Source organism: Pipistrellus kuhlii, unplaced genomic scaffold, assembly GCF_014108245.1.
Source record: "Pipistrellus kuhlii isolate mPipKuh1 unplaced genomic scaffold, mPipKuh1.p scaffold_m20_p_13, whole genome shotgun sequence".
NCBI lineage: Eukaryota > Metazoa > Chordata > Mammalia > Chiroptera > Vespertilionidae > Pipistrellus > Pipistrellus kuhlii.
Window position 1 is genome coordinate 20,870,326 of NW_023425438.1, and position 70,979 is coordinate 20,941,304.

Sequence of the window (70,979 nt, forward strand, 5' to 3'; positions counted from 1 at the left end):
TGTTTTTAAGGGAAGAGCTTACATTCAGCTTCAGTTCCCTGATGTCAGAAGTCAGTAAGATTGATCCAGGATGCCCTCAAATGGCCTCTTCTGTGGCCTTTAAAAAAAAAAAATACATTGCTGAAACCGGTTTGGCTCAGTGGTAGAGCCTGCGGACTGAAAGGTTCCAGGTTCGATTCTGGTCAAGGGCATGTACCTCGGTTGTGGGCACTGTGCAAGAGGCAGCTGATCGATGACTCTCACTATATATATATTTTATTGATTTTTTTTTACAGAGAGGAAGAGAGAGGAATAGAGAGTTAGAAACATCGACCAGCTGCCTCTTACATCCTCCCCCCACCCTCCCCGCACTGGGGATGTGCCCGCAACCAAGGTACATGCCCTTGACCGGAATCGAACCTGGAAACTTTCAGTCCGCAGACCGACGCTCTATCCACTGAGCCAAACCGGTTTCAGGTTCTGTGGTCTTTATCTGAGAAGTGTGATTCCCTCCTCCCTCTGCCAGGAGCCAAGGCTCTTCCCTCCCACTCCATCAGAAACGAGTCTCAGGAGGGGCTCCCCTGTCAGTCATGTACATGTTCGTGTGAATATGTCACTGTGCTCTCTCCGTGGATGTCTACACTCCACCGGACTTTCCCATGAACAGGGCTCTTGCTGTAAAAGGCATTTCAGACCTCAAGGAGCAAGGAAGGGATTTTTTGGGGGTGGGGTAAAGAAATAGTGTTGGCCCAAATTTTTTCAGTTCCAATGTAACCTAACTCACCTACTGGCTCACACTGGTAGGAAGAAAGCTGAGGAGGCTCCCAGATGTGGAGGAGGAACTGCAGGGACCAAGCCTCAATGGCCACAGCTGGCTCAGGCTGGCAGTGAGGCCTGCCTCTGTTTCCCTTTGCACAGTGGCCTCCCCTGTCTTCCTGCAGGCAGTCGCCCCACGTGGCAGATTAGTACTGTGACCTGGGTATGGAAAGGTGGACTTAAACAACCTGATCCTGAGCAGTTTTAGGTGGAGGAGCAGAGAGGATGGGGTGTGGGTTAAAGAGGTCCATAAACTCTGGTGTTAATTGCCTGAGCACTTGAAATGTGGTTAGTGCAATTGAAGAGCTAACTTTTACATTTAATTTAAATTCACTTAAAATGAAATAACACTGTGCGTGGTCAGTGGCCGCGGCATTGAATAGCATAGCTATAGAGACTGGACTTTATTTGCTTTAGAACAGTGGTCGGCAAACTCATTAATCAACAGAGCCAAATATCAACAGTACAAGATTGAAATTTCTTTTGAGAGCCACATTTTTTAAAGTTAAACTTCTTCTAACGCCACTTCTTCAAGATAGACTCGCCCAGGCTGTGGTATTTTGTGGAAGAGCCGCACTCAAGGGATCAAAGAGCACCAGTCGCGGTTTGCCGACCACTGCTTTAGAGGAAGCAGAAACCGAGGGCCGTAGAGACCTGCAGCTCACAAAGCCTTGCCCAGGGCTGGGTATGTGTGTTGAGGCCGCAGCTTTCCGCAGGAAGCTGGCCAGTCCTCAGCGGGACATGTGTCCTTCCATCCTGCATCCAGATGGCAGTCCTGCTCAGCTCCATGCACGAGGAAGAACTGGCACAGATGGTGCACACCGGGTCAGGCGCTGGGCAGATATTTGCTGAAGGTGGTTCTTCAAAGGAACCCCATGGAACACTATTATTTCTCTTCCCCTCCCTCCTGAGCCTCAGAGTGAGAGTCCCGCCCCCCTGTTTTGCTGACATGGGGGAGGAGCCTCAATGAGGGGAAGAGATTTGCTCAAAGTCCGGGAAGTGAGCAGAAGCGACCTCTCATAGTGGAGAACTGGTTGCCTATGGTTAAGCCTTTAGAGCACATGTGTCAAACACAAGGCCCGCGGGCCAAATCCGTCCCTCCAGGCCTTGCAATGTGGCCCGCACCGCGCTGTCATCACTGCACTCCGCTGCGTTTCCATCACAATGACAGTTTATGACTGTTCAGTAAACCATTCGGCCCGCGATTTAGGCTGGATTTTAGATTTTGGCCCCTTCTCTGATTGAGTTCGACACCCCTTCTTTAGAGATTCCACCAGCCCCTCCCATGAGCATGTCCCTCAGAATGGAGAAGGAAGGGCCGGGAGTGTAATTGCTTTGCCCAGATGCCAGTTCTTACAGTCAGGGGAGCACTGTGCGGACTCCAGGCCTGTGGTTCTGCACATGGTTCCCGTCTCTGTCTCACATCCACTCCTTCTGCCTGACACTCCCTGCCCCACCAGCAGGCTCACTGGGGCTCCCTCTCAGCTTGGGCAGCCTACCTCTGAGAGCCTTCCCTGTCCACCCTGACCGGCAGCCCAGACGGCCGGTGACCTCCTGCCATACTCGGTGCCCGTCGGCCTCTCATGAGTCTGCAGTTCAGGGACAGCGAGGACTGTGCTGTCTTTCTCACCCCGTCTCTTCGGCCTCTAGCACGGGGTGCCTGGCCCCCAATTAGACAAAAACTTAATCTCTCTGACTGGGGACAAAATGGGAGAAAAGTACCAAATTCCTAGGGTCAATAAGGGATAGCGAGATGAATATGCAAATCTCTTGTCCAAGGGCCTGACTGGGTAAACGGAAGTTCTTTTTTTTTTAATCTTCTCATTAGGAAAAGATCTTTTCACAGAAAGCTAACTGACCGTGGAAGGGAATGGGTTTGTGGTCCATCCAGGGATGCTGGCTGGGGCTCTAACCTGCCATAGGAATCACAAATCACGGGCCTTAGGACTTGAAAGGCAGGTAAGCATAAGGTGACCAAACGTCCTGCTTTTGGCGGGACAGTCCCAGTTTTTAACAATTTGTCCAGTGTCCCGCGGTTTAAAAAAAAAAAGTCCCGATTTTTGTCCGGGACGTGGGACAAATTATTAAAAATCGGGACTGTCCCGCCAAAAGCAGGATGTCTGGTCACCTTACAAGCACCACTTCCTGCAGCCAAAACACCTGCCCGAGCTGATGACACAGCTGGGGCCTGAGTCCCAAAGGGAGAGAGGGCTGATGGGTGACCTGAGCCCAGACCCCTCTGCTGCCTGCCACAGCTGGCTGGAGGCAGGATCTCGGCGGGAAGCAGGGGAATGGGGAGGTCTCTTTCCAGAAGGAGTGTAGGCCCATGTTTTACAAACTGCTGGGGGTGATTCATAGGAAGGTCATGAAATCAATTAAGTACCTTTGACGAGCGTTAAGAAGACTAAAGACCAGTGTGGATGTGACTGCAGTTGAATGAAACGCTTTGGGTTGGAGAAGGCCAGATGGTGATTTTGCAGATCGAGGTGGGTAGGGTCAGGACTTGCGTGACCTGCCAATTACTTCTCATCTCCAAGGCAACCTGAAGGAAAAGGATGCTGGCCTGGGAGGGGGCTGTGGAGGGGAGCGAGAGCCTCGGAGGAACATGCACTATTGGGCACTGCTCTAATGGGGATGAAGGTGGCGCCAATAAGGACAGGTTTGCAAAGGCATTATGGGCGGCCTTCTTCCCTGCTGGCCCTGCACAAAGGCTCCCCTGCAGAGGTGACAGGGGCTGCCTGGCCTCTTGTTGGTATGGAATCCCTCTAACAATGGTGACTCTGCATTTATGGAGCAGTTTGTAATTTTCACACTTCCCAGACTCTCATTTACTTTTCATTAGACTCCCGAGGGACACTGCGGATCTGAGCAAGCTCAGTGACAGCCAGGCGCAGGACTAGAAACCAGACGTCCGAACTTCTGCAAGAGAGCTCTTTCCACACCACAGGGTGAGTGCTCTGTGTTCAGGTGTAGGTTCAAGACCTCGGGTGACCATTAGAATCACCTTGGCAGCTTCCCCCAAATTCCAGTGCCTGCCTGTGCTCCTCCTCATGCCATTGAAATCGGAATCTCAGGATGGGGGATGGGCATCAGTATCGTTAAGCTGCCTTTGGGAAGACCAGCGCACAGCCAGAGCTGGGAACCAGGGCCACATCCTCCAGCACCGCCCCCCCCCCCTCCCCCGCTCATTTCCTGAGCACCCCTGCCTTCTTTCCCGCCCCGGCTCTCTGATACTGGCCTTGGCCCATCTGTCCAAGCTGCCTGCAAGGTTCATTGCTGCCTCCACCAGCCCTTTTGGGAGCTGCCACCCAAGCCCATGCTCCAGACAGAAGTCCCCTGGGGGCCCCGAGAGGAGGTGTGAGCAGGGAGCTGGGAGGCAGGTGGCTCTGACAGACAGAAAGCAAACAGCTCAAGGGGTGGCAGGCTACATTTTATTCATCATTAATTCAGACACCTTTCAAGCCCTCTATCAGAGCGCTGCTCAGAAAAATAAATGTATTGTTTAAGAAACCCTCAGGCCTGCGCCGCATGCTCTACCCACCCCTCCTGAGAGAACATGAAGCATAGAAAATAATCTGTAAAGCCGTGGGGAGCTTCCTTATGGAGGGGAAGAGGAGGGGAGGAGGCTAGAAGAAAGGGGAAGAGGGCTTGGGCCAGGTGAGGGCAGAAATCTCATAGCTTCTCAATGCAGAGACCAGACTGGCTGGGAGGGGCGGAGACGCTGCGGGAGCCTGGAGGTGCGGGCCACGCTGCTCCAGGGGCAGGAGTCCAGGCCCGAGTCCACGAGTCCACGCTGGGCTCAGCAGCTCTCCACCCTCCCCACCCCAGGGGATGGAGCAAGCGCGTTGTATAACCACCACCACAGAGGCCCCGGCAGCCTCCGCTGGCCTCAGCAGTGCCTGCCCGCAGCAATCTGTCCGGCGGTGCTTTCCAGACCGCGTGCCTGCTGTGGAGTTTGTGCTTTTTGTTGGTTAAGAAGTTACAGTAAGACGAAACCACCTGGCCCACTGGGCTGCCCTCGGCCTCGGTTCCCCAGAAACTCGGGGCTCCTTTGGCCATGAGCATTCAGTCTGCCCTCACCCCAAAGCTCACAGGCAGAGGGCCCCAGCCAGGGGGCCTGACCGGACGGGGGTGGGGGCAGGAGCCTGGGTAAATTCAGCAGCTATTTGCCAGGGCTTCGCTTGGTTTGGGCGCTCGTGGCTTCTGTGTAAAACACAAACTCATGCAACGTGTGTGTGGAAGTCCTCCCCAGGCAGAGAAGAAGTTTCCAGGCTCTAGTAGATCTCCGGGGAGTTAAAAATGAGAAATCCTTCTTCTTAAAGTGACACAGACTAGGATGTTTCCTTGGGGAATGGAGCTAGTCGCTCTTTGTAAGGCTGGTGTGTGTGTGTGTGTGTGTGTGTGTGTGTGTGTGTGTGTGTGTGTTAGTGTGACGTGTGAGGCTCCTGGAAAATACTCAGGACTGTCAGGCATTGTCCGCTGCCTGAGACCTCTGCCTCCTTCACAGGCCAGGAGGCTCCAGCTTCAGTCAAAGGACCTAAGGGCCTGACCTTCCGGCCTTATTAGCAAGCAAGGGCCACGTGGGTGAGCCGACTGGGGTCAGAAGACCCGGCTATTCACCAAGACCCTCTGAGTGGCCACAGAGGGTGGCAAGGGCCCTTTAAGAGCTCATGCCATCTTTGCCCTCGGCCCCAGCATCCCAGCATCGGAGTGAGTGAGTGTGGGCTAAGGTTAGGAAGTGGCTCCTGGTACTGCAGTGAGTAGAGACAGCTGTGTGTCAAACCGGAGACCCCACATGGTGGGAGAGGCCACAGCGTCGAAGAAAATGGAGTGCTCTCTTCCCCCTCTGCAGAACCTGCACCCAGGAAGGGGATCCCTGTCAATGACGGGGAGACCCCACTCCTGCTTGTCAAGGACTCTGGTTCTCAGTGCCCACCCTTAAGCAGAGTGTCGGACAATCCCTTTAGGTGTGGTCTCAGCTCCATGAATCCCCCTGAACTTGGGGGCCCGGCTTTTCCCAGGAAGCATTTCCTGGCACCTGGGGAGCCTTTTGGCCTGAGGTGACGGGCAGTGATGTCCTGAGATGGGGGATGGACCAGAAGAACACGGGCAAAAGACACACGTGCCACTGGGTCCTGAGCTACCACTGCACATTGGCTGGTTGGTATTCTTCTGGAGGCGGCTGGGAGGGAAGGGTTATTCCCAGCCCACTCAAACCTACGGTTCCTTCAGAAGCTTGCCCAAGCTGCCCACAGGGGCCTCCTTTCAAAGGCCAAGTGTCGGAAAAGAAGTGAGAACAGCGGAGGCAGAGGCATGCGCATCTTAGGGTAGAGGTCAGGAGGCACGGCTGACAGAATAGATTGCCAACGGGGCTTCGGAGTGTTGTTCTCTGGGGGCAGGTCCCGTTCGCTTCTGTGGGGACAGGATCCTGCACAGTCCTGTGTGTGGTCCCTGGGGTCGCCTGGGCACCTCTTCAGCCTGTCTGCCTCAGAGAGCCGTGCCCACTGGGTCTTCGGCCTCCAGTGCTGTTCCTGGGGCTCCCTCCCTCTGGGTTGGCTGCTGTTTGCCAGCTATTAAGACCTCACCATCTAGATGCCTCTACCATGGGGATCTATCTCTACTTCCCTCTCTGGATGGCTCAGATCCCCGACTTATTTCTCGTTGCCTAGGTGACACGTCTAATTGGATGCTTTTTAATCTTTTCCTTCCTTTAAGGGATGAATCCGACACTTTATTTCTAGGCCCCGTGAGAGGGCCCTGCCCTGGGAACGTGTGCCCAAGGGTACGGTCCCTCCCGTGTGACCACGCTGTCACTCGGACTCCGGGCAGTGGTGGTGGTGGGGGGCCGGGGATGCTCAGGAGCTTGCTGGACAATCACCAGTGGATCCTGGAAGCATGGCTCTCTGGAAGCCTGCCCTTTAGAAGTTAGCAACACTGATCTCTCTCCTGGCCACTCTACCTCCTTGGCTACGTCCCCCGTTTAGGGCCTTTGTATAAAAACCTATTTCAGCCCAAATTAGAAGTTAGCCAAAGTAGCTGGAGCATCATTTTTCCCCTTCTGGCATGAACGAGAAAGGGAAAGGGGAAGCTGACATTCAAGTGTGACTCTTAATAGTGTATGTGCATGCGTGCGTGTGTGTGTCTGTGTGTGTGTGTGTGTGAGAGAGAGAGAGAGAGAGCGCGTGCGTGTATGTGTGTATGTGTGTGTTCCAGACACATATGCTTTCCTCACCGCCAGGGAGGGAGGTTTCACAGCTTTCAGTGCTTCTCGGGCAGACAGTGGTGTGAGGCGTCTGGTGCTGTCTAAGACTTCCTGCCAGAAGCTGTCTATGTGTGTTGCTGGGTCATACCATGTCTGACTAAACACTGGCATTTGTCCTTGGGATCATCCTCTTTCCAGATGAGAAACATGAGCCGAAGGTTTTGTTCCTTCATAGTCCAAGACACCCCCCCCCCTTCCTTTCATCAAAGGAGGGGGACCTGGCCCTCCTCCAGGTCAGTGACCCCCGTGTGGCAGAGGGAGCATCTGGGAGAACCTGTCCCTCAGCTTGAGGATCATCCAGAGCCAAACCGGAATCCTCAGATTGTTTCCATCGGCCTGCTCCTCAGCTCCCTCCCTCCCGGCTTCCTCCACCTCCAGTGCGTACTCTGTGGGGGAAGCACACTCACTCAATTATCTGTGGGGGCCACATAGGGTTCAGGATGGCATGTGCCTCCAAAACATGGGCTCCGAAGCCCAGTTTTCTGACGTGTGTGAAATGGCTGCTTTGGGTTCCTGGCAGAGCCCTATTCGTCAGAGCTGGAGGGTGGGCTGGGGCTGTGTTCTGCACCCTCAGGCTCTCTCTGAAGGGGAAAAATGCGGAAGTGATCAGAGTTAAGGAGAAAAAAGAGCCCACACTAACAAAGCAGAGCCTTGTCTGAGAAGACGCACATCCCTGGCTAAGGATGAGAAGCGATCTGGTGGATGGTGCTGGTGAGAGAAAGGAGGGTTGGGGGTTCAGAGATAGGTGTGGAGCCTCTGAGATCAGGCAGGCGACGCAGAGCGGGGCTCCTGCAGCCCAGAGCTCCCCTCGGGCAGGCCACCCAGGTTTCCTTCATTTACAAGGAGCTGCCCTGGGTACTGTGCTCAGTGGAATACAGGCTGAGAAAGGCCAGCTAAGCCCCTTACCATCACCATTTCCAAATCTCGGAAACGCCACGGTCTCCGAGTCGGTGCTTGTTTCATCTCATTGCGTAATACTACACCACTTGTGTGTGTAGCGGCTGTGCTATATATGTGCACCAGGAGGTAACAGATGGCCCTCCCCACCCCCATCTGTCAAAACTGTGACTATCTCACTTCTGACGACCAGAAGGAAGCTGCTAGGCTGGGCCAGGATTCTAAATGCTGCGGAGGTAACTCGGAGCCACGTGAAGTCGCACCATATGTTTTGGGGTTGCCGGCTGCTTATGCCCATGGGGACGGACCGGGTTGAATGCCAGTCTGCACCACCCAGGACCGGCACTCTCTCCTGGCTGCAATCTGCATCGCGTGAGGGTCTGGGTGCCACTTTCTCTCTCCCTGAGGAGAATCTGCTGGGGGCCGCCACGGTTCTCCAAGAAGAGGGGACCCACCAGAAAAAACAGGTTTCCCCCACAACCTGCCCCTGATCACATCAGGCCTGTCCAAGTAGTATTTCTTGAAAAAAAAAATATTTTTTTTGGTTTCATTTTATTGGATAAAGATTAAGAAAGCGCCAGCGTCTGAGAGAAGGAGAGCAAACCACGCCTGGTGGCACGCCAGCCAGCCTGGGGATCCCTGGTGCACGCGGCGAGGCGGGCAGGCGGGCGGGCAGGCCGTCGGCGGTCGGTCGGATGGTCGGGGGGGTCTACCTGGAGGCACTGGTCTCGGCCAGGCGGTTGTTCATGATGCCCAGCGCGCCCACGCCGCCCGAGAAGCCGTTCTGGCGCGTGTGGGCGCACACGCCGCGCGGGTAGCCGTTGGCCGTCTCGGACAGCTGCTTCTGCAGCAGCGCCAGCGACACCTTGTTGGAGGCGGTGAGGTCGCGCATGGAGATGAGCTCCCCGGACAGGCGGCGGCCCTCGGCGTCGCTGTCACAGGCCGCGGCCGCGGGGTCCACGCCGAGTGCGGTCAGGCGGCGGCGCAGCCGGGAGCCCGGGGTGATGGCGTTGCGCCGGGCCAGGGGCGCGCCGGGCGCCGCCGGGCAGCAGCGCGCGCAGCAGCGGCAGCTCAGCTTGCGCAGCATCCAGTTGAGCACCTGCTTGATGAGGATGGAGATGACGTTGAAGAGCGAGTAGATGCAGCACACGCCGAGCAGGATGAAGAGGAAGTTGCCGAGGCGGTACAGCCCCTGGTTCCGGTAGGCGGCGCGCTGGCTGCTCACCAGGTCCCCGAAGCCGATGGTGCTGAAGGTGACGAAGCAGAAGTAGAGCGAGTCCACGTAGTCCCAGCCCTCCACGCTGGCGTACATGGCCGAGGCGCAGCACGACAGCAGCACGGCGAACAGGCCCAGGATCAGCAGCACGTGGTACACCGACGGCTTCCAGCCCGCCAGGCCCTCGGCCTCCGAGAGCGCCGAGCCGCGGCCGCCGAAGGCGCCGGGCAGCAGGCCGCTGCGGCGCAGCTGGTGCTCCCGGCAGGCGCGCATGATGAAGGCCAGCAGCGAGATGATGCGCTCCAGGAAGAGGTTGAAGAACAGGATGGTCCCAGCGCAGCCGAACAGTCCATAGGCGATGAGGAAGGCCTTCCCACCCACGGTGGCGGGCGTGGTCATGCCGAAACCTGTGGAGACAGGGCAAGGGTCAGGCGCGGTGTGTGTATGCAGGGGATGACGTGGCTCCTGTCTGGAGTGGTGTCATCACTCAAGTGGAGGGGAATCAGGATGTAGACATTTCTCTCCCTTAGGGGCACTAGATAGACATTGTTTCTGATCGTGGCAGCCCATAAACGGTTGGAGGAGGAGACGTGGCCCCTCCTTTTGGGGGATCTGTAAAGCAAAATGGGTGAGGCAAGATGGACACTAGGAGGGACCCATCAGGACACAACAGAAACCACGGCACAGGTGCAAACCACCGAGATGCCGCACAGCCAAGTGTCGCCCGCTCTCCCACCCCTCCAGTCACCTGGGCACACCTGGGCTTATTAGGATAGAGTTCCATAAAGGCTTCCTTTTATATGGGGTTTCTGGGGACCAGGTTGTGTGTGTTCAGCCTAGGTAGCTGTTTTAGATGGCCTCTGAAAAGGGGTTTATGAAACTGACAAGAGGATTGTTTGAGAAGGAGGCCACAGTCTTCACAGAGTAAACATGGCTGCCATTGAGCATCAGCTTCTTCTCACCCAAGGACCTCCCCGTCCTTGCTCACACTTGCCAAGGGGACGGTTTTGGCCCAATGCGGGCCTGTGCTGTGTGTGTCTGGGGTTGCGTTTGTCTCAGCAGGGCTGTTGTGGGCCTGGGCAGCTGCTGCTTTGCTTTGAGCTCTTATAATTAAGTCTACACTTACCCACTTATTCAAGGCACAGTCTTGAGAGGAGATTCTTAAATCAGTTGATTTCTGCAGAAGGCTCTGCCCGTGCCATGGAGGGCAGCAGAGAGTGGCAGCTCTGTCCTCGCAACCTGAGCTCCCAGCCTGCGGCTGGCTGAGGTCTTGTCGTGGGACGCATGGCTGCCTGGCTCTGGGGACAGGAGGGGGGTTAATCTCTTTCTAGAAAGAGTTGCTGCTCTTGGAGTCTGAGCTGAAGATGAATCATCTGTCTGAGTAGCACTATAGCACCTTTCCACACCTCTGCAGCGAAGGTCAGGGGTCAATTCATACCCAATGTGCTGCTAGTAGGGTGGGATGAGCCCCAGGAAGTGTGTGTGTGTGTGTGTGTGTGTGTGTGTGTGTGTGTGTAGAGTTTTGTCTCCCTGGGCTTACTAGGTCCTTAAAAGGGTCTGAGAAAATATTTTTTTTCAGAGAAATTCCTTAAACATGTGTGTTAATCATCTTCAGATTCCCTGGAGGAAATGCCCATTTCCCTGGAGGAAATGCCCATTTGTCTTGATCTTATGCCTAATGGACTCAAGTTAAGAGAAAATCTTATGATCACGACCCTCACGTCGAGGAAGATGGATTATGTCCCTACACTTAGAATTTAGCCACAAGAGAATGAAAAACCAGGAATTTGATAGAGGAATTTTGCTCTTCTTTAAAGCCAAATTCAAGTTCTTATGTTCATTTAAAAAAAAAAAATCACCTCTGATTTACTTCTTATCTGCACGTTTGCTTTCAACAGTTTTAGTTACTCATGGTCAGCCATGGTCTGAAAATATTATATGGAAAATCCCACAAATAAAAAATTCATACGTTTTAAATCATCTACCATTCCTAGCAATGTGGTGCCATTTCATGCCATCCTGCCTAGGACATGAATCCTCCCTTTTCACAACATATCCACTCTGTATGTGCTTCCCACCCATTAGCCACTTAAGTAGCCAGCTTGGTTATCACATCAACCAGTACTGCATGAGCGTCTGTCCTCCTGGATGTCCCTGAGTGATGGAACCAGAATGCGACCTGTTTCTTCACCCCCTGTTCTCCTTCTCTTCCAAGGTAGGACCTTTACATGGAAGCACCCCCAGATATGCAGCTGGAAGATCAACCACCACCCATTCACTCATTCCTCATCAGACATGAACTGGTGACAGTTTGGCAGGCCTCATACGAGGCTCAGGGATATGGTGGAAAACCAGACAGATGCAGTCCCTACCCTCACAGAGTCTCTGGGCTGCCTTCTTAGAGGTTTTGTACAGATGCTCACCCTTCTGCTGCCAGCAGCTCATCCCTGAGCCAGGACACAGCTTTTCCCTGCTGACCCCACAGAGAGGCTGGGCCAGAACTTGTCCTGGGGTCTGTCTCCTCATGGTTCTGACTGCAGGCCTAACATGATGTCAAATACTTGATTGGCTGTGAGTGTGGCACTGTCTGCCCAGAAGTGGACAGGCAGGTCACAGGGTTCTCTGACAACACAGAGGGCACCCGATGCAAACATCCCTCACACTGGCCCAATCCCTGAGGTCTGAGCTCTGGGGAAGCTGAGGCCCTGGGGTTAGGCTTCCTGCTGAGGGCAGTGGGGTCCCTGCCTGGGCTGCCACTTCCCAGAGTGGAGGAGCAGTCCCCTGAGCTCTGACAATCTGTGGGAGCGAGGCTGGCTCTGGAGAGGGGCCTTGGAGCTTTAGGCAGAGAAAAGACAAACCCAGCCATCCCAAGAACCCCTCCTTCCCCAATCACACCCTGCAGAGGCGTAATCTGTCCCCGGGTTTGCACCGCGCCTGCTATTTTGTTTATGCGACAATTGATGTGCCATCCCCATTTGCAAAGAGCAGACACTTGGGGGCTTTATTGTGCTACTTTGACAAAAGCTGTGAAGCTCATTCCCACAGCCTGTCTGGTGCCGCCTTCGCAAATGGGGCCCTCGTGACAGGGCCTCCAGAGTTCAGCTCAAGGAATCTGGAATTGAGACGGGGAGGCCAGCTCTGATCTGTTTTGGTGGCTCTAGGTGAAGCCTCTTTGCCAGATGCTGGACACAACAAATCCCTCCAGCCATTCTGATGATGAGGGAAGCATCATCAACCCAACAATGTAGGCCAGGACATGGGCCACGGGATTTGAGGGTACTCGCCCACATTAAAGCTCTGAGCTGACCCAGAGCCCTTCCCACTGTGCCAGAAGACGGGAAATCTTGCCTCCCCACCTCAGGCACCTTGTCCTGTTGGTTCTGTAGTACCAACTCCGAGGAGGAGAAATATAATTGACGTCCAATCCAGGGAACTTCATGGATATTAATGCATTTCATCCTTTGAGTGAGAGTAAAAGACCCTACTAATAATTACCCCCAGAGTAGCATGCATAAACGAGGGCTGTTCCAAACAACTGGAATGCATGATTAAAATGCAAATTTTGCCCTAGCCACGTGGTCGGCAAACTGCGGCTCTCTAGCTACATGCGGCTCTTTGGCCCCTTGAGTGTGGCTCTTCCACAAAATATCACGGCCTAGGCCAGCCTATTTTGAAGAAGTGGCGTTAGAAGAAGTTTAAGTTTAAAAAATTTGGCTCTCACTCTCTCTCATTGATGTTTCTAACTATCTCTCTCCCTTCCTCTCTGTATAAAATCAATAAAATATATTAAAAAAAAAAAAAAAAGCGTCGGCTTGGGGACTGAAGGGTCCGGGGTTCGATTCTGGTCAAGGGCATGTACCTTGGTTGCGGGCATATCCCCAGTAGGGGGTGTGCAAGAGGCAGCTGATCGATGACTCTCTCTCATCGATGTTTCTAACTCTCTATCTCTCTCCCTTCCTCTCTGAATAAAATCAATAAAATATATTTTTAAAAAATTTGGCTCTCAAAAGAAATTTCAATCATTGTACCATTGAAATTTGCCTCTGTTGACTGAGTTTGCCGACCACTGCTCTAGCCGGTTTGGATAGAGCATCAGCCTATGGACCAAAGGGTCCCGGGTTCAATTCCAGTCAAGGGAGATACCTTGGTTGCAGGCTCTTTCCTGGGCCAAGACCCTGGTCGGGGCTTGTGCAGGAGTCAACCAATCAATGTGTTTCTCTCACATCAATGTTTTTCTGTCTTTCCCTTTCTCTTCCACTCTCCCTAAAAACCAATGGGAAAATATCCTCAGGTGAGGATTAACACACACACACACACACACACACACACAGATTTCAAGGCAGGTCCCACGCCAGAGGTATATTTAGGAGGTCAGGAGAGGGGCCCAGGAATCTGCATCTAGCAAATGTCCCCTAATGATTCTGATGCAAATGGGCTAAAGCACTTACTTTAAAAAAACAATGTTATAAGGTATCCCCACTGTCCCTTCTGATTGGAATCTGCCCAATTTCAAATACTCTGATTGAAATTTCTGTTCCTAATTTCAGATTTATTGAGATGCTAGAGGCCCTATGCATGAAATTCCTGCAAGAGTAGGCTTTTGCAGCCCCGGCTGCCTTGGCCCTCGCAGCCCTGGCTTCATCTAGATTCTAGATTCTAGAAGGTCATTCGGAAGGATGTCCAAACAGTCTTTCCACTGTTTGGCCATTCTGTCTATTTGCATATTACACTTTTATTAATTATCAACAGTTGACATAAAATGGTAAGCTATTGAAAGTATACATCACGATGCTTTGTTGATCTCTCCTGGCTGGCTAGAGGAGGGATTAGCAGCCTCACTTTAATAATCAAGCAGCCTTAGGCTCACACCCAAGGCCAGGTCAGCAGCCAGGCCTTCCAGTGCCCCTCCCTCTCCACGCAGGGAACAGAGGGAGCTGTGGGTGGGCTGTGGGGTGGAGGGTGGAGGGTGGGGCTGCTGCCAGGCTGCTCTGTGGCTGGAGCTCAGACACTGACTCTCGAGGAGAAAAGGGGAGGCTTCTGGCATGCTCCATGGAGGAGAGCTGGACCTGAGAGGACACTGGGCCAGAGAGCTTCCCTAGAACACTCAGGGTTGTCCAGGCTACCCTTATCCAAGTCACTTTCCTGGGGAGGACAACCAGCTTGGAGAAATCCAGTACCTTTGGGGAGAAGAGGGGCTGGAAGGATGGCTGGGAAAAGTCGTTAAAGCATTCAGTGAGGGGGTAATTGACAGTCCAATCCAGGGAACTTCATGGATATCAATGAAGGGGGTAATAGGAGCTGATAGTGTTGAGCGCTCACTATGTCCAGGCACTTTGCCAAGGCTTCATGTATACCCATGCATTTCATCCTCCCAGCTCTGCGGCACTCACTCATTCTAAGCCACAGCTTTCCCCCCTGAATTTTAACACCCCTGAAGTCGGGATGGATCTTGCAATCGATGACCTGACAGTTTTATTTGATAGCATTTTAAATTCTTAACGGTGTGTAGTAGTGGTACATTTGTAATCGATCGAGTCTTAGATTTGACGGATGACACTGAGAATGATTATCATCCCCAATTGTGAGATTAATAAACAAAGTCATTTAGGAGATAAAGAGAGGTTAAATAACTTGTCCAGATCATAGAACAAGCAAAGCGGCAGAGCCCAGATTTGAAAGCAGAGGAAGAAGCTTGCGATGTGAGAAGTCAAACGCACAAGAATTTGGGAGAAAAAGAAACAGGTTGCTTCTGGCTGGTACAGTGGTTTTTACTTCGGCTGCACAAATAGAATCACCTGGGAAATAAAACTATCCCCAAGGCCCAGGTGCACCAGACCAGCCTCTTCGTACAGTGACTGGGAGAGACGGAGAGGAGAAGGTACTTGTATTCAGGCCCTTCTGAGGTTGGGTGGTGGTTTGAGAAAGGTACACGCCACTGGGAGAACGCACAGGGCCGCTGTGTGTGGGGTTCAGCGTGGCTGGTCCCCACGGCCAGCTCGGGGCCTGCCCCACAGACAGAGTGCAGTCACGCCTGCCAATGGAGTGGGTGAGCCTGTGCAAGAAGGGAAAGGACGAGGCTGAGGGACTTCCCTCCACCTTGACCTGGGGCTGAACCTGAGCTTCGTGAGAGTGACAGCTTCCCCTCCAGGAGAGTCTCCGGCTCCTGAGCCTGGCATCTGGCTAATGCTCTGCCCTCTAGACACTGACAACCACTGAGACCTCCGGCCGGCCGCAGAGGCCACGCTCTGCAAGTCTCCGTTCCTGCGCCTGGGGAGGGCGGCGTCTCCTCCTCCTTGCTGGGAGAGGGGAGAGCAGAGGAGGCTGGGAGCAGGGGCTGCGGCCCCACCCTCTGGCGCCTCCATGGGAACATGCTACCTCTCCCTCTGAAAACGGCCCGATGACCGGCCGCCTCAGAGGGTTGTCGTGAGGAGTAAATAAGGAGCTGGTCTCCCCCTGCTTCCCCCAGTGCCCGGGCCATGCTCATTGCACATTCAATCAGGAAGCTCCACGTGCGAGGCGTGGCCTTGGCCCCGCAGCTGAAGTGCATCAGGATGTTGTCTGATGCGAGACACAGACAGGCCTTGACTGGGAATTTTGGATGACAAGGAAAAACTCCCTCAAGACGGACTCCGTCACTGGCTTGCTGTCCTTTCACCTCCCTGGGCCTCCGCTTCCTCAGTGGTTCCAGGTGAGTGGCAACATCCCCTCTGGGTTTGCCCTGAGCCGGGGGACAGGCCCCCTAGAGGGAGGCACCACCTTCTCTGGTCCCCAAACTGAGGTGGCAGCAGGCGGGGTGCTGGCCAATGGCACTCTGGTGGGAAAGTTGGGGCCGGGCTGCTCTGTTGGTTGGTGCGTGTGGGTTGGTCTAAGGTGCACACCGGATGGACAGACACCTCCCCTGGGTCACATGCATGGTTTCCTTGGCTCCGGAGCCGGTGTGGGGCTGGGCTCTGCTGGATGCTCCGTGACTCAGGCCCAAGAGTCAGCAAGGTCATGGAGGGAGCAGGCCCTCCCCATTTTCCTGTTTGCTTCTGGCTTGCTTGGCAGGGCCTTTGGGAGGATGGTCTCTGTTTGAGGAGGCCGGTGGGGATGGCTGAGAGGGCAGGGATCTTGGAGACGGAAGCCCACAGGCTGCAGGTGGGTGAGCTTTTGCATCAGAAACGTCTGGGTAAACCGTGAGCCATGGGCAAGGGGTCCTGAGAGTTGCCTGTGGGCCTTGGCGCGGCGTTCCTCGCCAGAAGGGTGACTTGGTCCGGCCCTGAGACTCTGTGCTTTCATCTGTGTGATTAAGGCTTTCTCTCCTCCCCACAAATCACCCGGCAAAATGAGTTACTGAAAGCTGGGTAACGGCTCCTCCTGAGCGACCTCCGGGGAGCAGCTGTCAAGCCCTGGGAGCTGGAGCTGGCGGGAAGGTGACTCACTCACAGAGCCCAGCCTTGCCCTGTCCTCCTCCCTCAGATCTGCCCCTGTCTCTCTGTGACTAATTCAGAAGTGAGATCACTGCCCCCTTGTCTCCCCCCACACTCTCTCCTCAGCCCCTTACAAAAAGAGCAGAGCCCTAGCCTCAGCCCAGAACTGTGGTAGGAGATTAAATCCACGGCCAGGGCAGGCGCTAACTGAAAGCCAGCTCTGTGCCAGGCCCTGTGGGCGATGTGGGCAGCAGGACAGGCAGAGCCCCGGCCTGCACAGCCCGGTGCCCAGCAGACGTGCACCACGCACGGTCTCTCCTCCACGCCCGTGCACCTGCCATTCCCACCCTTCACAGTCTGCGACAGCTTTACATCCTTTCCTCCTCTCTGCAAGGACACCACCCAGCAGCACGGCCATTCAGTCACGAGCTGCTTGCGGTGGCAATGGAAGCCTTTGCTGTGTTGTCAGTAAGGACTCAGCCCTGGGCTCAGATGTCCTCTCAGCCTCTGTAATGCAGGCGCCCAGGGAAACAGCTGCTAAATCCCTGCCAGCACTGGCAGTGTGTCTGGTGGTCATCACCACGCACTGGACCAGAAACTTGGTTCCATCTTAGCTTTAATGAATTTGCCTAACCTATTCCCGAGGCCTGCCCTGTGCCAGGAAAGGGCTGGGAAAGGAACACGGTCATGTATGATAGTTTCCATACCCCGCAGCCAAATAGCACACATAAAGTTGAATAAAATGGGGTGTACTGCCCTAGCCGGTTTGGCTCAATGGATAGAGCATTGGCCCATGGACTAACTCGCAGGGGTCCTCAAACTTTTTAAAGTGGGGGCCAGATCACGGTCCCTCAGAGAGCTGGAGGGCCGGACTATATGAATGAACTACTAATTCCTACTGTAACACCTCGGCTGCGCTCACTGCCCAAAAAACCTGGCGGGCCGGATCAGACTCCTCTGCGGGCCGCATGAGGCCCGCGGGCCGTAGTTTGAAGACGCCTGGACTAAAGGGTCCCAGGTTTGATTTCGGTCAAGGGCACGTACGTTAGTTGCAGGCTCAAAACCAATCGGTGTGTCTCGCTCGCATCACTGTTTCTCTCTCTCTCTCTCTCTCTCTCTCTCTCTCTCTCTCTCCCTCTCCCTCTCCCTCTCCCTCTCCCTCCCTCCCTCCCCCCCTCCGTCCCTCTCTCCTCCCTTCCACTCTCTCTAAAAATCAGTGGAAAAATATCCTCGGGTGAGGATTAACAAAACAAACAATTGAGTGAATGGATTCACTGCGACAAGGGAGCCCACCATGGGCAGCAGAAAGGACTTAGTCGGAATTTGGGCTGGAGTGAGGCCACGCTGGGGAGGGCTCAAGGAAGCACGGCTGTGCTGTGGCTTGGACACTGCCAGGGAGCAGGGTCTTTCTGGGATTGGGCCTCTTGGAATTTCTTGCCGAGGAGGCGGGAATAATAACGCCAGGCCAAAGCTGTGATTGGAGAGGAAACAGCAGTCACTCATCTTAACCAGAGAGGGGTGCTGGGTCATTTTTGTGCGTGGTTTGGAAAATGCTCTTCTTTGGTCTTTGTTCGGAGATGATTATGGGTGAGAGGGCTTGTTTCCCTCTCACTCGGCCCTGGTTGTACAGGAGCGCCTCGGTCGGTGTGCCTGCACTGGAGGTGTGACGTGCCACCTCTGAGCCTTCACCCAGCTGTGAGTGCCAGGCCCGCTCCCTGCCCGCAGGGGCTGCTGTCCACTTCTCACAGTGGTTCTGCACTCGGCATTCCAGCACAGCCTCTTACTGGATGCCACTCGTTATTGGCTTCTAAAGAAACTCCTTCCAATCTTCCACTTCATTTGGCTCTATCTGTGCAATGTGTTTGAACACATAGGTATTTAATTCATGGGTGAGGCATGCCTCTAGGTTGTGGAAATACAGGTGATTCCTACTTTAATTATCTTCTGTGTGTTTTCATAAATATTTCACACTTCCTGTGGTGCAAAACGGGGCAGTTACTACTTTTAAAACCAAAACTTCTCCCCCAACAAGCATTGTGTTATTTTTTTTAAGTTATAAATAAAAATGAATATGGCAAGGCCCCTGTTCTCAAGAGAATGATACCCTCTGAAAATGACAGCATAGGAGACATCGCAGGAAGCCAAGACACAAGAGAAGAGGTCTGGGAGGGCTTCCCAGAGGAGGTGCCACTGGCTGAATAATAAAGATGCCTTAGCCCAGTGGAAGGCAAACTGTGGCTCTCGAGCCACATGCGGCTCTTTGGCCCCTTGAATGTGGCTCTTCCACGAAATACCACGTGCAATTGAAACTTCGTGGCCCGTGCTCAGAAGTCGGTTTTCAGCTCTCAAAAGAAATTTCAATCGTTGTACTGTTGATATTTGGCTCTGTTGACTAATGAGTTTGCTAACCACTGCCTTAGCCAAGCAGGTGGAGGCGGTGGGGGAGGGTTTGTGGGTTCTGGGTTGGGATGGAGATTCAGGGGTCATATGGATAAGGTGTCCCAGGGATGTCTTCACACAACAAACAATTACATGCCAGGTACTGGCTCTCCCCGTTGAAGGCCCTGAACGAGGGCGTGGAGGCCCTCAGCAGTAAAGATGCTATCTCTAAATGAAGTCAGGTCATCAGAAAATAGCAACGATGGACCACATTATCCTTGCTTTCCACTGCGACTGAAATGCTTTCGCTGTGACTGAATGCTTCACCTCCTGCCTTTGGGAAGAAATGGTGGGAACACCCATTTGCAGATGATGTCTGTGTCCTCTGCAAAACCAAAGGAAAAAATCATTTCCCACGTCCCTTGTTTAAAGATGCACTAGATTCGTTTCTCCTGGAATTCAGGATCTGAAGTGTTGTCATTCTAGGTGCACTTGTGCCCTGGCTCCTGCACACCGAGTGCCAGGGTTTGCTGGCTCCGTGGACACGCAGAGCCAAGATAGTGTGAGCAATTGCCAGAGGACTGTGTTCGGGCAGCTATACATTTCTTCTCACCAATTTTTGATTATTTTTTGGCTTCCGTAATTCGTCCCTCCCCCTTCTTTCTCCTGTTCACAGCATCCTGCTGTGTGCAAGCACTGTGCTAGGTCACCACCCTGACCTCTTAGAGCATACAGTTCGGCTTATTCTAGTTTTATCACTTAAATCTGTTCACCTCCTTTGTGGAAGTAAGCCGGCTTTTGGTCACATGAAATAAGCAGCAGCAATTTCTGGAAATCTTCAAGTTAGTGTAGTCCCACCAGATATACGGAGTCTCTTTCTCCAGGGTGGCCTTTAGAATGCAGACTGACCCTCCTCTGCCCAGGAAGGTCCTGACATGTGTCCATCTGAAGGCAGAGGGATGGCCCCCATGGCCTCTTGTTCCCCCAAATGTGTAAGCTGAAGCCCTAACCCTGCAGTAGCTCAGAACGTGCGTGTAGCTGCAAGAGCTTGCAAAGAGGTGATTAGGTAAAACGAGGGCGCCAGTAGGCCCTGCCTATGCCTGGTGTCCTTATAGGAAGGGGAGATTAGGACACAGACACGCACAGAGGGAGGACCATGTGAGACACAGAGAGAAGACAGCCACCTACACGTCAAGGAGAGAGGCCTAAACACACCAGTCCTGCTGCCCCCTTGAGCTGGCACTTCTGGCCCCAGAATTGTGAGCCAGAAGCCCCCCCCCCGGGTGCTTGCCTTCGTGGCAGCCGAGCGAGCGGACTGACGTGCCGAGCTCGGCTGCAGCAGCCATGTGCGAGCTGCCCCCTGCGCATCCTGTGTTTTACAGCAGCGGTGGCAGCAGGGAGCTCAGATGCAAAGCTTAGTTTCTGAGCCCTGATCAGGAGGCTGTGTTTATATTTATCCTGCTAACTGCAGGGGACTATTTATATGCAGAGAAATAACCTCCCAGGCAAGATGGGGGCAGCCAAGGAACCAGCTGCTTCCGCCAGACCTGCTGGGCTCCCCCAGCCAGGCACACACACACTCAGGCCCTGCTCAGGCCCCTGGTCCTCAGGTGCCCCCTCCCCCACTCAGGTGTCTCTGATGCCAGCTCTCCTCGCCGCCACTTCTTAGCACAGGGGACTGCCCAGAGCTGACTACTTTTCACAAGCTCTCCAGGATGTGCCCGGCCTCTGTACACGAGTCACAGTTCTAGTCTCACTCAGATCCAACACAATCCTGGTATGTTGTAGGTGCTCAAGAAACAGAACAAGCGGTGTTGGCTTTTTGTAAAGCACAGTAGTCTCCCCTCGTCCATGGCTTTGCTTCCAGTGGTGTCAGATACCCACGGTCAACCACACTCTGAACATATTAAGCGGAACATTCCAGAAATAATAGGTAAGTCTTAAATTGCGTGTACTTCTGAGTGGCACGATGAAATGTCATACCATCCTACACTCTGTCCGGCCCAGGACATGAACCATCCCTCTGTCCGGCACATTCAGGCTGTCTACGCTACCTGCTCGCTTTGTAGCCCTCTCGGTTACCAGGCAGACTGTCCTGACATCGAGGGGCTTGTGTTCAAGGAACCCTCATTGTTCTTAATGGCCCCCAAGTACAAGGGTAGTGATGCTGGCAGTTCAGACCTGCCAAAGAGAAGCTGTGAAGTGCTTCCTTTAACTGAAAAAATACGTATGTATGTATGTGTGTATGTGTGTATGTGTGTATGTGTGTATGTATGTGTGTATGTGTGTGTGTACTTACGTATGGGAAAAATCATAGTGTGCATATGGTTTGGTACTGTCTGTTGCTTCAGGCATCCCCTGGGAGAGTTGGAACTTACCCCGAGTGATAAGGGGGCCTACTATAGTCTAGACTCAAAGGCAAAATCTCTGTAGTAGTTCTACTTAACTGGTGGAAATATGTGGGAGTTTTTTCTTTTCCTTCTTTGTGCTTCTTCCTTTTCAGGTGTTTTATAATGAGCAGATATTATTTGAATGAACGAAAGATGATTCCTTTTGTCATTGTTTGTGAGGGTCGGGTCTAACAGGCTGGTGGGGAGGGACATCAAAGGCAGAACCGAAGTGAAGAGGGAGGGCCAGGGAAGCCTGACCTGTCAGGGTGGGGTCTGCAGAGAGAGTGGCCCTGGGCTGCCACATGGGCTTGGGCTGAGGGAGGGGAGAGGACAGGAGGGGGCGTTCTGGGCGGAGGGAGGCACTGCTGTTGCAAACACACCCACAGGGGCACGGTACCAGGTTCTGTTTGACTCGAGCTGAGGGTGCAGCAAAGGGGAGTGCTGACCACACTCGGGGGTGGAGGGTCTGGGGCCAGTTTGTAGAATCCTGGAGGAGACCAGGCAGGCTGCTGCCAGAGGATGGACCCTGTGGGAGGCCTGGATATAGCTCAGTGTCCTTCCCCAACTCAGGCATTTGAAACCTTTTATGTCTCTAAATTTCTCATCATCCAGACAGCGCCAACTATGCCATGGGGGTGGAGTGGGAGGGAGGGTGGCATGCTCACTAGCTCTTCCAACTGAAAAAGCCCTTTAACTTCTCTTTGCCTCAGTTACCTCATATGTAAAGTAAGGATATAAATTGTACCTACATCCACAGGATGGTGAGGAGTAAATGAGAGAAAGTGTGTAAAGTGCTTCACACAGGGCTTGGACATGTGGGCCACTTGACCTGTGAGAGAACAAGGAACAGAATTTCTAAAGACAGGGGGTAAGGAGGAAGGGAGGAAAGGAAGGTGGTAGGCTAAAAATGCCTCGATTTCATGAAAATTCCTCTGCTCTCTTTGGAGGCCAGCTGGCTTTACCTACACGCTCTCTTGAGGAGGAACTCACCCCACCCTCATCTCCCAGAGAAAGAGACCACTATGGACAGGAAAAAGCTTTAAAAGAAGCAGGAACTTAAGTGCTGTCCTGGTCAGTTTGGCTCAGTGGATAGAGCGTTGACCTGCAGACTGAAGGTCCCAGGTTCAAGTCTGATCAAAGGCAGATGCCTGGGTTGTGGGCTTGATCCCCAGTAGGAGGCATACAGGAAGCTGCTAATCAATGTTTCTCTTTCATCATTGATGTTCCTATCTCTCTCTCCCTCTCCCTTCCTCTTTGAAATCAATTGTGTGTGTGTGTGTGTGTGTGTGTGTGTGTGTGTGAACTTAAGTGTCCCAGGAACATCCCCTCCCCCATTCTAAAACTTCCAATGGCTTCCCAGGGCCTTAGAGCTGTGAGGCCATGATAACGTAGACTCCTACAACTCTGCAATGATTGAAAAGGTGTCTGAATCCATTTGCTCACTGAACATTGTTCTCAGCCCTAATAACTTTCTCCTACATTCTTTGCCAGTAGTTTCCAAATATATGTAACTGTAAAACCATTAATGCATTTAAAAGTGGTAGTGAGTTGACTCAGAAGACTTTCTATCAATATGCATTTTCCCTATTAATGGGCACTGAAAGCATATGTAACTTCCACCATATGGATTCTGTAAAAACATTTCTAGCATTACAGTGAGCCTCACATTTGAAAAGGTTGGTAGATTTCTGGTTCAAGATAATCCTCTAATCACCTGAATTCATCTGCTCTCCCTCTGAGTCCCTATGAAAACGATGCTAAAAGGACATAAATGTGTAAACCAGCAACAACACTGAGAACAGGGAGAGAGGCTTTCAGTGGATAAGGAATCTCAAGATGATTTGTGGAAGGATAGCCAAGGAATGAGTGGTGAATGATGAGGGAGGATGCAGCTCAGGGAAGATGACAGCTGAGGAGGGGAAGGAGATGAAGTGCCCAGAGAACGGTGGGAAGCACCCACTGACCTCTAGAGAAACACGAGTCCACAGCCTCACCTATGCGCACTGGTCTTCTATTTTTAATTCTTAAATGGGAATGGACAGCCACAGTTCAGACATCTGGGGGAAGCCTGCCACCCCTCCCTCTCCTGGTTCTCCTCCTAACTTAGCCACTCTTTCCTCTTTCAGACACTAAGGCTCAGTCTTCAGATCTCTTCTCTTCTGGGTCCCCTGATCACTCCCTGGAATCAGGGGTTCAGCATGGCTGTACATTGGAGTTATCTGAAGAGTTTAACAAAACACTAATTTCTAAGCCCCACCACCAGAGAGTATGATGCGATCGGATTGTTGGAGGGTAGGGGGAGAGCAGCCTGGGCATTAAGACTTTTTAAAACTCTCCCGGTAATTTTAATATGCAGCCAGGGTTGAGAACCGCTGTCCTAGCTGATCTTTGACAGGGCTTTAAATACACTTAGGAGTGGTTCTCACCCCTGCCTGCACATTAGAATCATCTGAAGAACTTTAAAAAATATCAGTTCTGATTGAATGGGTCAAGTCTGAACATTGATTTTTTTCCTCTAAGTTTCTTAAGTGATTATAGTACCACTGCAGCCAGGGTTAATAACCAGTGGTTTATCCTATATAATAAAATGCTAATATGCAAATTGACTGAATGGTGGAATGAGAACGACCAGTCCCTATGACACGCAATGCAGGAGCACCCTGGTGGTCAGTGTGCTCCCACAGAGGAGCAAATAAACAGAAGCACCAAGCTGAGCTTAGCCAGAAACTGAGCTCATGGCTGGCGAGCACAGCCCCACCTCTGTTGCAGTGCTAAGGATGTCTAACTAACGGCTTAGGCCCTTTGCCTGTGGGGAGTGGGCCTAAGCCATCAGTTGGACATCCCCTGAAGGCTCCCAAACTGAGAGGGCGCCATCTGGGTTGAGGGGAGACCCCCCTCCCAGTGCACTAATTTCGTGCATAGGGCCTCTAGTAGGCTAATAAGTTCCAAATTTGTATCTCAGTTTCATCCTCTCCCTTGAGTTCTAGACTTGCATATCTAACTATCCAATGGACATCTAACTTGAAGTCTAAATTGAATAACATGTCAAAATTAATATTTTCAGATAAGTTTTTAATTCTCATCTCTCTCTCCCAGCCACCCTCCTCCTTGATTCTACTATAGTCTTCCTCATCTCAGTAAATGGCAAATCCATTCTTTCAATGGCTGATGTCAAAAGTCTTAGAGTCCTTTTGGAGTCTTTTTGCCCTCATATCCTATAGCAAAGCCTGCCAATCTACTTTCAAAACATATCCAGAATCTAACCACATACATTTTTTCTACAGGCCAGGAGATCCATGTATACCTGGATCTAGATTTCCCTCCTACCATAAACAACAAGGAAATTGAATAAAATCTACTAAACAATTATTTTTCAGATACTGGAAAACTAGTATAGAATTATGATACCCGAAAAAAGTGAAACAAATAACGTGAGACCTTTGATTGCCCTGGTTTTATGCCTAGAGGCAATTTTCAGGTAGCAATCGATGGAAGGGAACCCAGAGTGGGGCAGTTTCACTGAGTTGAGGAGACAGATTTAAGTTCAAGGAGGACAGGGCAGCTATAGCAAAGGCAGTAACCAGAGGGGAAGGAGCCATCAAGAGAAAGAGCTCCTGAAATTTGCATGAGGGGTTCTCTAGAATCTTTGGCTGAAGAACAGTCTGTGCAGGTATAGGGTGAAGTTACTCAAAACCAAGGGAAAAAATGACTTCCAGGAAAGAACAATTGCTAGAGTTCTAAGCCAAACAATCCCCAGAGCTTTCACAGGTCCAGAAACCACCCAAGTTCCATCCTGCCAGGGTGCCAAGGTTTCACTAAATACACTGAACAGGAGAGACCCGAGAAAGATTATGCCTGAATAGTGTGGCTAAATTAGTTCCAGAGAAAGGCTCCTTTAGACCGGCCTATAAAAAGCTTAAAAATGAGCCTGGAAAATATCAAACTTATCTATAAGTAGCCTTCGTTTCTGCCAGAACAAAGTCCAACCCTTTTTAATGGAGTCCAACATAATCAAGAACCAACAATGTAAAATTTACAATGTCTCTAATAAATTATCAGACAAGCAAAGAAGCAAAAAGATGTAATCTTACAAACAAGAGAGAGAGAAAAAAAAAAAGGTCAATGGAAACAGACCCAAAATGCTAGCGATCAGGAAATTAACAGCAGAGACATTTAAACAGCTGTTACAAATTTGTTAAATATGCTCAAGGATATAAAAGAAAAGATAAAGATAATGAGGGGGGAAATGAGCAAAATGAAAAGGAATTAAGTGAAACTTGTAGAGTTAAAAAAAAATACAATATCTGAAATTAAAATGTCACGGGATAAGATTAACTGTAGATTAGACACTGCAGAAAAAAAGACTGAACTTGAAGGCATAGCAATAACAATTATCTGAAATAAAGTACCATGAGTGGGGGGGAAATCTGAAAAAGAGAGGGGGAAAAAAAGAAAGCAAAGAGCATCAGTTACCTGTGAGACAATGTCAGGTGGTCTAACATATGTGTAATTAAAATAAATGGTGGGATAGCAATAAAAATATATGAAAAATATGATAAAATTTATAAACACAGATCCAAGAAGCTCAGTAAATCCCCAGTAGGATAAACACAAAAAATACCAAAGAACATTAAAATAAAATTGCTGAAAATCAAGGATGAAAAGAAATCTTAAAAGCAGCCAGAGAAAGCCCTGGCCAGGTAGCTCAGTTGATTAGAGCATCATCCCAAAACACTAAGGTTGTGGGTTTGATTCCTGGTCAGGGCAAATACAAGAATCTACCAAAGAATGCATGAATGAGTACAAATAGATGTTTCTCCCCCCCACCCCCCGCAGACTGGCGGGGGGGAAAGGCACAGTACTTATATACAAAGACTAAAATCCTAGACTTTTTGTCAGGAACTATGCAAGCTAGAGGGAAAAAATCCCTGGCCCCTATCCCTTGCCCCCTCTGCCCAATCACTCTGCATTATAAACATTCAGCATCCTGAGCTCTCACATAAACAAATGAACAAACATTGATTGACCCTCCACCTATTAGGTGAGGGCCCTCCCCATGCCCCTGTGAGGCAGAGGTCATTGTCAGAGTTGTATATAGTTGCTAACATGCCAAATTCTGCTTTTGGTCAAAGTGTGTATGCCAGTAGCTATAAAACACAATTACAAATATCATAGATCTTGAGCCACTTAGAGCTCAGGAAGAAATCAAACACACTGGCAATCCTTTTGAATGAGTTTGGAACCACACTGCCGTTCAGAGCTGAATATACAAACTAAGTACACACTCCTCAAGGATTTACTACCCAGAGAGACACGTAAGCTCCCCATAAGGTGGAGGGACAGCTGGTAGTGGGCTGATTTAAATGTTCGAGGTGAACAGCCAAAACAAGGGATTTCACAATTATCTGGATGTTTCCAGGCAGTCTAGAGACCAACAATTAGACTAACTAGATGCCCAATTTAATGGTGTAACTAAATAGTGACTAATCAGCCAGAATGCTCTTCTGAAGCGCTCCTCATCCCATTACGCTCCTGTTCAAGAACATGGAATAGCTAAGCCTTATTGCTCCTAATGGCCAAGTCGAAACGTTTCTGTCTGGCGTGCAAGGCCTTCTGATCTGACATAACCCTACTAAAGCAGTTTTACCAGTCATCAACTCCGAATCCAGCTTTGGCATTCACTTTGTGGCCTCCGCCAAATTATTTATTAATTAAAAAGCAAAACACAAAAAAACTAGCTCACTTTAGAGTGCTTATGAAAAGCCAGGGCCAGACTAAGCACCTACATTCATTGCCTCATAATTCTCCCAACAACCATGTGAGACAGGACTATTATTATTCCCACTTTATAGATGTTAAAATGGGAGCTTTGGAAGTTCATTCACTTGTTCAACCAATGTCAGGTGCTGGGCTAGGCCATTGGGAATATAACAGTGAATGAGAGAGACAAGAACCCTACTTTAGTAGAGCAGGAAGTGGCCACTCAGACAACAAACAAATAAACAAATACATGAGCCAGATGGCTCATGTAAGTGAGATGGACAGTGGCTGGAGGTGAGTGGGGGACATTCTATAGTCATGGTGGTCAGGGAAGGCTCCTCAAGATGTGACATTTTAGCCATAGACATTGAGGCTTGAATTCAGTTAAAAAGTCAGTCTAAGAGTCAGGGAGCCGTGCCCCAAGGAGTAAGAAAGCAAGTACAAATGCCCTGGGGTCTAATAAGTCCAGTGTAAGTGTAGTGAGTTGAGCAAAACAGAGCAGTGCCAGTGAGGCTGAGAAAGAGCAGGGCCAGACGATGCAGCACCTTGCAGACTGTGAGGAGCCAGGTTTCCTGTGATGGGAAATCATTGAAGGATTTCAAGTTAAGGAAGGACTTGATCTGATTTGAGAGATCATTTAGGCTGCTGTGTGGAGAAGAGGCAGTTAAGACGCAGAGAGGAAGCTGGGGGTTGATTCAGAGACTGCCCCAGTTGCCCCAGCAACAGACGATGGTGGTGGTTGGAGTGGACCAGTAGCCATAGGCTTGGACACAAGTGGATGGAATTGGAATGCATTTTGAAGATTGAACTGAGAGAATTTGATGATGGATATGGAAAATTAGGGGGGAAGAGGAGTCAAGACAGTTCCTCATGTGCCATTTATTGAGGTGAGGAAGACTGTGATAGGATAGAGTCAAGAGTTCTATTCTGGTCTTTTAAGTTTTGACACATATTCAATATCTACACAAGGATGTCAAGTAGGCAGTTGGACCTGTGGTCTTGAGGCATGTGTGGTGGAGGATCGGAGGTTTTTTTCCCCACCTGGAAGTCATCAGCAGATAGATGGGATTTAAAGTCATGGGCATGAAAGGATCAGAATATGCACACCTAATATATACAGCTTTGGCATAAGAGTTATTTTGAGCTGAAGGCAGTGGAGAAACACCAGACACAGGAAAAGCTCTCTACTGTCTCCCCTAGCTGCCTAAATGTAGGGCATACGTTTCTCTTGATGAAGATGTCCCTCCTCCCTTCAACTGTACCAGAAACTCTTAATCACCAGAGATACTCTTATTGCCTGAAACTGCATGAGACTAAGTCTGCAAAACAAACCTTACTAAAATAACCCTTATCTTTCGTTACTTCCCTATATATTTACCGTCCACAATTTACCACTCCTAAAAGCCCAACTCCTTTTTCCTTTGTCTTATAACGTCTGTACAATTTATTCCTCTTTGTTAAGCTAGTATGTAAGCCCGAGGCCTAACTGCTTCTCTGGGCATTCAATTCTTTTCAATACAGTGCCCCCTATATACATACATAACAAGCCCCTTTTTCTGTTACTCTGGCTTTTGTCAGTTTAATTTGCAGGACCCCAGAAACAGAACCTAAGAGGTTGAGGGAAAAAAGTTTTTCCTCTCCTACCCAGGGAAAGAGTCTGAAGAATAAACATGGGGCCCTTCACAATGAGGTCACACAGAGGAGGGAATCCAACAGGGGAAACTGAGGCCAGCAGCCAGTGAGGATAAAGGAGAGCATGATGTCCCAGGAGCCAAGAGAAAAGTAGATTTTAAGGAGGGGGAATGATCAGTTGTAGCCAATGTTACTGAGGTGCTGAGAAGGGAAGATCAGGAAGTCCCCCTGAATTTGCAGGAGGGAGGCCATCAGAGGCCTTACAGGAGCAGACTCAGTGGCAAAGTGGGGTGGACTCTTGGTTGACTTGGATCCAGGAGAGAAGGGAGGGGATGAGGGAGAAGTTGACGACTTTTATGAGAAGTTTTTCTGTAAAGGAGAGCAGAGAAATGGAAAGGGAGTGGAGGAGGATGCAGAGGTCAAGAGAGGGTTCCATTAAGAAGGAAGAAAATATAGTATGTTTGCATAGCAGTGGAGGACAAATTAACAACGAGTGTGAGTGGGTAATGACAAGAACAGAGTCCTTGAGAAAGTTAGAGGAGATGCGACCCAGTGCAGCAGGCATTTGAAAGTGGATAATTCGCCCTAGCCAGTTTGGCTCAGTGGATAGAGCATGGGTCTGCAGACTCACGGGGTCCTAGGTTCGATTTCGGTCAAGGGCATGTACCTTGGCTGTGGGCACATCCCCAGAGGGATTGTGCAGGAGGCAGCTGATCGATGTTTCTCTCTCATCAATGTTTCTAACTCTCTATTCCTCTCCTTTCCTCTCTGTAAAAAATCAATTTTATATATATATATATATATATATATATATATATATATATATATTTTTTTTTTTTAAGAAGTGGATAATTCATCTGCTATCATAAGAGAGAAACCACTCCACATGATGAGTGGATTTGAGTCCCTATCTGATCACCTTTATTTTCTCAGTAAGGTTTTGCTAGAGAATGAGGGGAATGGGAGGCTGGAAGTGGGAAGGGGCACACAGTAAGAAATGTAAAAGGAGAGCCTGACAGCTGGAGTGGCCACGGATTTAAATTCAGACCAGTCAGCATCTTTGCGTGGACTTCCTCCAGCCACATTTAGCAGCTTGAGTGCCGGGGAGGAGTAGGTGGAAAGCTGGCATTCTCATGGTGGCAGAGTGGGGACAGAGGTATATAGCACAGGAAGCTAAGGGTCCCTGCAGAGGAAGTACAGTAAATCTCTGCTGGATTAGAAAAGTATGGACCCAAAGATGCTGGAAACATAGTCGTAGGAAATTGCAGGTCTGGTGGCCCAAGGATATTACATGGGAGAGTTGGAGGGATGAGAGGTGGGCGGTCGGAAAGAGAGGTGTTCAGAGTCAAAAACTTTGAAGGCAGTGCAATTACTGGTCATCGCAAGGCTGTAGGTAGGACAAAGTACCTCCTGGAATGGCACGAAGGAAAACATTGTGGATGCGATGGTCAAGGAACGTGAGCTCGGGGTCGTGGGTGGGCCGTGCATGGGAGGCTGGAGAGGGCGGAGGGGAAGCAGGAAGCCTGACTTCTTCAGTGAATGAGCAGCAGACAAGCCCTGGCAACACCGCTCATCCATGACCGAGCTGAAATTCAAACCCTGGACCCGGGCCCTCAGCACCTCTTCCCAACCCCTACTTCGCATGGCAATTTGTCTCCAGGATGCAGACGTTCTTATTTTAACTTTAAACAATTATTAATTTGAGAGAGAGAGAGAGAGAGAGAGAGAGAGAGAGAGAGAGAGAGAGAGAGAGAGAGAAGGGAGCAAAACCTCGATGTGTTGTTCTATTTATTCATGCATTCATGGTTTGACCTCTTGTATGTGCCCTGACCGGAGATTGAACCGGCAACTTTGGCGTGTCAGGACAATCCTCTCACCAACCGAGCTACCTGGCCAGGGCTGTATTTATTCTTAAAGTGGAGCTACGAACAATACCCGCCTGCCTGGCTGAACCATGTGGTTCAAAGGGCTTTGGAAGTTGCTTTACGTTAGGCACACGGTCCAGCTGCCCCACCAGCTCCAGCCAGCACAGGGCACTCTACCGACCTGAGCTTTTGACGTCTTCCTCATTTCTAAATTGCCCACTGGGTCATGGGTAGTGCTCACTAATTTGACCACCCCCCACATTAGGGACTGTGCTGCCTTAGGGATTCGGGGTTATTGTGAGGGTAGCCGTGGCAGTCGAGAGGACTTCAGGCAGCTGCTGGCTTTCGGACACACGTTGCATGTAGCAGCTCACTTTGAATGCACTTGGGCGCTTTCTTACTCACGGAAGCCTGGAGCGGATTCTTTCCCAAACCGAAGCTTTTTTTTTACAAAGTGAACCATCCTCTGATTTGTAAGTGGGGATTTTCTTAAACTGGACCCTAGGGAGAATGGGGAATCTGGGAGGCAAACATTCATTCCACAAAAACTCCTGGAGCCCCCTGGATGTGCCAAGCCCTGTGCCAGGGACGGGAGATACAGCAGGAAAGGGCAGAGCCAGGCTCCTCGATGCTGGGAGGGCCAGCTTCCGCAGTCCCACTGCAGGGCCCCCAACAGCAGGGTCCTCTTTCCTGCCTGTCTGCCATGGTTCCCAGCCCTCCCTCAGAGCAGGCTCCTGTGCCATCTCAGCTTCCCTTCCTCGCCCTTCATTTAAAAATAGAGTCCAATCATCAAAACCTGCATGGTCTCCAAAATGCGCCCCGCCCCCCCATAGGAAATGCCAACCAACTCAGCATGGGCAGCCTTTTGTGTTTTCCGTTCCCTCCGGGCCTGGGCCGTCCCTGCAGCATTTCTGGCAGGTCCTGGTGCTAGCAGCTCCGAATTCAGAACACTTGGCAGCCGGGAATGAGAGCGTGGCCATTTGGAAAGGACGAGGGAGAAGTCACGCAGAGTGAGGTTCAGGGTTTGTGTTTATGTCTCACTGTAACTTTCCAGAAAGCTGGGACACCCAATTCCAATAAAAGCCTCCCTCGGTATTTTTGGAGGCATTGTGATGGTGCTGGGCTGTGTGGGAGGAGGTGGCTCTTCCTGGTTTGCGGATCTGTGTTTAGTTACGGATAAAACTCGGGTCCCATTTGTGAGTCAGCATCTGTTTCCTAAGAGGAGGGCCATGGGCAGGTGAGGGACAAGGTGGAACTCCTGGGCTAAGAGGTAGACCGCAGCCGGCTTTGGGGTTAGGGGGGCTGCTGCCAAGGCTGGTCCCAGATGGAGAATCTGAGTTGGTGGGAGAGCTGGGACCGGAAGCCTGGCCTCCTTTTTCAGGACTTTCCCCACCACTGTTGGGTGATTGGGGCTGAGGCTCTGGTTTGGTTTCCCTGGCAGGGTCCCGCCGGGCCCCAGGCAGGGTGGGAAAAGGACCAAGCTGACTCAGAGAGTCATGGAGACAGCAGTGCCCGCCAGGGGAGCCCCAGCCAGGATGAGCTGGCTGCCTGCTGTGCCCCTGCCAGCAGCGGAGAGATCGCTAAGCCAGGTCCAGCAGAGGGGCCGGTGCACAGCCAGCCCCTCTGGCTCCAGGGGCCTGGAGGGAGAGCAAGGAGCTGGGAGGTTCTTGGAGCCTGGCCTGGGCCCAGCCTTTTCCACCCCCAACCCTCACGCCCCAGCAGTCACATCCGTTTATTTATTCCATCCATTCAACATACGTTGATCAATCACCACTTCGTGCCAAGCACTATGCCCCATGATTTACAGAAACTACTTCTTTGCTTTCCTGATCTGCATCTCCAGACACAGAGCCCGCTTTATAAATAGTCATTCAGCACACAGCTGCTGCCATTACGGCTATTACTGTTATTAATCGTGGCAGTGACAAACACTGCTGAGATATGGCTCCTGACCTGGAAGAGGGAGAAGGAAAGGGATTTCTGACACTTACTATGTGCTGGGTCCTGGGCCAGCTTTTGACGTATCTCACCCCACTGAACAGAGGCTTCTATGATGGCCAAGGAAAATGGCATAGAATCAAAAACTTAGCATTGAGTCTGGGGGCCGTAAGAGGGACTTCACAGAAGGTCTCATTCCAGTGGCCCCACTCGAGCTGGGCCTTGAAGATCAAGTTCACTCAGTAGAAGAATGGAGAGAGAGGGAAGGGCATTCCAGGTGGAGAGAACAGCATAAGCAATGGCCTAGAGGCTTAAAATCCCAGGAGTTTAGGGGCGGGGACTAAGGGTGTGACTGGAGGGGTTGGGGTGTAGTGGAGCAGGGGGTGATGGGGGAAGTCCAGCAGTGAAGTGACTAGAGAGGGTAGTGCACTGGCAGGTGCTGGGTGTCATGCCTTCTCCTAACATCCAGGTAGTTATGCCTCAGGACATGACCTTGGGCAGAGTCTCTCATAAACCAGTTGGCTGTTGGGAGGCTTGGCCTGAGCTGATTCCCCTAAGGAAGAGCTAGACCTGGTGGCGGGCTAGGGAATGGCAGGGTTTAGGAGAGAACTTCTGGGCCAGAGCCAGAGAGGAAGGGTGGCAGCCAAGAACAGGCTGGAGGTGCGGGCCAATGGACTTCAGTTCTCCCTCCTCTCTCCCAGCCCCTCCCCTGTACTGTGCAATGGTTTTCTCCATCCCGTGGAAAGTCTTATGGCCTCATAGTCTCAAGACCCTCCGCTTCCTAACCTTCCTTGTATAAACATCCTACCACTGCCTCGGGTGAGGTCAGAGGTCAAGATTGTCCAGAGTGCTCATCTTAGTGCCTGCCTGCCCCTTCTGGTTTGCTGACTGGTAGTCCCCGTCCCAATCCTGGATCCTGAGAAAGTCACTGGAGCTGGGTAGAAGCAAAGGGAGGACCCGAAGTCTGAGAGAGACCCTGGGCAGAGGGTGACCGCAGGGGCACATGGCCTTTTGCTCTGTGACTCAGTTGGTTGGAGTGTTGTTCTATACACCAAAAGGTTGTGGGTTTGATTCCCAATCAGGGCACGTACCTAGGTTGTGGGATCAATCCCCAGTCGTGGGTATGCAGGAGGCAGCTGATTGATGTTTCTCTCCCATCATTGATGTTCCTATCTCTTTCCCTCTCCCTTCCTCTCTCTCTCTCAAATCAATACAAAACGTATTTAAAAAGAAAATGAAGAATCCATGAAACATTTAGCTGCATAACTGTCCAGTCTCTGCTAGGCATTGTAAAGGTACAGGCTCAGCTCAGGAGAGAGCCCAAACAGTTTCATTGACTCAGCAATTTCACGGCTGGAAATTCAGCCCAAGGAGATACTGCAAAAAGAAAAGGCCAGCTGCATAAAGATGATCACTGTGGTGTTACCAAAAATAGCCCCACACAGGGAACCACCCAGCTCCTCAGCAACAGGGGTAGTAAATTACAGAACTTCAGTCAAAGGGAATACATATCACACACCCACTAACACTGGTAGGTGAAGGCTCTGTGGAAACAGGGAAACATTGATGATAACACCTTGGCACAGATCAGTTAGTTCCCTCCCTTTTCCTTACAAAAGATGTGAAAAAAGAACTGCAGAGAACCTGCAAAAATGAAGAGATGGGTTAGGGCAGTTGGATCACGAGTGGCTTGCTATCTAATTCACTGAATAAATAATTATCGAGTGTTTACCATGGGCTGTGTCCAGGGCTGGGGGCTGAGGATGGAGCAGTGAATGAGAATGCATTTTCTGTTCTCCATCTAGAGCTTCAAGTCTAACTCTACTGCTTTTCCCCTAAGTGTCCTTCAAAGTTGCCATAGCATTATCTATAATAATAAAAGCATAATTTGCTAATTATACTGGTTGTCCTTCTGGACGACCTTCCGGATGAAGGGGGGCTGTGAGGGAAGTCCGGGTCCCAGGTGCCTGCCGGCTGGAAGGAAGGCCTACTCTTGCACAAATTTCATGCATCAGGCCTCTAGTCTTTCAATAAAAAATAGTTGATGCGACTAATATAAGTGAGGAAAGGTGTTGCTCTCCTTCTGGGCAATGTATTTCACTCCTGGTATAAAAACTACTTCTGTCTGGATTACATTCATGTTAGAAGGTCTTATGCAAATGTGGTAGTGATATTCCGGTTTTCTAATGCTTCCTTTGAAGCCAAAAAAAAGTTTTTTTTTTTTAATCCATGTTTAAAAAAAAAAAAAAAAGAGGGAAAAAGTTAGGACTTGTTACTAATCTCACAATGGAATAATTAAGTGTGCCTAATTTTGAAAGCCGCAAGCTAAATTATGCAGTGCTGAAAGTGACAAGTCTCATACCTACACCATCTCGTCTATGGAGCCATGGCTTCAGCTTTATAGCTGAGACATGCTGCCAGGAAACCTAATAAAAGGAAGCAAAAAGGTTTCTGTTTATATCAAGCTGCCATTTGAGAAAGACTTTTAAATATGTTCCTCCCGATGTGTAAATCTGACAGCAGTTGCATAATTAAAATCCCACTGGAGAGTTTCCTTTTAATCTTTACAAAGTAAACCAATAAAACATCCTTTAGGATGTCAAGTGATGGATTAATACTCTTTGAATGGTTTAAATATCTTTGAGCTAGAGCACTGCCTTCAAGAATATTGCAATATTGCTTACTACTAAGAAGATACAAGCCACCATCTTTATCTTTAGGAGTTCATGTAGTCACGGGGCACACAGGTAATGACATGCCAATGGCCACATGTGCATCTATGATGAGTTACTTTGTTAAATGTAGAGGTGAATAAATGGATACATTCACATGAAAACAAACTCGATTTCAACCCCTTCGGAATATTGTGGCATAGCATAAGTGGGATAAATAATAATTACCGAGGGTTCAGTTCAGTGTAAGCAATCAATATGAGTAATTTAGACCACAAAATTGGATTTTATTTGCTTGAGCTATTCAGATTGAACTATTCAGCTTCAGCGACTGTTGAACAATCATAGGCAAATTTCCTCACGGGGTCAGTGCTGTGTGGACACACATTTGTGTTCATACAGTTTCAAGCTGCCCAGCTCTGGATATGGGGCTCTGTTCACGCCAAATGCCAAGACAAACATTTCATCTCATCATGATATTTCATTTAGCTCTCGATACATACAGCCACACCTGAACTTTCCTTCTATGTCTCTTTCTAGCTGAAGGTCCATTTCTGCCCCTAAACACACACACACACACACACACACACACACACACACACACACACACTGAGAGCAAGTGGCTTCTGTCCTTGGACCAGAGTTTACTAGACTGTTTTCCACTTGCTAGCATTGCAGTCTCTGATGACCTTTTCGGTTGGATCTTGCCTTCCCAGCTGTCTAAGACCTGCCAGATGCTTCTAGTCAGACTGACCTTTAAGATAAGCCTGTTTCTACAAGTTTTCTCTGGACTTAATTAGTTAGCAGCCTGATCAACAATGCATCCTCCTGCCCCCCACACACACACCCATCATCACCCATTATTTTTATTGTTGTTGCTAATCTTCGTCTAAGGATATTTTCTCCATTGATTTTAGAGAAAGTGAAAGGGAGGGAAGGATGAGGAGAGAGAGAGAGAGAGAGAGAGAGAGAGAGAGAGAGAGAGAGAGAGAGAGAGAGAGAGAGAGAGAGATGTGAGAAATTGGTTGCCTTCTGCACATGCCCTAACTGGGGCTGCGGATCGAACCTGCAATCCAGGTACATGCCCTTGATTGGGAATCGAACCCGTGATCTTTCAGTGCCCAGAGTCAACACTCTAACCATGGAACCACACTGGCCAGGGCCACACATCCATTATTAAATACTTCAGTTTCAAACAAGAACATGTAACCCAATGATATGCATGCAATTGGTAGAACAAACACTATATAACTTGGATTCTGGACCCAGCTGAACACACAATTAACTGTGATCTGAGACAAGTGCCCTAACATTCTGAGCTACATGGGACTGGGCCAAAGGTCCCTTCCTTGTTCTAATCATCTTTCCAGTGGCCCATGTTGGAATATGCTTTCACCTTTGCCTTGTAGAGTAAGCTTTAATTATTCACAACATAGCACCAGGTCTGACATACACAATGCATCATGTTTATGTAATGAATGAAGGAAGGGTTTTTCTGTACTGAAGTCTAGATGAATCAGTTAGCTGGGTTTGCACAGCGCACACTCAAAATGTTCACACGGCTGCACGGACCATTCATGCTGTGATAGTCGCTAATCACATAAAACTGAGTGCATGCTAATTTCTCTCTTCCCTGGACAAGGTAGCAGACAGAGAATCCTGGTGCCCATTTTGGACTGAGTTTTGCCTCCCTGAGCTGCTGAATCCATAAAAGCAGCAGTAATAGTAATCATCGTCTCTGAAGACTCAGGGCATTTAAGGGGAAGGAAGGATGTGAGCAGAAAGACGATCACTGTGTACATAAGTAGGTCTTTACTTAAATCGCATCCAAGTTCATTTTGCAAGAGAAGGCTGAAGTGACAATCACGCTCCTTTGGGATTCAGCAGAACTTGTCTGACCACTGCCCCAGATCATGCGACTGGTGCTGCTAATCTTGGCAGCCCCTGCAAGGGGCTCGTACAATGCTGAGCTGTCCCCGGGCTGGTTCTGGTCCCTGAGTGCAGCCCCTCTCAGAGATGAATGTTTTCCTGGAGCAGATTTTGGAAAACAACGCTGGGTCATTCGTAACACAGCCACGCGCTTCAGTGTAGCCCTCCTACACTACTTGCCTACATCCAAAAAAAACACAAATCAAGAAAGAGGACACAGTTCTTTTCCACCTGACTGAAGAACAGCCATTCCTGCCAGTAGATTAAAGGCCGGGGCTTGGAACCATTTGCCAAAACACCGACTTGGTTTTTGTGTGCAAAAAGCCTGAGAGAAGCTTTAGAAGCCGAGGCTGGGCGGTGAATGAAAAAATGGATGGGAGCTTATCAGAGAAGCCCAGAGACAGCAGGTCCCAGGAAAGGGGCCCGATCAGTATGAGCTCACAGCCCACAGAGAAAGAAGATCCTGCTAACACCATTTCCTTTGTCACTGGGAGAGAAATGCTGTGGCCTCCCCATATGTGCACAGGTGTGTGTCTAGGTGGAAGAGAGCAAAAGGGTGTGTTTGCAAAAGGAGGCGCACAAATCAATAATGAACACATGATGTCATCCTTCAGGACTAAGCATCCTTAGTACTTTTAAAGCACTCTAGTTGCTATAGCAACTTGATGCAGCTCGTCAAATGGGATTTTTTTGAGGGGGTCATTTTATATCTTCAATCACCATAACAACATGATATGGCCTTTAAAGGGTATTTTTATCCAATTTGTGCATTGGAATTGGGCCATATTTGCCTTTTTTTTTTGTTTTAAAATAATCAGATCAAGCATGACACATGAAAAATCATTGAAGGAAAGGAAGCCCTTTACTAAACGATACAAACACACTGAGCGAGACACCTCCAGCTGCTCACATCCTGCGCATGGATGCCATCTTTCTGCCTCCCAGCAGCTGTCTGTGATGGCTTATGCTGGTCAGTTAGTCCGTGACCCCGAGCCTAGGCTGGCATACCAAACCAGACCAGAACCCACCCATGGAAGGTGTGACTATGATTTCCCTCACTTCTCAGTGAGTCCAGCCCCCTCCTCCAAAACTACTAGAGGTCCAACAGCCTGGTGCCTTCTCCTACTTGGGGTCTCCAAGCAAGGGTGGATTGGACACACACACAATTCGGCCAAAATGAAAAGCTTGGGTTAATTCTGCACCCTGCACAGTAACTGGAAAGGAGGTCTGTCTCATGCGACACTCAGGGGCCAGGGAGAGGGGAGAAATGGGGAAAGTGCATAAAAGGAAAGGAGAGGGTGGGGGTGGTGTGGGGAGCAGGGATGGCTCCTGGATCTCCATGGAAGAAGCTCAGAGGAGGGGGGAGGGGAGAAAGTAGGGGGCCTCAAGGAATACTTGCAAAACATTTTTGTAAGGATGTGAAATTATGAGCTGTTTATACCAAAAAGAAAGAAGGAGCCTGGCCAGCATGGCTCAGTGGCTGTTTGATTCCCGGTCAGGGCACATGCCTGGGCTGCGGGCTTGATCTCTAGTGTGGGGCATGCAGGAGGCAGCCAATCAATGAGTCTCTCTCATCATTGATGTTTCTATCTCTCCCTCTCTGAAATCAATAAAAATATTTAAGAGAGAGAGAGAGAGAGACCTAACTGGTTTGGCTCAGTGCATAGCCATCGGCCTGCGGACTCAAGGGTCCCGGGTTCAATTCCAGTCAAGGGCATAAACCTTGTTTGCAGGCACATCTCCAGTGGGGGGTGTGCAAGAGGCAGCTGATGGATGTTTCTCTATCATGATGTTTTTAACTCTCTATCCCTATCCCTTCCTCTCTGTAAAAAAGCAATAAAATATATATATTTTAAAAAAAAGAAAAAGAAAAAAGAGAGAAGGCACGATGGAAAGTATAGAGCTAGTACCCCCACCGTGCCCAAGTTACCCCTTGGTGCCACTATTGATTGGAAAAAGTGACAAGGTGACACAGAAGAGAAGTCGAGAAATTGGAGGGAAAGTTGGGGTGGGGGGAGGGCGTGCAGAGGAGGGAGGGAAAACAAAGGGTGGCCCTGAACAAGAGCAGCTGAAGTCTGGCCTCCAAGTCGCCAGCTTTTCTGGGAGGAGGGGGCAGTGTGAACTCCAGGAAAAGCAGGCGGGAAGGGGATCCAAGAAAGAGATTCTGGGAAGAGTGGTTGCATTCCTCTGGTTAAAGGGCTCGAGGATGCTGCGGGGACAACGCGTGGGGAAAAGGGGGGGAAAAAGAGAAGAGGAGAGTAAAACGCTGTGAGTGGAGAGAAAGGACTTTCCAAACTATAGGAGGAAACTGAGGCCGAGGGGGAGGAGGGAGAGTGAGAACTAGGAAGGAAGCAGAAAGCCCATGTGCACCCAAGTCCTTTCTAGAGGAAAAACGGAGTCAGTCGCACAGAGGTTCATGCATGGAGCTGGCAGGTGCTGGAGCGCAGGCGGCCCCGGGGTCTGCCACCTCCCGGGTGAGGGTTCCACCACATCCGGCCACGCTGTCAGGCGAGTCTCCGCTGGGTAAGCCCAGGGATGGGCCTCCCGCACTAAACCCCAGTTAAGAGAGAGAGCGGAGGACCGGGCGGAGAGGAGAGGGAGAGAAGAAAGTAGGCAGGGGGGCACTGGAGGAGATGGGGTAGCTAGCTGATGGACGCGGGCTCGGCCCCGAGCAGCGGAAAAGGGCGGCCTGGGGTGCAAGGCGCGGAGAGGAAACGCGCGCGGGGCGCGCAGCTCACCTATGGTGGAGACCACGGTGCCCACGAAGTAGAAGGCGCCGGGGAAGTCCCAGCGCGGGCGCAGCGCGTCGGCGCGGACGCCGGCGGCCAGCGCGGCCTCGTAGTGCCGGAGGAAGGCGCGCAGCTCGGGCTCCGCCACCCCGTGCGCCGCGCTGAAGTTGCGCAGGGTGGCGCCCCAGCGCGCCCGCGCCTCCGCCTCGCCGGGGCTCTCCAGCGCCGAGAAGACCGTGGCGCCCGCCACCAGGTAGAGGCCGATGAGCGCCGCCAGCAGCACGAAGCGCCCCGTGTCCTCGTTGAGGTGCGAGCGGCGGCAGCAGCAGCAGCAGCAGGAGGAGGAGGGCCGCGGCAGGCGGCGGCGGCAGCGGCGGGGCGGGGGCCGGGGGCTGCGGGAGGACATGGTCCGCAGCTCAGCCCCGGGGCCGGGGCGGTGCTCGGGGCCCGGGCCGCGGCATCCCCTCCGCGGGAGCAGAAACGTGAGGATGGTGGCCGGGGGTCCGGGGCTGCTGCGGAGCCCCTCACAGTCTCTCCAGAGCCTGGACGGACGGCGGGCGCCTCCGCCTCCTTCTCCTCCTTCTCGGCGCTCAGGCCGCCGCGCACGGGTCCCGCGGCCCTTCCGGAGCCCGGGCTGGGGCGGCGCTGGTGTCCTTGCCCCGACGACTCGCTGGCCCCCGCGGTTCCTCACCCGCCGCCGCCCTAGGGCGCGGGGCGCTGCAGCTGGGTCCCCGCCGCCCTGTGGCCGGGGTCCGCGGGGCCCGGGGCCGCATGCTCCCCTCCGGTCAGGCCGCGGGCTGCGGCGGGGCGGGCTGGGCGCCCGGGCGCCTAGGACTGGGGCTTGGCAACGGGGCGCGCACAGAACCCTTGGGGGCGTCCCATCCGGCGTTCCCGGGCCCGTCCAGCTCCCGCCCCCGGGGTCTGAGCTAGCGGCGTCCGCTTCTCAGCCTCAGCTCGGAGCTTAGTCCTGGGGAAGCGCTCCCTTCCTTCCCAGCTCCAGCCAGAGAGCCGCCCAGCACGGAGAGGCGGAGTCACCAGCCTGGGGCGGGTGTTGGGGTGCGGGTGGGGTGGGGGAGTAGGGAAGAGAGGAAAGGGGTGGGGAGTTGTGCTGCAGCGATGCCTCCCGCCTCCCTGTCGCTCCGGCGGCGGCGGCACTAACGCGGGGCATCAGAGCAGGTGTCGAGACTGCGGTGCTTGCTGCCACCCCGCCGGGGGCGCTTCGGCTCCAGAATCCCTCACTGATCCCCAAGCTGCGGCCAAACTTTGCTCCATGGGATGATGCCCTGCGGCCTAGGGGCTGGGGGCCCCAAGACACAAAATCTCCTCATACCGCGTCTCTCGGGCTCCAGTCCGAAGTTTTAAGTTTCCTCTCGCTCGCTTCTGCTTCCTGGACCCATACGCAGTGCCAGGTCTCGGAGGGTTCCTTTGGGGGGAAATGATCCCGTTTGGGGAGGAGTTGGGGCGACGGAGGAATGAGGGCCACGGAGCGGGGCGGCCCGCGTCAGCACCGTCAGCACCGCGGACAGCGCATCGGTGCCGCAGCCGCCGGCGGCGGCTCGCGGGCTGCAGAGACCCGCGGTGCGGGGAGAGGCCGGTCACCCTGCTGCGCTGTGTTTTCCCCAAACGCTCTCTCTTCCTTTCTACCTCTTATCTCTCCCCCATCGGGGGCAGGCGCGGTCACTGATGCAGCGTGCTGACAGGGCGGGGATGCTGAGCACTAGAGACAGGGTTGGAGTCCAACATGAATAGGGGACCCAAGTGCCACGGGAGGAGGAGGAAGCGTCCAGGCTTCTCAGCCTCAGCACCGAGTTTAGACCTCCTCTCTTGTTGCTTGGACCTCCTCTCCCGACCCAGCTCCAGGGACCCAACAGCCCAGGGTCGAGAGCCTGAATAAGAATCTGGCTGCGGCAGGGTGTTACAGGAGGTGTACAGAGAACTCATTGACTGCCCCCCCCCCCTTCACCCCGTGCCTGTAGGTGAGGGGTGTACTCTGAGGGGGGGGAGGGGGAGGCGTCATCGCCCCATCTGCCCTGCGGCTACTGGAGAAACGAGGGCACTCTTTGCTATTTTTGCAAGAGTTCTCTGCCCGTGGGTTGCAGGCTGGGTCACAAAGTTCTGTGGTGAGGAACACCCCTTTTCTGTCCATTCTCCCTTCCACAAGAGAGGGAGACCCTGATGACGATGAGACGACACAGATGACAGAAGATGAAAGATAATAATGGTGCCCTCCCTGGTTTGGTTCAGTGGATAGAGCTCGCCCACGGACTGAAGGGTCCTGGGTTCCATTCTGGTCAAGGTCAGGAACCTCGGTTGCAGGCTCCATCCCTGGCTCTGGTTGGAGCTCACGTGGGAGGGCATCAATGGAAGTGTCTCTCTCAGACTGATGTTTCTCTCTCTCTCCCCCTCCCTTCCACTCTCTCTCTAAAAATCAGTGGAAATGCTTGGGTGAGGATTAACAAAAACAAAAAGGTAATAATGGTGGCTGCTTAGATACCCTAGGTTGGTGAACTGTGGCAAAGTGCAAACCTGACCCACCACTCCAAATACCTGGCTGTCTGGTCTCCACCCTAAAAAATACTCAAGGTAAGGTCGACCCAGACTGGCAATAGTGTCAGTCCCCTAAGGATCAGGGTGCTCACAGTGGCCCACCATCCTCTGACCCCATGCCCCAAGTGGTTACAGGGGGCCAGAGGGAGGAGGAGCTGTCTGGAAGCTGAAAGGCATCTGACTTAGAACGATGATTTTTTTTCAAATCAGGACACACTGGCGTCTTGGATCATCCTAGAAATGTTTCCAGTGTGTAGATGGAGCCAACTGCTACTGTGTTAGGGAGGGGACCGATAGGGAGAGACATCACCACCACCATCGTCACAACCAGGCACCTTGGCACTGGGTGGCATGCGGCTAGTTTTGCAATGATTTTCTTAGAAAGGGGCAGAGGAACCTTTGTGTGAGTGGGGAAAACATCTCATCAGTGGTGGGAGCCTTATACAAGCACACATTATTGCCACTGCAGCAGACTATTGTTACTCTTGGCAAAATGTATTTCAATCTTCAACATCTATCTATCATCTATCTATCTATCTATCTATCTATCTCTCCCCCAAACCAAGACTTTGGCTCCCCTAGGCTCCTCACTGGTATCATCCCAGCCAGTTCCCCTACCCCCATCTTTACAAGCTCCTTCAGGCAGGGAGGATGGCCCAGATATGAACCTCCGAGGCCAGATTCCACTTGACTGGCCAAGCTCGGACAGAAGTCCTGAGAAATGTCACTCCAGAAGCTTGCCCTGGAGTCCCTGGTGCAGCTGAAAGACACTGTCAGACCTCCCAGACTCCCAGGGCAGGGACAGAGTGCTTCCCTGCAATGCTCTGTGCCTCCAGACCAGCTCCTTGCCCAGTTGGCAGGGGCCTGCCTCATTCCCCAGCTTGTTATTCTAGCCTGACTAACGTCAAACCTCTGGCATCAATTTCCACTCTGAATGACCTAATCAATTTTTATAATAGCAAAATGATGAGTTCCCTGTCCATAAGCATAGGTCCTTTGGGGAGCCAGCCCCATGATGAATGACACTTTTGCCCACTGAAGCAACATTTAAGTCACTGAATTCCAGCTGGCTATCCTAATGCTTTTGCTTCAGCACTAAATTGCTATGATAGCTTCCTAAGAATAGGGGCTAGCTACCTCAGGCCTCTCCCCACTTAGGTCTGTCTTGCTTACACCTGCCAGTCTTTGCTGTGATCATGCCCATTTGATCTGATTAAGTGACTAATGTCCCTAAACCACAGTTTCCAATGGCTCCCCCAAAGCTATAAAAAAAATTTAGTCCTGCCAAAACCGGTTTGGCTCAGTAGATCTTCGGACTGAAAGGTCCCAGGTTCGATTCCAGTCAAGGGCATGTACCTTGGTTGCGGGCACATTCCCAGTGGGAGGTGTGCAAGAGGCAGCTGATCGATGACTCTCTCTCACTGATGTTTCTAACTCTCAATTCCTCTACCTTCCTCTCTGTAAAAAATCAATAAAAAAAAATATATTTTTTAAATTTAGTCATTTAACACTTGAGGTTATGATTCCCAACAGATCATTCCAGCCTCACCCTCCCCTACATTCTACTTAACCCCCCTTGTACTCCATACTCAGCCCAATCGCCAGCCCTTTGCTTCTCTTATTGACCTTGTTAGAATGCTATCTTCTTTCTCCTCCTCTTCAAGTATACTAGTACAGCTCAACTCAGGCTAGACCTTTCTGCCAGTAAGCTCTTTCTTTGTGGGATGTCTTGACCCAAACACTTTGATACCATCACTGCAATCCTAAAATCATTTAATTCTGCCATGCCCTCAAGAACTTTAGGCAAGATGTGAGTTCTCCCTCGGGGAGCACGCCCATGCCTTTCTCTCCCCCCTCTGCTTCCCCCACAGGCTCACATCTCCTAAACTCTAAGGGACCTCCTGAGACTTACAACCAGGGGAGCAATGGGCAGCAGCAGCTCTTTCCAGGCTAATCCCCTAAACCTGTTCCTAAGGCCCCCTTTTCTCTGACTCTCCAGTGAGCCAACAGTGGCCCCACCTTGGCTCACTTCTTTCCCATAACTTTTATTTAGACTTTTATTATATAGGATTGCCCCAAAGTGGAAGCAACTATATGTCCATGATGAATGGATAAGTACAATGTGATATAACAGCAATTTTCAACCAGTGAGTCACAAGAATTATTAAAATTTGCAACTATTAGTCAGGAGCACTGACCTCTTTTTCTTTAGACTGTCAAATAAAAAAAATTAAAACAGTCAACACAACAATAGTCACCTGGGTGAATGAATCAAAATTATACCTATTTTCTTTGGTCAGATCAGCAAAAAAAGGTAACGTGTGTGTGTGTGTGTGTGTGTGTGTGTGTGTGTGTGTGTGTTTATTTTTAATGTTTTTTTATTGACTTTTTTTTAAGGGAGAGAAATATCCATGATCAGGAGAGAAACATCAGTCAGCTGCCTCCTGCATGCCTTCCAATGGAGATCTAACCCACAGCCTGGGCATGTGTCCTGACAGGGAATTGAATGGGCAACCTCTCAATACATGGGAAAATATTCAAACAATTGAGCCACACTGTCCAGGGCAAAAAATGTCATATAATTTTTGGTGTGCCACAGAATTTTAGTAATTAGTTTATGTGTGCCATGAGATGAAAAAAGTTGAAAATTGCTGTGATTTAACTATACAATAAAATATTCAACAATAAAAATGAATGAAGTACTGATACATGCTACAACATGAGTGACTCTTGAAAGTATAATACTAAGTGTAATAAGCCAGTCACAAAAGATGACATATTATATGATTTCATTTGTATGCGATGTCCAGAATAAGAAAATCCATAAAAACAGAAGTAACTTAGTAATTGCTAAAGGCTGGAGAGTTGAGAAGGAATGGGAGTGATTACTAATAGGTATGAGGTTTCTTTTGAGGGTGATAATAATATTCTAAAATTGATTGTGGTGATGATTGCACAGTTCTGTGAATATGTTAAAAAGCATCAAATTGTATTGCTAAGTGGTTGAATTGTATGGTTTGTGAATGATGTATCAATGAAGCTGTAAGAAAAAAAAAACAAACACAAAAAAATCCACACAAATACAGTCCTAACCAGCTTGGCTCAGTGGATAGAGTGTCGGCCTGCGGACTGAAGGGTCCCAGGTTCGATTCCAGTCAAGGGCATGTACCTTGGTTGCGGGCACATCCCCATTATGTGCAGGAGGGAACTGATAAATGCTTCTAACTCTCCATCCCTCTCCCTTCCTCTCTGTAAAAAATCAATAAAATATATTTTTTAAAAACCCACACAAACAAATACAATTGTGAGCAAATCTTTTTTGAAAAGAAAATAGAAAATAACTTATCCCCAAGAAAATGATTTCTTTAAAATAGAAATATAGAAACAATTTAATCATGCTAAAGAGAACATTGATAATGAAACTAAAGGACTTTGCTCCATAAATTACTTTCTCTTAAAAATTATTCTGTATTGGTAAGATTTTGATGGAAAATTATGCATTCCAGGTAGCAGACGCAAAATGTCCTGGGTGCTTCTAAACTCTTTGATCTTCCATATGTCAGAACTTCACTAATATTCATTGTCTGCATTACTTATTAGCAGTTAGTTGTGTAACAAGCTATCATAATTTATTTAAATGTCATATATATGTGTGTGTGTGTGTGTGTGTGTGTGTGTATAATAAAAATATAATATGCTAATTAACCAGACAGTGTTCTGGACATCATTCCGGATGTCCTTCCCCACAAAAACCACAGCTGTGGGGGCCAAGGCAGAGGGTGATTAGGCAGGCAGGCAGGTGAGCGGTTAGGAATCAGTGGTCCTGGATTAAGAGACTGGCAGTCGTATATTCCCTGAGGTGTCCCAGCTTTTGAGAGGGTGCAGGCTGGGCTGAGGGATCCCCCCTCATGCATGAATTTCGTGCACTGGGCCTCTAGTGTGTGTGTGTGTGTGTGTGTGTGTGTGTGTACATATTCACACACACACACACACACACACACACACACACACACTAGGGGTCCATTGCAGGAAGATTCCTGCAAGTGGCCACTGTGGCCGCATGTGCGGCTGCCGCTGCCACCTCCTGTCCCACCCTCCCTGTCTGCCCTTTCCCTCTGGCAGCTGCCTTGCTTTCTCCCTTTGCCTCCCTCTTCCTTCTATGCAGTCTTCCGTCTTCACTCCTTCTTTCCTCAGCATATGCAAATTAACTGCCATCTTTGTTGGGTTAATTCGCATACTCGCTCTGATTGGCTGTGGGCATAGCAAAGGTACGGTCAATTAGCATTTTTCCCTTTTATTAGTGTAGATATCTGGATAAATTGACCATTTCTATCCTGTGAAGGGTTGCTTGAGTTACCTTCTTAGTTGTGCAAATGCAGAAATCCTCCTTTTTCCATTCTCCTGAAATCAGGGTTTCATAAGATCTTTTATGTCTTCTGTGATTTGGCAAAATTTTTCTCACATCATGTTTTACAGTGCTGAGAGCTGGTGGCTGAGGAGGAGTGAACCAGCTTTTCCTAGGGCCTTGTGGGACGGAAGGAAAAGATGTCTGATCTGTCTTCCTTGAATTCAAATCAGTGCATATGTTTTTTTGAGGTCAGAGCGCTTAGTTGAGGAAAGATATGGGCAGTGTCTAAGTGCAGCCAGGAGCTGGAGGAAAAGTTCCTTGAAAAGAAATGATTAAAGAAGAGGAATCTGACTCGAAGCGAGGCTCAGACAAGGGTCTACATGCTTTGGTGGCAAAGGATGTAACTGACGCTGGGTGGCCAGTAGGTCCATCTCCCTGGCCCTGTGTGGGATTTGAAAACTAAAGCTGAGCCTAGACTTATGACCTGAGAGCAGAGCTGCTTTGGTGCCTAAGGTTGCCCTTCAGGAAAGTGCATCTGCGCAGTCATAGATAAGCGATGGCACAAACAGTGCAGAGGTGGTTACTATACCTGGGGTGGCCTTGCTCCTTCTCTCTCCAATTGACATTTAGAGGAGGCGGTTCCTTTTGGACTGAGTACAACTCTGTTTCTTTACTTCTCTTCTATCTAGATGTTCTGTACATTATTAAAAGTGGGTATGAAAGTCTCCAATTATTATTGTATAAAACTGTCTAAATCTCCCTTCCAGTCTCTTAGTGTTGATTAATCTATCTATCTATCTATCTATCTATCTATCTATCTATCTATATATATATATATATATATATATATATATATATATATATTTAAACATATATTTTTTTTCCCAGAGAGGAAGGGATAGGTAAAAACATCAATGATGAGAGGCTCATTGATTGGCTGCCTCCTGCATGCCCCCGACTGGGGAAAAAGCCTGCAACCTGGGCATGTACCCTGACCGGGAACTGAACCGTGACCTTCTGGTTCATAGTCGATGCTCAACCGCTGAGCCACACCAGTCAGGCAATTAATATATGTTGGGATTCTGTTATTTGGTGCATATGTGTTTATAATCATGAGGTGACTTTGAGGATAGAAGCCACATTGATGAAATGAGCTTGCATAACAGAGGAAAGTCCACCTCTAGTCTTCTTTTACAGGAGAAAGTGAACCTTTATGTATTTAACCCATTGTTGCCACTAGCATCCCAAATATTCAGGAATTCCAGCTTGAAATCAGTTTGCTGGAAGAATTTAGACCCTCAGATGTGGTGAAACAGGCCTGACTCCTTCATCCATTTCCTTTTTTCCCTCCCATTCCCGAATATCCCCTCTTATCTCAGGTTTCTTATGCCTTGTCTCTTTATGGCTGACTTTGCTATCAAGTCGATTCTTCCATGTTCTTGCAATTGAGAGAACTGAAATGTCAGCAGCTATTCTAATTCCAAAACACTAGGTTATCAGAAATAAAAGCAAAAACAAAGCAGAGAAGGAGGGCATACGGAGAAAGATGCTTTGGGGTTGCCACAGTTGATGTCTCATTGTTCCCATGAGCCAGAAGTCTAAGAATATTGGACTGATCTTTTGAGATGAGAGCATTTGTTTCAGGGAGGCCATTCTAAGAAAAAGGACTGAGCCCAAGAGGAAAGAGGAATGGAAGGCGGCTTTGGAAACCATTCCTCACATTATTAACTTGTCTGCAGGTTGCAGAACACAGGCAAAGACAGGAGATTTGTTCACGAGACGTCAATTAAAACTCCTGGGCTGAAGATGGGTCACAGTACAGGTCACACTCAGCCTAAAGCACTGACAGGGGAATGTGTTGACTCTTCCCCTTGCTGTGGCCCAGAGAGGAGCCTTGGTCGGTAGGGACATTAGAGGATGGGGGGGGGGGGGGCAATGAGGGTGGTGTCCAGAGAAATAGGATTATTAGAGACAGGTGTGGGGATGAGATGGGGAGAAGAGTCTTGGGGACCCCTTTCAGGTGTTACATAAGTAAACGGGGTTCTGAGGAAACAGTGTTACTTGTGGAGATAAATTCTTCTCTACAGATAAACATGAGAGTGTGGTCAGCCTGCTTTGATTTCTCCCTTTCTCCCTCCTTCCTTCCTTTCTTCCTTCCTTCGTTCCATCTATGCAACAAATATTTCTAAACATTTATTCGGTGCCAGGCAATATGCTATTAAGGATCCTGACTCATTACAAATTGCCTTTATTTTAGGATGGGGCAGGAAGGAGGGCAGGAGTGCATGGAGGGCAGTCAGAATAGCAGATAACGAAGCTTAGGCCTCTCAGAGAGGCAATCAGAGCTGCTCACATACTCAGTGCATTTGCAATCCTTCCTCTCTCTCTCTCTCTCTCTCTCTCTCTCTCTCTCTCTCTCTCTCTCTCTCTCTCTCTCTCTGTCTCTCTCTGCATTTGCAGTTGTCACCAACCCAAATGCCCGCTGGACTGGCTGGGTTGAAGTAGACTGTATTCTCCCTCCACGTGGTCCTAGGCCTTCTGCACCCAATATCTGGGCACTGGGCTTGGGAACTTGCAGGCTCACCGGACTTGCCAGGCGAGTCTCCTGCACCGTGGCCTTTGTGGGCTTGGGCCCTTGGATCAGGTGGAATGGGCCTTACGGGGTCAGAGTCTGAAAAAAATACTTGGCCATTCTCCTGGGTTGTGAGGAAGGTAAATGAAGTGGAAAGCGGGGTCCAGGGCCAGTTTTACCACTCTCTTGCTATGTGACCTTGGCTAGTCTCCCTCCACCCTCCCTTCCTTCATGCCACCTATGGGTTATTGCTTGAGCCAGAGGTACCAATAAATGCCACCTTCTTTGCTGCAGAATCATAATTATGACCAAGTAACCTGGATGATCAGCTCAGGGGCAACAGGGAGGATGTGATTAAAACCTTTCTTATGACTGACTCAAAGAGACACCTCTTCAGAGTTTGAAGAAAACATTGTTTTTATCCCAGACTCTTCTGCCCTGCTGTCAGGGGGGTTCCTGGAGCCTCGGAACCTGGGATTTTGGCTCTCCCAGGAGTACAGCCATGAGTGTGCATCTGTATCAGCTTCAGGGAACCCTGAGGAGGGCGGCCTGCAGCCCCAGGGAGTGGTAGTTTCCAGACCCTTCAACTCGGCATTTAGCTCACTGCCTTGTAATAGAACAATTGAGTTTTGAGAGATAAGGGAGAATGAAAAAGGGGAAGGGAAGGACCAGCTCTAAAAAGGTTTGCCAGAACGTTCCAGCCTCTTCCCCCCTTGTTGAACAGGGAGGAACATGCTGAATAAATGCCCTCCAGCAGGTTGGTTACAATCTGGGAGGTGTTTTCTCATTATACAAGTCCTCATTATGTTATGTGTAAAAAGCATAATATACTGTAGCCTGAGAGTAAAAGGCCAGCCAAGCACTGGCTGGATTCACCTTGGGAACTGTGGCTGCCCTTGGCATTTCTCATGAGCAGATTTTATCAGGAACAAAGCCCAGATGGGCCTCGGGAGGCCCCGTGAAAATGCCGACTTCTGTGACTCTCTCCTCTCCTCCCTGCCCTGCGCAGAAATGATATCTCGAAGGGACCATTTGCTCATTTCTTTTCCCAACAAGTATTATGGGACACCAATCACATGCCAGGCATGCTGCGAGTTGCTGACTAGAAGAGCCAAATTGTTCCTGCCTTCACAGAGCTTTGGGCCACTGGGGAATAAAAAATTAAAAAAATCACACAAGTATAAATGAAAAACAAACATGTGACAATAGCTATGAGGGAAAACTGCATGGTTCTGTGAAAATGCAGATAGGGGTCTTGGGCGGGGCCTAGATGTAGGCACTGACCAGGAGGAGGGTGTGTGAGTTCCAGAGAGAAGCCTTCTAGCCCTGGTGTGTCATCTTTAACACAGCCATCATCTGCCTTGCTGAAGACCAAACTTGGGCTGCTAGCAATAAGAAAAGTCATCATGCCAAAACCGGTGTGGCTCAGTGGATAGAGGGTCGGTCTGCGGATTGAAAGGTCCCAGGTTCGATTCCGGTCAAGGCATGTACCTTGGTTGCGGGCACATCCCCAATAGGGGGTGTGCAAGAGGCAGCTGATCGATGTTTCTCTCTCATCGATGTTTCTAGCTCTCTTTCCTTCTCTCTTCATCTCTGTAAAAAAATCAATAAAATAAAATTTAAAAAGTCATCATGTTCTAGCCGGTTTGGCTCAGTGAATAGAGCGTCAGCCTGTGGACTGATGGGTCTCGAGTTCGATTCCAGTCAAGGACACAGGCTCAGGTTGTGGGCTCAGTCCCCAGTGGGGATTGGGCAGGAAACAGCTGATCAATGATGTTTCTCTCTCTCTTTCCCTCTCCCTTCCTCTCTGAAATCATTAAAAATGCATATATTTAAAAATAAGTAAAAGTCATCATTAGGTTTATTTGTAGTTAGACTATGACTAAAATAAATCTTCAACCCCTTTCATGGACACTGGCTCATCATAAAAACCTTCTGGGGAGGGGCTTTCATTTGGTGGAGAGAGAAATGTGCCCTGCCCGGCTGGTGAGTGGCCTGGGGACTGAGCTGTTGGTCATTTCTGCTGGTGAGGGAGAGGGGATGGGCTGAGCGTTTTTAACATTGTGGGTTGTATTTGTTACTCTTGTGCTTATTACTTGGACTGTGCTTGTTATTCTTCAGTAAAGTGGCCCGGCCCTGGGAACATCAGGAGACACTAGAAGGTAGAGCCATTGAAGACTTCACTGTGGCCTTTTCAGCAGAGAATAACAAAGACAATTAACGGAGTTGCTTATGTTGACTGCACTTCCAACAGCTGACTCAAACTCTCATCTTCAGCCTCAAGAGACCTGTGAGGCACACTGTCATGTGGAAATTACAGCAACCTCCTTCACCCCAAGATATGACAAACATCCTCGTCATCAGAGAATTCTCAGCTGAGAAACTTAAGATGTGCTTTGCAAAAAATGGCCTGGGGAACCAGTTAGTCTATGAAAAGTTCTGGCTTTTCCACGCTACCCAGGGAGGGCTCCATACGGCGTTGTTCTCGGTTCCCAGGTTACTTAAAGGGAAACTTTTCACAATGTCCGGAGCCCTTGGTGTCCTGCAAATGAAGGCAGAAGATGTCCTCAAATTCCTTGCAGCAGGAACCCACTTAGGTGGCACCAACTTTGACTTCCAAATGGAACAGTACATCTACAAAAGGAAAAGCGATGGCAGCTACATCATCAATCTGAGAGAACCTGGGAGGAGCTTCTGCTGGCAGCTTGGGCCATTATGCCATCGAAAACTCAGCTGACGTCAGTGTCATATCATCCAGGAATCCTGGCCAGTGAGCTGTGCTGAAGTTTGCTGCTGCCACTGGAGCCGCCACTCTTACTGCCGGCCGTGTCACTCCTGGAACCTTCACCAACCAGATCCAGGCAGCCTTTTGGGAGCCAAGACTTCTGGTGGTGACTGACCCCAGGGCTGACCACCAGTCTCTCACAAAGGCGTCTTATGTTAACCTGCCCACCATTGCTCCATGTAAAACAGACTCTCCTCTGCCATCCCTTGCAACAACAAGAGGCCTCACTCAGTGGGTCTGATGTGGTGGATGCTGGCCCGGGAAGTACTACGCATGCGTGGCACCATCTCCTGTGAACACCCGTGGGAAGTCATGCCTGATCTACCATATTTTCCGGTGTATAAGACGACTTTTGAAATGAAAAGAAGTCAACCGAAAATCGGGGGTCGTCTTATACTCTGAGTATATCCCGAAAAACCTCTCAATATGCCGCTAAACGAATTTTCCTACTTGAACCCACACCAATCACTGCAAGGCTGCTCGGACCGCCTCTCTAACTTAGCCAATCCAAACAGGCTTTTTATGCATGCAAATTATACATGTTCTGTAACCGAAGCTACACTGTGTTCTAGTAAAAAGCCTGCTCAGATTGGCCAGAGTCAGAGAGGCGGTCTATTAAAAAAAGAACTGATGTTGCCTCGGAAGTGGGGGGTAGTCTTATACAGTGAATATAGGCCTAAACCTATGTTTTAACTGTAAAAATTAGGGGGGTCATCTTATACGCCGGAAAATGTGGTATACTTCCACAGAGATCCTGAGGAGATTGAAAAGGAAGAGCAGCCGAAACCAGTTTGGCTCAGTGGTAGAGCGTTGGTCTGCGAACTGAAAGGTCCCAGGTTCGATTCCAGTCAAGGGCATGTACATTGGTTGTAAGCACATCACCAGTAGGGGTTGTGCAAGAGGCAGCTGGTTGATGTTTCTCTCTCATCGACGTTTCTAGCTCTCTATCCCTCTTTCCTCCTCTCTGTAAAAAATCAATAAAATATATATTTTTTTTAAAAGATAAATAAATAAAAATTAAATTTAAAAAAAAAGAAAAGAAAAAAAAGAAAAAGAAAAGGAAGAGCAAGCCGCAGCTAGAAAGGCTGTGACCAAGGAGGAATCTCAGGGCGAGTGGACTGCTCCTGCTCCTGAGTTCACTGCTGCTCAGCCTGAGGTCGCAGACTGGTCTGAAAGTGTGCAAGGTGCTGTATCCACATAGCCGTCTCCCCCTGAAGACTGGAGGGCTCAGCCTGCCGCTGAAGACTAGTCTGCAGCCCCCACTGCTCAGGCTACTGAATGGGTAGCAACGACCACTGAGTGGTCCTAAGCTGTTCTTCCACAAATTCTTAACAGAATGGAGATAAGGTTGATGGAAAATAAACAGCTTCTTAAAAAAAAGAAAAAAGAAAAGTTCTGTAAATATCTTCCCTGGATGAATAAGGAAATCCCCACTCACTCATTTTACAAAAGATAATTTCAATCCCATTGCAGACAAATTATGTGAATAATTTGGTATAAGCTAACATTCTCTTAGATCATACTATATTGCCGGCACTATTCTAAATGCTTTCGGTAGATTAATGCATCTAGTCCTTATAGCAACCCTATGAGGTGGACACTCCTGTTGTGCAGATTTTATAGATGAGGAAATTAAGGCACAGAGAGGTTGGCCAATTTGCCCAACGTTACACAACTAGCAAATGGCTGAGCTAGCACCTGAACCTAGGTAGCCTGGCTCGAGTCCATCCGACAAATGGGGCCCATGGGGCTGTGATTAGTGGACAGGCAATCCATGGGAGCATGCGACTTTGGCCGAAACATTCGCAGTGGGGGGCACAGCACACGGGAGAAAATCTGCTCTTAACAGGATCTCACAGGAAGCTCATTTGTGATTGTGAAAGGCTTTCTGTTGTGCAGTTGCATTTTCCCCTCAGAGAGGAGATCGTTTGCATGGACTACTTTCCTACATTTGTGAACTGACCGGGTGGGCCAGGTTAAGGGTTGGGAGCTGGTGGGGGGTGGAGGGAAGCTTAGTGGGCTGGGCAGAGTGAAGGTACAGGCATTGAAGCCATCACACTGGAGTCAACATACGCACCTTCACTAACTGAGGCTTGTCTTTGTTGTTCTCTGCTGAAATGGCCGCGATATTGTCTTCAATGCCTGTACCTTCTCGTGTTTTCATTAGTCAACTCCCACCCCAGCCTTCATGCAACTATAGTCTTCATCTGCCTCCTGTCCTTTCCGCCAGCGCACTAGACAGAGTCCTCTCACATTACAGAACGGCTGCAGATCGCCTCCCTTGTCCTCTAGAGAGACGTGCCCTGTTTCTTAGGCAAAGAGCTAGACAGTGATGGTTAATTAAAATTTCAAGTCAGCAGACAGTGGCTTCCTTGGTTCCTGATTGGGGGAGAGGGGTGCCAGCACTAATTATTTAAAAGGAGCACTGTAGAGACTCAGCTAGTATGTTGGATGCTTGCCTGGCTTGGGCCCACACAAAGGCCTGGGACCCACATTCTCCTTGCCCCAGCCCTATTCCCACATCCTTACTTCCTGGGAAGCTCAGAAGAAGGGCACTAGAACCCCTGTCCTTTACAGACTGTGGATGTGGGTCAGAGGATGAGGGGGTGGGGCAGGGGGTTGACTACCTGACCCCCAGGCAGTTCCCCACACCAAGATTCTGTGAGAAAAACTCTTTTTCTTCCTTCCTTCCTTTCTTTTGTTCTTAATTTAAATCCTTTATTGTTTGAAGTATTACATAAGTCTCCTTTCCCCCCCCCCTTTGACCTCTCCCGGGCCATCCCCAACCCCCAGCACATGCCCTCACGCTTACCACCCCCCAATTTGTGTCCATTGGTTATGCTCAAATGTTTACAAGTCCTTTGGTTGATCTGAAAAGCTCTTTAAGCCCAACCGATGTGGCTCAATAGTTGAGCTTAACTTATGAACCAGGAGGTCACAGTTTGATTCCCGTCAGGAAACATGCCCAGGTAGCAGGGTTGATCCCCAAGAGGGGGTATGCCGAAGGCAGCCGGTCAATTATTCTCTCACATCATTGATGCTTCTACCTCTGAATCCATAAAAAAATATATATATATTTTTAATATATTTTATTGATTTTTTACAGAAAGGAAGGGAGAGAGATAGAGAGCTAGAAACGTCGATGAGAGAGAAACATCAACCAGCTGCCTCTTGCACACCCTCTACCGGGGATGTGCCCACAACCAAGGTATTATACATGCCCTTGACCGGAATCGAACCTGGGACCTTTCAGTCCGCAGACCGACGCTCTACCACTGAGCCAAACCGGTTTTGGCATGAATCCATAAAAAATATATTAAAACAAAACAAAAAACAAAAGAAAAGCTCTTTAGGACTACAGGCCCTGAGGGTCTTGTGCCATGTGGCTTCCCTGCCCTTTGGAGACACTCAGGCTCTCATCTCTAAAGCCATCTTATCTCCCCACAGATGTGCCCTTCCCTACAGAAGGTGGGCCGCAGCAGGCACACAGTGTCTACAAAGAGGACTCCCATTTGATTGGTTCATTGATTGTGGGCGTCAGTATCAGGAGTGGGCAGGTGGGTAGCAGACCCGTCCCAGCATTATCCTTATCCCTCTGGCCTCCAACACTCTGCCAGGTGCAGGGCAGGATAAAGACCTAGAGAAGATAGAATTGTGTTTGTGTGTGTGTGTGTGTGTGTGTGTGTGTGTGTGTGGTATGTGTGTTGGGAGAGAGGGGCTGGAGACATCCATCCATCAATCCAGTCAGACCCATTCAGCCTGCTCTCTGGCCCCTCACTGCTCTCTGGCCCTCAGGCCAGGGGTATGGATGGACGAGGGTCAGTCTGTACGAAGGAGAAAGAGAGAGCAGAGTCCATCAGAACCTTCCTTCCCAGCGGTCTCTGCCCAGTGGAGGACCCGCCCATCAGGCCAACCAGGAGTCTATGTTGCCCTTCTACAGAGGCAAAGCAGATGACTGCCTGTGCAGTATGCATTAGGGCTTAGAAACTGGTTTGGCTTAGTGGATAGAGCGTCAGCCTGTGGACTGAAAGGTCCTGAGTTCAATTCCGGCAAGGGCATGTACCTGGGTGTGGGCACATCCCCAGTAGGAGGTGTGCTAGAGGCACTGATCGATGATTTTCTCTCATCGATATCTCTAACTCTCTATTCCTCTCTGTAAAAAATCAATAAAATATATTTTAAAAAGAAAAGAAAAGGGTCCAGTGCCACCCCCAGTCTATGCCTTTTCTGTGCCTGATATCCCATCCTTAGCAGTTCTTACCTTTGGGTTTTCATGGTTTAAATGTTTATGGGAAGAGAAGAGTGTAACACTTAAGGACCCCTGTCTTGGCACTGTGTTTCTCCTAGGGGAGAAAGGCCCTTGGAGGCACACATCTCCCCTCCCAGGCCTGGGGCAGGGAGGAGTGGAGGCCTGTCAATCGATTGGGGCAGGTCTGTAGGAGAGGAACTCATTTTGCTGTGAGTGGCACAGCAGTGCATGAGGAGCAGGGAGGCAGGGGAAAGCTGTAGGCTTGTTGTGAATGGCTGCTGTGAATTTTAATTCAATCCCGTTTAGCTGACTTATTGAATCAATGTTGGGGAAACACAGTGCTCTCCTGGGAGGAGAGGTGTTTGTTATAAATAGAAGGTATTATCTCTGCCAGGCAGTGGGGGGACGTCCTGTCACTCAGCAGAGCGCGAGGCAGTCTGGAGCCCGGCCGTGGGCTGCAGGGATGAGAGTCACTGCTTTCGTTTATTTGTCCCAAGAGAAAGAGCCCTTCCTCCATCCGGGGCTCGCCGTCAGGGGCCCCAGCAAGCCCAGCACCCTCCCTGGGCCCTCAGCCCCTTCTCTGCTGGGCACATTGTGCCACCTGCATTCTCGGGGGCACTTGATAGGGTCCCAACCCTGCCAAGAATGAGATTAGCAACAGGAATCAGAGATTAGCACTCTCCACTCAAACCCTGAACAAGAGTGCCTCCCCTGACAGGCCACAGAGTTCTACATTTATTTAGTTAGTTTTAACATATTTTTACTGATTTCAGAGAAGAAGGAAGAGGTAGAGAGAGATAGAAACATCAATGATGGGAGAGAATCATTGATCAGCTGCCTCCTGAACGCCCCCTGCTGGCCATCGAGCCTACAACCTGGACATATGCCCTTGACCAGAATCAAACCCGGGATCCTTCAGTCCACAGGCCAATGCTCTAGCCACGGAGCCAAACCAGCTAGGGCCATGTTCTAGATTTTAAATAGCTTTATTGAGATATAATCTACAGAGCATACAACTCACCCATTTAAGTATATGATTCCATGTCTTTCAGTGTATTCACAGGTACATGCAACCACCACCACGATTTTAAAACATTTTATCACTCCCTCAAAAAACCATTGTACCTTTTAGCTTTTACCTGCCAACCACTCCCACCCCCATCTCCCAGAACTATCTCTGTAGATGTGTCTAATACGGGCATTTTGTGTAAATGGGGTTGTGTAACCTGTGGTTTCTGTGCCTGGCTTCCTTTACCTGCAGTACCGTCTTCAAGGTTCACATGTGGTAGCATGTGTGGTAGCATGTGTCAGTGCTTTGTTCCTTCTTACGGCCCAATAATATTCCGTCGCCGGATACATTACATTTTGTTTGTCACTTGGTGGACATTTAGGTTGTCTCTACCTTTTGGCTGTTATGAACAATTTTTGTGTGTGTGTGTGTGTGAACATAATGTTTTTATTTTTCTTGGATATATCCAGGTGTGGAATTACTGGGTCAGGTGGCAACTTTATGTCCAATTGTTTGGGAACCCCACCTTGTTCTTAACAACCGTTGTCAAAGGTTACATGAGGGCCTGCTAAGCAATCATTCGAGAAATACTTATTTGGCTTTTTCTATGTTCCAAGCCCTGTTCTGGAAGCTGGGGAAGCAGCGTGAGCAGAGGTCAATGGCAGCTATGCCATATAGAGAACTTGGAGGTTTTTCCAAAAAAAAAAGGAATATTGAAGTGTAATTTACAAACAACCAACTACACATATATAAAGTGTACAGCGTCACGACATTTAACATGTGTCTGTATCACCACGGATAGTGAACATCCTCCCTGGTGCCTCTTTGTAATTCCTCCCTCCTTCCCCTTCCTCCCCACCTGTCCTCAGGCAACCACTGATCAAACTCCAAATTAGACACATTTTCTAGAATGAAACAGTGTGCTCTTTAGTGTGGCTTCTTTCAAGTAGCATAATTATTTTGAGGTTAATTTTTATTGTTGCTTGCCCTAATAGTTTATTCCTTTTTTATTGCTGGATATATATATATATATATATATATATATATATATATATATATATATATATATATATATGTGTGTGTGTGTGTGTGTGTGTGTGTGTGTGTGTGTGTGTGTGTGGCTTGTCTATTGAATGAATGTATGATAATTTGTTTATCCATCCCCAGTTGATGGACATTTGGAGTATTTCCGGTTTGGAGCTATTATAAATAAGGCTGCTATGAATATATGTGCACAAAATAAGGCTGCTATGAACATATGAATATTTGTGTGTGTGTGCACACACAAGTCTTTGAATCAACATATGCTTTGGTTTCTCAATTTTAAAAAAATGGGTTGCTTGTTTTCTTACTGTTGAGTTTTGAGAGTTCATTATATATACCAGATATAAGGTTTTTATCAGATATATGATGTATAAATATTTTCTCCCCATCTGTGGCTTATCTTTTCATTCTTTTATGTGTCTTTCAAATAGAGGAAAATTTTAATTTTGATGAAAACTAATTCTTTTGTTTCTTTCTTGAGTCATGTTTTTGGTGTTACAGAAGAATTTGCCTACCCAAGGCATGAGATTTTTCTCATTGTATTTTTTTTTTCTACAAAGTTTCTAGTTTTAGACTTACATTTAAGTCTGATCAACTTTGAGTTAGTTGGTGTGTTTTTTATATGTCAGAAGTATGGCGTGAAGTTCATTCTTTTGCGCCATTTGTTGAAAAGACTGTTCTTTCTCCTCTGCATTACCTTTGCACCTTTGTTAAAAAAATCACTTGTCCATATACATTTACATTTATTTCTGGGCTTTCTATTCTGTGCCATTGATCTATTATATTTGTCTATCTTTATGCCCATACCACCCTCTCCGGGTTAACTTTATTGTGAACTTGAAGTTAAACAGCTTTCCTCCAACTTTCTCAAAGTTATTTTGGTTATTCCATGAAAATTTAGAATTAGCTTGTCTATTTCTACAAAAGAACCTCCTAGGACTGTGGTTGGCAAACTGCGGCTCGCGAGCCACATGTGGCTCTTTGGCCCCTTGAGTGTGGCTCTTCCACAAAATATCACGGCCTGGGCAAGTCTATTTTTTAAAAAGTGGCATTAGAAGAAGTTTAAGTTTTAAAAAATTGAATCTCAAAAGAAATTTCAATCTTTGTACTGTTGGTATTTGGCTCTGTTGACTAATGAGTTTGCCGACCACTGTCCTAGGATTTTGATTGGAATTTCATTGTAGAAAGTTTTGGGAGAATTGACATCTTAGCAATACTGAGTCCTATGAGCCATGAAACCCTCCGTTGGTTTGAATCTTTTATTGCTCTCAGCCATGTTTTGTAGTTTTCAATGTGCAGGTCTCTGCAGGGTATCTGTGCTCTCACATATCTTGACATGGAATGGTCACCGACTAGGTAAGCTCCAGGTCTGAAGCAATAGTTATTCTGGCTGACTGATAGAGCAGAACACCCTCTGGGGCCACTTGCTGGGAGTAAACATGTGATATCAGCAACTGCCCATTTTCCTGGCCAGAGAGCGCCCTGGGGCTGCCACGTGGGGGTTGAGGAACCTTTCTGGCTGCCATCCTGCAGAACTGCAAGATCAGCCTACATTCCTTGGAGCCTCATACCCAACCCAAACCTGGCTCTCGGATCCACAGGAACAGGGCTGAGCCTGTCTTGCAGAAAAGCTTGCACCTTCCTCACAGTCAGCTTCGGGAACATCTTTTCTGACACACTCCTCACCTCAGATCCGCATGTGTCCACTGAGTCATTTTCTTGGAGACTACTCTAAGCTTTTCCAGGAAAACACCCACAGATGAGAAATAGCCAGATCGGTGCCACTGATGCCAAAAATCAAGAAGTAGTGGTGTCAGAGTGAGACTGGGACCCAGAAAAACTTCTGGGGATTCTTCCACCAGAGGTTTCTAAGATTAATTAGTTCCCATCACCCAGGCCCCATCCACTCATGCTGGGTTAAAGGAATAGATGCCAGGCTGGCCTCTTTGCCTCTCGACTCTCAACTGCAAATAATTTCTTTATAGAGTGGGCTAGTTTTATATATATAATTTATTTTTTACAAAGAGGAAGGGAGAGAGATAGAGAGTTAGAAACATTGATCAGCTGCCTCCTACACACACACCCCCCCTCAACCGGGAATGTGCTCGAGACCAAGGTACATGCTCCTGACTGGGATCGAACCTGGGACCCCTCAGTCTGCAGACCAACACTCCATCCACTGAGCCAAACTGGACAGGGCAGAGTGGGCTAGTTTTATCTTTATACTTCACTATATGCACCGAATTGATCTTCTGCTCAAGAACCATCTGTGACTCCCCAGTACCCTCAGGGTAAGGTCCAAACTTCTTGGCCTGGTTGTCAAGGAAGCCCAACATCTGGTTCTTCCCCATGTGCCCCAAATACTCTGTTCTAGATAGACCAGTGCTCTCACCGGCCCTGGCATACTCCCACCTCTAAGCCTTTGCTCATGTGTGCCCTGTCCTGCCTGTCCCTACACTCAACTGCCCAAATCTCATCTTTCCTTAAAGATCAGCAGCCAGGGCTCCGGGATGCTGCTATCTCCCAGCCACAGACCCTGCTCAGCCTTCTGCAGCTCAAGCCATAGCAGGCTCTGTGGGGGTTGGGCTTGCACTCTCTCCAAGGTTGTACTGCCCGGACTGGGGATTTCCCTGAGTATGAAGGTGCAAGAAGCTGCTTGATTCCTCAATTTCCATGCGAAAAGTGTCAGCCAAAGGTGCGAAGGCTGATTAAGTCTGGGCTGGTGCTGATAGAGACACAGCGGCTAGATACTGGGTTAAATGAGAGCTGTGGTCCTCTGCCAACAACACCCGGGGGAGCAGGTGACACCCTTGGGTCTTCAGGAGAGCACTGCCAGCCCAGGTGTGAGCTCTTCTTTCAGCTTTCCTACCTGGAAAGCAATCCCCAGCCATTCTTGCCAACCTATTCACTCACTACGCCAGAGAATATATTTTGTTATGAGGGATTTGAGCCTGATTTTGTGCTCTCAAAGGGCCTCCCGCATCAAGTCCAATAACTCTAATGCCTGAACCCCACCATACAAGGGTAGAGGGTCTTTTTGGTAGAGTAAGGCACTGCCCTCTATATGCTCCTGGTCTAAGAGCCTACTGGTAGCTGTGAGGGTGGTGAGTTGTCATCTCCATCCTATATATAAAAATCTAGGGTCTGTGATGACCAAAAGCTCGACTAAACACCGGAAGTCAGTCCTGCAGTGAGTGCTAAGTTGCCATGGTGATCCAGCACTGAATGCCACCACTGCAGGAGCAGCGACCAGCACTGACTGCCAAGGGGGCTCCGGATCAGGCCTGGAGAGAAGCCTGGAGAGAGGCAGGGTCTGATCCACAGCCTCCATGGCAGCTGTTGATCAGCCCTTGCCTCTCTCTTTCTCTCTGGGCTTCACCAGAGCCATGCCTCTCTTTCTCTCCTGGCCTGTGCAGGGGCTGCTGATCAGCCCTGCCTCTCTGATCAGGCCCGGAGATAGGCCCAGAGACACTGACTGACATAGAAACCAACCAATCAGAACCTAATCTGTGTTAAGTTTGAAGGCAGAACCTAAGGTGGGGGCTGAGGAGGGGTTTTAAGGGCAACAGCTGTTTGGTGTAAGGTGTAAGAAAGTGGTTCAATTTTTTAATGACCAGTCTGGCAGTATAGTGTACATGGCTGGCTATCAGTCCAGATATAGGGATTATGTATTTTTGTCTGCCGAGAGCATCTCCTCCTGCTGAAAAAGGCTTTCCCCCCCCCATTTAAGCAATCCTATCCTATGTAATCTATCTATACTAATGAAAGGGTAATATGCTACCCTACCTGGTTTAGCTTAGTGGATAGAGCGTCGGTCAGAGGAGTGAAGGATCCTAGGTTCAATTCTAGTCAATGGCACATGCCTGGGTTGCAGGCTCAACCCCCAGTAGGGGGCGTGTAAGAGGCAAAGAGGCAGCCTATTAATGATTCTCTCTCATCATTGGTGCCTCTCTCTCTCTCTCTCTCTCTCTCTCTCTCTCTCCCTCTCCCTCTCTGAAATCAATAAAAATGGTAATATGCTAATTAGACCCACTTGACTGACTATCTTCCAGACATCCGACTTTCTTCCAGACAAAGCCATGGTGGTGGGGCCAAGGCAGACACAGTTAGAGGCAATCAGGCTGTCAGGGAAGGGCAGTTGGGGGCAATATCAGGCTAGCAGGGGAGGACAGTTAGGGGCAATCAGGTAGGTAGGCAGAGGCAGTTAGGGGCAATCAAACAGGCAGGCAGAGAGGTTAGGGGAGATCAGGCAAGCAGGCAAGTGAGTGGTTAGGAACCAGCAGTCCCAGATTGCGAGAGGGTGCAGGCTGGGCTGAGCCTCCCTCCCTTCACCCCCTGTGCATGAATTTCAAGAACTGGGCCACTAGTTTACAAATAAAAACACTGACACTGATCCACCCAAGTACACTAGCTTCCTCTTCAACCAGATGGCTCTTCCTAAGCCCTTCTATGTAGATATCCCTGAGCCACCTCCAATCCTCAGTACACATGAGTTTATCTGGCCTTTCCCTGGTGGGAGACAGGTTGCAGGACTGTTCTAGTTGCTGGGTTTCTGCATCTCAAGTTCTGGGCACAGAGGTGATATTAAGTTTGTCACCCATGTCCCGTGCCTCTGTGTACCTGGGAGCAGATGTGCAATGAACGATGCAGGCCACTGCTGTTGGCCCCTCCTGGGAATTTGGTAGACTTTGCATCGTGCATCTGGCACTGGCTTAAGGAGCTGTGTGGGTGATAGATGCCAAGTGCTGCATTTGGCTTGAGGTCTCCCGCCTGGAAGAGCTACTGGCATGCTTTCTCCCTGTTGCCTCTCCCTGAGTGTGACCTGAGAGTCAAGTGTCTTTACTGGGCGTTTCATTTGTTTCCAATTCTTACACTATTATTATAAATGAGCAGCAAGGATCATCTTCGTGCATTCTGTCTGTCTTTGAAATGGCCTCAGTGGGAGCCAGATAAAGACAGGAGGGATGCTCAGAGTCCAACTGAATTTAAATACATTCAAGATGTGTGGCCCTGCCAGTTTGGAAGAGCATGAAAAGAATTCAAAATAGCATTAGAGGAGTTTCAGTGGAATGAGGAAGGAATGGGGGTGGGGGTTCAAACCAAACTTGATAGTTAGGGAAGGTATAATCCAGGGCCCACAAGCTGAGACCACCCCATTAGGAGAGGGTGAACTGGGAATCACAGAGTTTAAGCACAGCTACTGTGTAATTGCGATCAAATTGTCCCTATTGCCATAAGAAGAAAAAAAAAATCTCCTTAGGAGTGTATAGCTCCAGATCTCGTGCCCAGCCCCAAATGTGGTCTAGGGGTAACCTCAGCCTAGTAAGAAAGCCACCCCAGTTTGCATGGAATGGTTAAAATCATTGTTCCCTTAGTGAGTTAGAGTTTTTAACCCTGGAAATTCTTAGAATTAAGTATGACCGTGAAAAAGCAAATCAAAATCATGTATTAGGAAGCTTCTTTTATTATAAAGGTTACACATAGCTTATGTATATTTGTGTTTTGTTTTTTGTTTTTTATTTGTTTGTTTTTAATATATTTTAACTGTTATCAGAGAATGAAAGATAGAAGCATCAATAATGAGAATTATTAATCAGCTGCCTCCTGCAGGCTGGGCTGAGTCCCTCCCTTCCCCCCACCCCGTGCATGAATTTCAAGAACTGGGCCACTAGTTTACAAGTAAAAACTAGTGCGGACTGAGCCCAAAACCTGGGCATATGCCCCGACCAGAATCCAACGGGACACTTCAACTGCAGGCCAACACTCTACCCCCTGAGCAAACCAGCCAGGGCTGTATATTTGTTTTTTAAAGTGTTTGCTTAGAGTACTGATAGTCTAGCCCATGAGTCCATCTTTCCCTGCCCCTCCCCTGCAGTAGCTTTAAAACAGTGACAGTGTATTCCATCAGGCAAACTGGGGCCTGCTCATTTCCAGGGAAGGAGTGCGTGGGACTGGAAGCACAGTTGTGGGCCGCCAGGGCCACCAGCTTGCCCTGACAGTCCCTTTGAAGCTATTTAGATTTTCATTAGCCGTTTCCTCCAGGTCCTTCCTGCCTCCATCTAACGCCCCCCCCCCCCCCCCCCCAGTGCCAAAGTTCCATTTTTAGGCTTTTTTTATGTAGCACCTCTCACGCAGGCACCTTCATCTAAATCAGGTAGCTATTGCTGCACAGTAAGCCATCTGTAAACATAGTTGTTTAAAGCAGTGACCACATAGTTTCCTCATGAGTCTTTAATCGAGGCAGGATTGGAGGAACAGCCCATCTCCTCTGCGCTTTGTGTCAGCTGAAGGCTGACACGAAACCCCCTGGCATCTTACTCTCATGCCTGGCAATGCATCCCGGCCCAGCTGCAATGCGCCCCAGCTAATCCACCCATACAGCCTCCCTGTGGCCTGGGTGGCCGAGTGCCAAGGCCAGTGAACAGAGAGGCAGATGGAAGCAACATTGGCTTTCCTGGCCTGGCCTCGCCCATCATACAGCGTCCCGTCCTCCACACTCTTTGGTGAGGTCCTCACAGAGCCCCACCTGATTTCAAAGGCAGGAATAGACCTCAGCTCTCGGAGCCGCCACGGGGTTCCCGAAGACCATGTGGGACCAGAGATACTGCGATGACTGTTTTTGGAAACTATAACCTTACCCATTTCTGCACAGGTCTGTCATCGGCTATGGGCTACCCCAAGGGGATGCAAACTTTCAGATGGAGAAAGTAATGGCCAGGGCTGTCTGCCTAAGATAGTCACTGGTGGGGCTGTTCAAATAAAGGCACATGGAAGTTGGGAAAGGGGTGCACAGAAACTCTGAGAAGTGGTATTTCAGGATAATAATACAATCAACCAATGAGTCAGAAGTCAAGGTGAATTATATCCCTGTCCCTTACCTCATGTGTCCACAGGCATCTCAGTCTTTCAAGAAACCCTATGAACAAAAACAGACCCAGAGAAAGAGAAGCAGCAATCAGACTCTCAAACCTCAGAGGGAAAGCAGGGGAGTGTGGGCGTAAGGAGGAGAGATCAACCAAAGGACTTGTGTGCATGCATATGGGCCTAGCTAGTGGCCATGGACAACAGGGGCGTGGGGGCACATATGGGGAGGGGTTTGGGATGGGAATGGGGGGATGAGGACAATTATGTGATGCCATAATCAATAAAATTTAAAAAGTCAATATTAGAAGAAAAAAGAAACAGTAAGTGGCAGAAAATGTGAACCCAAAATCAGCAAGGGGCTCATTTGTAACCAAGAGCTGGCCTGACCTGGTCTGTCCATCTCTCAAATCCGATGGTCTCTGACCACTGAAGGAATGGATCAGTGGCCCTCCCTTAAATCATACTGTTACTCACACATGACTCCTTTTGATCTGACATAAACTAAAAATAAATCACTTTTTTTAAAAACTCATAGACCTATATGCCAGCAAAATGAAGTCTTTGTCCACTGAACATGTTGTTTCAATAAGGTTTTGATAATAGCTAATAAGATACAGATATGTTTTCTTGTGTTGATCTCACAATAACTAGCATGTAGAGTGGGTCTTACCCCCATTGTACAGATGAGGAAACTGAGACCCAGCACACAGTATGTCTAAAGTCAGTTAGCCAGTAGCAGTCACAGCTTGGGAATGGAAGCCAGATTGGACTGGCCCAAAAGGTGTGCAGACCAAGGCAGAGGAGAGAAGGGGCCAATAGTGTCAGAGGGAGAGTGGGAGGACTCAGACAGCAGGTGTGACATCATTAGGCTGTGAGCATCTTAGTGCGCAGCCCCAGGATTTGACAGAGAAGTTTTCTAATTTACCCTCCAGGCCTCGTGTGTGCTGCACAGCGGTTGGTGCTCTGAAAATAGAAGGGGGGAAATCTAGAGCGGCGATTCTCCATCTTGGGTGTGCCTGAAGGGCTTTTTTGAAGCACAGGTTGCAGGGCCCCATCCCATAGTTTCTGACTCAGTAGGTTTGGGGTGAGGCTGAGATTTGTAATTAAAATAAGTCTCCAGCCAAAACCGGTTTGGCTCAGGAGATAGAGCGTCAGCCTGCGGACTGAAAGGTTCCAGGTTTGATTCCTGCCAAGAGCATGTACCTTGGTTGCAGGCACATCCCCAGTAGGGGATGTGCAAGAGGCAGCTGATCGATGATTCTCTCTCATTGATGTTTCTGGCTCTCTATCCCTCTCTCTTCCTCTCTGTAAAAACAAAAAAAAATAAGAAGACAGTATATATATTTAAAAAAACAAACAAGTCCCCAGCTGCTGCTACTGCTGCTGCTGATGATGATGATGATGCTGGTCTGTGGACTGCACTTTGCAAACCACTGACCTACTGTGTGTCTCGGGACAGGATATGCACCTGTAAATGAGCCTAGAGAGCTTTGTAAGAGTAGGGACAATTTAAGCCCAATTATACAGTCTACTCTACTCTTTAGTAGAGACCTAAGGAGAAATCAATGGCTTAAAGAACATAGACATTTCTCCCATAGTGATGGCAGCAGTGGGTGCCGTGGGGCACCCAATGCCCCCTGCAGGGCTAAGGCACCATTACCCCAGTTTCCTGAGGAGGTGTTGATTGTTGAGGGCTCATAGCTGAGTCCCTCTCTGGGAACTGTCCTTGGCCAAAGGAAGCTGGCTTATACAAGCTACACCTCTTGCAGGGGGCACCTTGCATGTAAGAAGGACTGGTAGATAGGAAGGACAGAGTCCTACCCACCTGTCCCAATCTAGGACAGCTCTGAAGGGCCATCTAGCTCCAGAGCTCCCTTCAGGGCCAGCTGAGTCTCTCCTCTCACTCCACTGCCGTTCAGCTTCTGCTCTGCCACCGGCTGGTGCTGTTCCTGACAGCGCGCCCTGGTGACCCCCAGGCGGAATCTGTTCCTAAGACACCGTCCAAGGTGAGCATTCCTGGTTGGCGGGTCCTTCCCTCCTTGTTTCCTTACCATCCCCTTGGCTTGGCCTTTGGCTAGAGCCGGGCTGCAGGCCTCTCCGTGCTCCAGTGTGTAGGAACCGGAAAGAGAACCTGGAGGAGGAGGCTCCTTGTGCCTTCCACCACCAGGCTAGAAGTGGCATACCTCACGTCCACCATTCACTAAGTCTCTTAAACTTAGTCACATGGCTACACACCGCCCCAGGGTCGCTGGGAAGTAGCTTGCAGCTGGGCAGACACACCAGGCTGTAACTCCTGCTTTGGAAGAAGTGGAAAAGAGGTAATAGTGGACAGTCAGAAGTCTCCATGACAACCTCTCATTATGGATCTGTGTGGCCCTAACTCCGTGCCCCACACAACTCGGCAGCAGGAGCAGCAAACATGAGTCGGTTACCAGGCACCGAGGCCCCTAAAGCATTGCCATTCACAAGGACAAAAGCCCCAGAGTCACTTGGCTGTCGCTCAGGGTGAGCTCTATCTACAAAGCCACACTGCGGATTTTGTGCGCTCTCTGGAGTGCTGGCTGTAACTCCAGTCCTTTCTCTCCCCTGCGAGAAAGCTTAGCCGGATGTAAGTGAGATAAAGTGACCTGATAGGGATGACCTCCAATAGGCTCAATGAAAGGAAATCCATTCCCAAGCTTCAGTCTTTCATTATTAGCCACAAATGACTTGTAAAAATCTCCCCTAGGATCATGACACACAGTTGGCTGCTTTTGCCTGTTCCCCCCCTCCCCTCGAAGGGGGTAGGGAGGGTGGCCTTGACAGTGCCCAGGTGAGGAATCGGCTTATTGCACTTGGATGGGGCAGGCGGTCCTCGGTGGTCCCAGCAAGTCTCGCCAGTAGGCCCACGGCACAGAGTCACGTCATACGGATGCTGCCATTCCTCTGGCCCTGCCCCTACTCGGCCTTGGCCTCGAGTCCATGGCCCATTTTATGATGCTTAGGTTGCAAGTGCCCTTAACTTCCTTGCCTCCTTCTCCCCCCCCCCCCCCCCCCCGACCCCCGTTAAGCTCTAACTCCTCCATCCTGAGCTGAAGAGGCCGAATGCTGCTGGTAAAGATCATATACTGGGGCTGACTGTGCTGCCTCTTTCTGTTTATGATCCCAATCTCACATGTGCACTCAACGCCATCAGGCAGCCTGTCCACCTTCCTCAGGGATCTCTGTCCTGCCTGCCCACACAGTGTGCCACCCCTCCCTCTGCTCACATCCGTGTTCCCTCTCCTCCCCAGTCATCAGAGGTGCTCTGTCTTCACAGAGGAAGCAAACCTTTAGAGGGAACTCCTCCACTGACCCACTGCCACCAGCACCCATCTGCCCCCACCTGCCACAATTGGGAGAACTATCCCTGTTCCTATCTGAATAACAGCTTACCCCCAACCTTAGCAGCTTAAAACAGCAAACACGTGTCACCTCACACTGTGAGGATAGGGAGGTATTTGGAAGCAGTTGGTCAGGATGACCTGGCTCTGGGTCTCTCAGGAGGTTGTCAACCTGTGGCTGAGGATGATCATCTGAAGTCTTGACTGGGACAGGGAGACCCACTTCCATGATGTCGGCCTCCCTTGCCTGCCATTAGTGCAGGCTGTTGCCTAGTACAGTGGTCGGCAAACTGCAGGTCAAGAGCCACATGCGGCTCTTTGGCCCCCTGAGTGTGGCTCTTCCACAAAATACCATATGCAGGCACGTACATACAGTGCGATTGAAACTTCGTGGCCCGTGCGCAGAAGTTGGTTTTCAGCTCTCAAAAGAAATGTCAATCGTCGTACTGTTGATATTTGGCTCTGTTGACTAATGAGTTTGCCGACCACTGGCCTAGTAGCTTCAGTTCATCACCACGTGAACCTTTTCATAGGGCTGCTTAAAGTGTCTTGACCCTTAACCTGGCAGCTAAACTCCTCCAGAGCAGGCGATCCAAGAGAGTCTGAACCAGAAGTCCCAATGTCTTCTGTGACCTTGCCTGGGGATTCACACTGTGTCATTTCTGTCCCATCCTAGTGGTTACACAGGGCAGCTCTACCTATTGAGGAAGACTAATGGGGGAACGTGTACCAGGAGGTTAGGATCGTTGGGGACCGTGGGAGAGACCAGCTACCAAGTGCTGAAGTCTAGTGCCCTGTATTCACCCAGAGAAGGGGTGAATGGGATTGGTTTTATGGGAGAGGCTGACTTGCTCTGTATCCTGAGACCTGGGAGAGCTGTCGGTGAGTGGAGGGAAGGCAGGCCAGGTGGGAGCGCAGCATGAACCAAGGCCCCGAGGCAGGACCTGGGCATCATGAACGTGTTGGCCAAGGAGCAGAGTGTCTTCTGGCTGGGGCAGAGAGCGCACGTAGTAAAGTGGAGGCCTTACAGAGCAGCTGGGGGATGTTGAATTAAAGAGAGCTTTGGGAGACAGGCAGTGGCATTCATTTTGTTAATAAAAAAAACAATGGTGAGTGCTATGATGAAAGCAGAGCTTTAAGAAGCCTGATCGAGGGGCAGCTGTGTTGGATGGCTTGGTCTGTGCAGAGACTAAAGGCAGTAACATGGGCCTTGGCCCCGTGAGTACCTGAATTAGGATGTCGGCACTAGGAGTGGAAAGGGAGGCAGAGTTTTCAGTGTTGTTACAAGAAGAATCAACACTCCCTCCAAATGCCCGGAAAATAGAGGATGAGGCAAAGAGATGGGTCTGGACCTCACTTTCCGTGTACAAAGGGAGGGTTAGCATCTGTCCCGTCCGTCCCCAGGACTGAGTTGAGCATCATTTGGTACGGTGGATATGAAACCACTTTGATAGAAGAGAAGTTGTAGATGCTGAAAATATTCCTATTGTAAGTACGATTCACTTGGTGGGGGCAGTGTTTATTTTAGGACAGAAGGAAGTAAGGTTGGGAAAGAATAGAGACTATTTAGGGACATGTCTGCCCGACTCTCCACCCTGATAGATCTAAACCCCAGGACATCTCTCTTCCCCTCCCTTTGTCTGTGCCCCACTGTCCTCCCAGGTACCCAGCTGCCATCTGGGCCTTTGATTCCATGGGTCCTGGGGTACTGAGATCTCCCCCTTCCCCTCGACCACACAGCCATCAGCAGACTGTGCCAGGGGAGCATGGCCCTGGCTGGCCCAGCCAGCGACTATTACCTACTGGCCAGACAGCCTGAGAAACTGGGTCTTGGGGAGCCTGAAGCCATACCCACAGAGGCCTGCTCAGAGGAGAGGCAGCCCAGACCACCGACGCTGATCTGCAGCACCGTAGCCTCCACATCTGCCTCCTCTCTCCTGGCCCTCTTAGCTCCTCGCCCCAAATCCACTGGCAGAGAAAAGCACGCTATTTCCTCCTTGCTGTGCTCATTGCACCGAATCCTGTGGTGGCTTATTATCTCATCGTGTTGATAATAAGGAGATTCTGGATTTGTATTGTCCCTATCGTTTCCAGCTACTTCCACAAACATTGACACGAAGGGGCATATAACAAAGGCCGGCACCTTTTGTGTACTGAGTGCCAGCTTCACAGCTTACCAGCTGGTTACTTTTTGTCCTGGAAGCCTCAGTCTCCCCATCTGTGAGAGGGGATAGCAGCAGAGCCTACCTCATGGAGTGACTGTGAGACCTGAATGAGGCTGGGGTGACGGACAGGCCATGGCCACAGGGCAGAGCTCCCTTCCTGA

The 70,979-nt window shown here is 49.7% G+C and overlaps 1 protein-coding gene and 1 pseudogene across 1 annotated transcript; one reads left to right on the plus strand and one right to left on the minus strand.

Moving 5' to 3' along the window:
• Positions 1 to 6,980: 6,980 nt before the first annotated feature.
• On the minus strand, positions 6,981 to 41,284 carry KCNK12 (potassium two pore domain channel subfamily K member 12). The gene is made up of 3 exons (XM_045580716.1): positions 39,883 to 41,284; positions 8,662 to 9,577; positions 6,981 to 8,629 (listed from the first exon to the last, which is right to left on the minus strand). The coding sequence occupies exons 1-2, from the start codon at positions 40,277 to 40,279 to the stop codon at positions 8,664 to 8,666; spliced, it is 1,311 nt and encodes a 436-aa protein (XP_045436672.1). The 5' UTR covers positions 40,280 to 41,284; the 3' UTR covers positions 6,981 to 8,629; positions 8,662 to 8,663.
• Positions 41,285 to 51,759: 10,475 nt separating this feature from the next.
• Positions 51,760 to 54,087, plus strand: LOC118717754 (annotated as a pseudogene).
• Positions 54,088 to 70,979: the final 16,892 nt, after the last annotated feature.

Coding starts and splice junctions, on each gene's coding strand:
- KCNK12 (XM_045580716.1), bottom strand. CDS start 40,279: ATGTCCTCCCGCAGCCCCCGGCCCCCGCCCCGCCGCTGCCGCCGCCGC. Junction 9,578..39,882: donor CACCGTGGTCTCCACCATAG/GTGAGCTGCGCG, acceptor CTGTCTCCACAG/GTTTCGGCATGACCACGCCC.